The sequence below is a fragment of the Oryx dammah genome, unplaced genomic scaffold (genome assembly GCF_014754425.2).
Source record: "Oryx dammah isolate SB20612 unplaced genomic scaffold, SCBI_Odam_1.1 HiC_scaffold_5, whole genome shotgun sequence".
Taxonomy (NCBI): Eukaryota; Metazoa; Chordata; class Mammalia; order Artiodactyla; family Bovidae; genus Oryx; species Oryx dammah.
Window position 1 is genome coordinate 97,342,597 of NW_024070189.1, and position 68,661 is coordinate 97,411,257.

Consider the following 68,661-nt stretch of genomic DNA (forward strand, 5'->3'; position numbering starts at 1 on the left):
TCCAGCTTGGACAGTCCAGATGTCTCAGTGGGCTGACTGGTCCACAGATACTTGTGTGCTGGAATTTGTACACATGCACATCTCTGCACTTATCCACCTGCTCCAGGAGAGTCTGACACGTGCTAACGCGTGGGGACCCCTGGACTCCATCTGGGAGTGGGGGCCCCCGGCAGTATACCAACTTGTCTTCGCAAGGAGCATGAGAAGCAAAAGGAGAAAGAGGTGGTTAGGGAGGTTTGTGGGCAGGCCATCAAGGAACTGAAAACGCCTCCAACCGCAAACAACAGGTCACACGGTCTGAGGTCTGGCTAAGGCATCATTTATTAATGGGCTTCCAAGAAGAAATAAAATGGAAATCTGGTGAAAAGGGTATGACCAACAAAGCGAGCCCTTTTCTCCTCCAGGAAATTCTGAACCTTCAGTAACCTTAGCTAAGGAGCTGAAATTTGCAAACTCAGATAAACATCTGGGCGGCCCTGGGCCCCTGGCTCAGAAGCAGCTGGCTTCCTGGGGCCCCAGAACGCCTGCCGCAGGGAGGAGCAGGTTCCTGCCCCACGCAGCTCCCAGGGGAGGCCGACGACAGAGGCAGGGGAAGCCGACTTCCGGGTCAGCTGAGGGAAGGTTTCTGGGGCCCTCAGGACGGGCATGTCAGAAGGTCAAGATAGAAGGGTGGGGGGAGCACACAGGGTCTGCAGAGGGATTGTTCCCCACTGTTCGGCAGGACATTTCTGGGGGCCAGTGAGCTTGCAGGAACACACACCACAACCCTAGGCAGTTTGGAACCAGCTACAGATCCCTCCAGGACTGCTCCCCTCGGGGGAGGGTCCCCGCCCCCTTTGCTGTGTAGGGTGTGGGGGCCTTCCCAGCCAGCTTCGCTTTCCGGTAGTAGTTGAGGCGCTTGAAGGTCTCCAGGTCCCGGTGGGTGCTCATAATCAGCCGGCTGGGTGGAAACAGGCCTGAGCTGTGCCCCACCTCACACTCGGGCACACTGGCCTGCTCACACCAGCTCACTCACTCATGGCTACTCAGGTCACACCCACATAAGCACAGGCGTGTGCACAGTCCGCATCAGCCTGCTGCAGGCAGGCTGTGACCCTTTTGGCCCCTCCTCAGAGCCTGACAACGCTGTGAAGGAGAAGCTTCCCAGAGGCCCCTCACTGGATCACTGGTGCACCGGGCCCTCCATCACCCACCCCTGGCCCCATCCCCTCTACCTGTCCCAGAGACTGTGGGTCCACGGGGCCCAGCCCAGCCCTTACTTCAGGTTGGAGAGCTCCATAACCAGGCCCCGCACAGTGTCTGTCGCATCCTCTATGCTGGCGGCCTCGCACGTCTTGATCCCCACTCGTGTCCTGGCGGGAAGGGAGGCAGGAGGAGAGGCCTGAGCTCACTGGAGAGCCCCACCAGCCTCCACTGGGGGTGCTCTGCTGAGTCTTGAGTCGTCTTCTCCAGAGATGAACACCCTTGACAGCTATGACGCACCCCCCCCCCGACCCCGCCCAGGCAGGGCCCTGGTGGCCAACCCTGTGGCTCTGCTGCTGAAAGCACACTGAGTCCAGCCCCTTCCCCCACCAGGTGGCTCCTGTGGGTCAGCTGCCACACCTGCCTTAGCCCCCACCTCCTGCCCTTATATCCTGTTCCCTCAAGTGACGGGAGGGGCTGTGGAAATGGAAACCCAGCCCAAATCTCTCCCCACAGCCCTACACCATCCGCTGTGCCTCCAGACCCATCCACACCCTCTTGTCCTTCTTCCCCCTGTTCCTGCCCATTCCCGTAGCACTTCTTAGGGCTCTGGAATGTTCTTTCCAGAATGTCTCCTCCGTGGGGGTGGGGGAGGGAGAAGATGGGAGGGGGACCCTCCCTCTCCCTCCCCATCCACCACAGGTTAAAATCTTAACCCCTTTCCCGCTATCTTTTTCTCCCCACCACTGACCAGCTAATAATTTGTCTGTTGCTCACCACCACCACCCAGCTCCCACCCAACTAGGGAGAAGCTTTGTGTTTCTCCCCAGTGCCCAGAGCATGTCCAGGAAGACCTGGCATTGGAGGGCATCTGTGCCTATAGAAGGGGTAGACATGCGGGGCACCACTGTATCGAATAGGTATAGCCTGTAGGGGGGGGTGCAGAGGGTCACACAGGTTAGCAGATCTCCTGGGCTGTCACTAGAGGAACTGTGGTTCTGCCCCACCTGCTCAGTCACCCTGAGATGACTGGTCAGCCTGGGCCTCAGTTTCCTGCCTTTTCTCTCTTGGCTGCGGGCCATAGAAGCAGACCCCAGGACCCACCTGCGGGCTTCCGGCCATCCACGTGGGGCTGCATCGAGGCCGCCAGAGATTCACACACGAATCTGCCTCCTCTTCGCTTAAACAATAGTAGGGGCCTTCTCTGGTGGTTCAGAGGCTAAGAATCCACCTGCCAGGGCAGGGGACATGGGTTTGATCCCTGGTCTGGGAAGATTCTACATGCTGCGTGGCCCCTAAGCCCGTGCTTCAGAGCCTGTGCTCTGCAATCAGGGAAGCCGCCAGACTGAGAAGCCTGTGCACTGCAACGAAAAGGAGCCCCTGGCTCTCTGCAACTAGAGAAAATCTGTGAGCAGCAGCAAGGACCCAGCACAACAAAAATAAACATTTAAAAAAAAACAACAGTGGGGCCATGCTGATTAAACTGCCTCTGGTCCCCATGCAGGGAGCGGGTGTGTGTGTCTGTCAGGGGAAGCAACGTGTGGTACCCCAGGTACTATACACAGATGTGTGCAAGGGCAGAGGGTGGGAGGCCTCCCTCTTCCCTGAGGAGGAGGAGCAGGAGGAAGAGAAAGGAGACAGATTCCGCCAAGGGTTGCATCCCTCATCTCTCCTCCACACCTGCCAGACAGACACAGAAACTTGGCCATGAATAATCAATCGGCCACCACTCTGCAGTTTAAGTACAAGGTAACAGGAGAGGACTGTCGCCCAGTGCTGGCAGTCAGCAAGGCTGGGAGAAAGGACAGGAAAGGAGGTGATGGACTGTGAGAGGGAAGCTCTGGGGTGCGGGGAGAGGACCCTCCCAACACACACCTCCATGGCTGGAGGAACACACCTGGTGCCTGTAGGAGGGAGAGAAGCTGGCTGCCTTGGGGAATAGAACCAAGCAGGAAAGAAGATGGGACAGACTGGGGACTCTGGAGGGCCCGAGGGTGCCAGAGCAGGGGTGGCCCCAAGGTCGCGCAGGCCAGTGCCTCCAAGCTCTGACTAGGTCCCCGCTCCCTCCATGGAGATTCAAGGAAAGCTCTGGACTGTCTCTCCAAGAAAACACACAACGTGCATTCAAACCACCACAGAGCTGGGGCACCATCCCAAGGGACCTAGGGAGAGATGCTATCTTGGGTACAGGGTGCTGACTGGGAGTTCTCCACTCCCAGGGAGCAGGGGGCATGGGAAGTTTGCAAGTGGGAGTGGGAACCTTCCTGGCGGTCCAGTGATTAAGACTTTGCACTGCAATGCAGGGGGCCTGGCTTCGATCCCTGGTGGGGACTAGGATCCCACGCCAAGTGGCATGGCCGAAAAACGAAAATGAAAAATTTGGGGACTTCCCTAGCGGCCCAGTGGTTAAGACTCTGTGCTCCCAGTGCAGGGGGCCTGGATTTGATCCCTGCTCAAGGAACTAGATCCAGCATGATGCAACTACAACCCGGCACAGCCACATAAACAAGTAAGAAATTCAGGGCTTAGCAACCTTATTGGACAGAGAAAGTGAGGCCCCTCGAGGGAGAGCCAGGGTCACCTCCATCACCCTCATTCACAAAGTGGGAGCTCAAAAGGCTGGGGTGGGGGAGAGGTGGGGGCTCCAGTCCCAGGAAAGCAGCCACGCTCCCCGCTTCCAGAGACCAGAGGAGGACTCCTGCCAAGGCAAGGTCCCACAGTGCCTCCCACTCTGCCTACCTCGGCTGGGCCTCAGCACGAGGGCCTCTGTCTGCACGCGGGCCGGTGCCAGGCCGGCAGGGGTCCAGCTTGCCTCCTGCAGGAAACAACTGGGAAAGAAGAGTGCGCGCTCATGTGAGTGAACCGGCTGGGAGAAGGGAGAGGAGCCACACAGGTCCGGCTTCTCCTCCGCCACGCTCGGAAGGCCGAGGCGTGCTTTCCTCCTGCAGAGGAAAAGTGGTGTGGGGGACAGACGCTGTAACAGCCAGACCTGCAGGCCACCAGTCCGGCTGCTCTCACCGCCCCCCTCAATACTGGGCCTGACCCCGGGGTCCTCTCCTGGGCCCCAGCCTTCGGACAAGCTGATCTGATCCACCGGCGGGTGGTTCCATCCCATATTCTCTGCCCCTGACAGCTGAGGCCTGGTGTGGTCTCAGGCCTGTCCTGCGGTATCTAGGAGGGGTCAGAGAAGACCCTGGAGGTGCTGACTGTGGTGAGGTGGGCGGCTGGCATGGAGGGGCAGAGGTCGGCCAGATAAGCCCCAAGTTTCATGTCAAGGAAAAGATTTTGCCAATATATTTTGAAGGGAACATTCATAATTAATGGGGGAGAGAGAGCCAGATAACCCTGAGAAGCTTAAATTTCTAAAGGTCAATGGTGGTTTAATTTTCATGGAAAATGTCAGGCTTAGTGGCTCAGTGGCGCAGGTGATGGCTCTTTGCCTCTTTGGAGCAGCTGGCCCAGGGCTGTCTGTTCTTCTGAGGAGACCCAAGTCCTGGGTGGGGGATGCAGTGAAGGGTTTGAGCTCAACCTGCCAAGGGTCCCAGGATACAAAGGAATGGACAGGAAGAACTGTCTGCAGCTCAGCGGCTTTCACTAGGGGATGACTCTATCCTCAAGACACATCATAAGTGTCTGCAAACATTTTGGGTTGTCACGCCTTTGGAAGAGGGTGCTCCTTGTGTTCAGAAGTTGGGGGCTGGAGGCCAGGGATGCTGTTCAGCCCCCTTCCATGTACAGGACGGCGGCCAGGCCCCCAAAGCCAGTAGTGCCAAGGTTGGCATGACTGTTCTAGGCAGTGGTTTCTCCCATGCGCCCGGCCGACTCACAGAGGCAACTCTGTGACTTAAAATACAATTCAGGGACTTCCCTGGTGGTCCAGAGGTTAAGACTTTTTGCTCCCAACGCAGGTGGTCCTGGGTTCGATCCCTGGTCAGGGAACTAGATTCTGCATGGCGCAACCAAGACCTGGCACAGCCAAATTAAAAAAAAAAAAATTCGATGCCACAGATTCAGCTAAGTTTGGTCATAAGGAATGTTCTCCTTCCCAACAAGGACCACAGCTCCCACAAGGGCTGTGTAAAAGTTTGCCATAACAAAGGTAGTGCTTGTTCTGAAGGCACAGTAGTGCACCTTCCCCCTTCGGAGGCTACCCACAGGGGCCACGAGAGGGACCTGGGAGTCAGGCTTTTAAATGAGGCCCTCTTTATGAGTGGAGGGGGCTCCACCAGCCCTGGGGTGAGCATCAGGTCCCTAGGGAGCCACAATAAGAGGGCAGCTGGGTTTGCAGCCAGCCTGTCACTGCTGTGAGTCCCCAGGGGCCCCCTCCAGCAGTGGAGCTCACAGCTGAGCCCGCTGAGGTCGCGGGCCAAGACGCCATCCACCAGCACTCTGTTCCCACAGGGCTTTCCTGCCAGGGAGGGTTCCTGCCTTCTGGAACTTCCCCATGGGAACCTGTGCTCGGGTCGCCCCGACTTGTTCAGGAAGGCCCGGTGTCAAAACAGAGCGTGCCTGGGCATCCACGGCCCTGCCAGGGAAGTGCCTCCTGCAGTGGGCCCGTCCACCCTGGGCGCTGCTGGGTTCCTGGTGCTCCCGGTTCAGTGGTGATTTGAGTGTGCTTGCTGGCGGCATGTCCAGCAGGGCTTTCCTTGGCTGGCTAGACGCTGCCCAAGGTTCCAGCTGCTTCCTCAGCCCTCTCCTTCAGCCACGGCCCAAGATGCCAGAGACTGGGGACGACCAAGCTCTTCTTTCCAAGAGAGGGGTGTGCATTTTTAAGGGCTGGGGCTTTAATTACAACGTTTCAGCTCTATCCAGAACCTGAGTGCCTTCCTTTTCCTGGGCATCTGTGTTGAAAGGCTATGATCTAGCCACACTGTGACTCACTTTCTGTAATCTTGCGTGTCTGGTGATCACAGCAACGTGATGTATAGTACAAAGAACTGGAGCCAGGGCAGGGGGGCCCGTGTCACAAATGACCCCTGGCCATCCCTTGGGAAGGCAGCGCCTGAGACCCACATTTCCTCGACCCAGACATGGTTTTCCTCCACGGCTGGAACAGCTGGCTTCCTCCAGCTGGGCACCAGATGACGTCCTTTGCTTGTTTGGGGGCTGCGTCTTAGGAAGAGACTCTTTAAGGGCAGAAATGACAGGGAACAAAGTGCTCACTCTGGGAGAGGCAGATGGAATGACACTACTGAAAACCTCTGGGGGCAGAGATCTGTTCACCATCCAGATCTGTTCACCCCTGCCACAGAGCAGACTCTCGACCTCAAAAACATTTTCAAACAGGGGACTTCCCTGGTGGTCTGGAGGATAAGACTCCACACTCCCAATGCAGGGGGCCCAGGTTCAATCCCTGGTCGGGGAACTAAGATCCCACATGCTGCAACTAAACCTGAGCACCCCAACTAGAGAGCCCGCATGCCACAACAAAGACCCAGAGCAACCAAAATAAAGAATAAATTAGTAAAAGTTGAAAAAATTTTTTTCAAACACCCCCAAAATAAAGTTTTAAAACAGGGATGACCCAAGAGACGGAGGCCACGTTTGTGAAGTGACATGGGCTCTGTGTTGGTTCCGGGTCAGAACGGTTGAGGTACAGCCGCAGAATCAGGCCACCTGGGCGTGATTCCTTCCCGGCTGCCTCATCGCAGGCAGGTGCTCAACCTTCCTCAGCCTCTCAGCCGCACCCAGTGTGTGGAAAGAGAACCGCCCACCTCTGAGCATGAGGCCACAAGGCACTTGGGCTCAGGTGGGCCGGCTGCTGCCAGGGATATGGTGCCTACTGGGGGGTGGGGCCAAAGTGGTGTTGCCACCTGCCCAGGCAGGTGACAGCCCATGGCCAGCACAGGCTCAGCGGGCAGATCCCCGAAGGAAAGCCCTTGCAAATGCCAGCAGACAGGACTTCCCTGGTGGATAAGAATCTGCCTGCCAGTGCAGGGGACATGGGTTCGATCCCTGGTCCAGGAAGATCCCACATGCCCCGGGGCAGCTGAGCCCCTGCTCCACAACTACTGAAGCCCTTAAGCCCTAAAGCCCATGCTCTGCAACAAGAGAAATTGCCGCAGTGAGAAGCCCTCACACTGCAACAGCAAAAAAGTAGCCCCCACTCGCTGAGAACTAGAGAAAGGCTGCGCAAAAGCAGAAAAGACCCAGCGCAGCAAAATATATAAATAAATAAAAAGATGCTAATCATCATCTGACAGCAGAGTTGCCCCAAATCTTCAATTTGTAAAAGAAAAAACAAGAAATCAACTGCAAAGCACAGTAAGTGAAAAACAAAAACTCCAGCAGACAAATGAAAGTCCATGTATATGTTTGAAAAAGAATGGTATCAGGTGACCCTAAAGATGGACAGAGGTTCTTCCCAGCGGGGGAGTGAGGTCCCGTCCCATGGGCCCAGTTCTGAGGTCCCTTGCTTGTCCAGGTAGCCCCTTTTGGTCTGGCGCCCTCTAGACACCCCTAAGCAATCTCTAGGCAGAGCCGGGCACTGAGGTGTGCAGGACGCAGGTACACCGAGGGCTCTGCCTGGGCCAACAAAATGTATCACACCCCGGGGCTCCTCAGCTTCCAGACGGACAGGCCCCTCAGAGAAAGGCAGGTCCAACCTTCCCAGGACATCACTGGCTCCACACCCACTGAAGCTGTGACTCAGACCCCAGGACTCATGCTGTATCAACAGGTCACCACGTGCCCCTCTTCCCCCGACTACTGGACAGTTTGGGAGGGCTCGTGGCCATCTGGCGCCTGCCCTGGGGCACGTGGCTGTAACTCGGGGAAGTTCTTACCTGCTCAGGTGGGGCTTCAAAGCCAGGGGCTTCCAGGGCATCCTGTATTTGGCTGTCTGGCAGGAAGTCGAGTTCCATGGCTGGTGACCCCTCCCAGATGGCCTGCTTGGAAGAGTCAGCGGGGCGCCAGGGCTGGCCTATGGGGCCTGTGGGGGTGTCTGGACTGCCCCGGCCTGCCCCAGCATCCTGGGGGGGGCCACCCGCTGCTTCTTGGTACATTGGTGCAGCAGAGGCTCTGAGGGACAAACTGAGCCCCTGGAGGCCTTGCTTGAGGCTGGGGCTCCCTAGCTCAGCTGCCTTTTCACCTGCAGGTTGTGACAGCTGAGGCTGCGAGCACACACCTCCCAACCCTTCCTGATCCGGGCCTGGCACCTGGGTCTGACCAACATCTGGGCCCATTTCTAAGGCTGAAGGGCTGGGATCCCCAGCTCCTAGTGTGGGTTCTTGGGTCTCATGGGGCAGAGGCAGGGAGGCTGCAAAGCACCCCAGGATGTCACCAGGGGGCTCGTCTTCCCGCTGTGCCTCCCCTCTGCCTCCACTGGTCACCTCAGTGAGAGGTGCGCAGCTGAGCAGGGCCCTGCTGCGGCCTGCATCGGGAGCCTTCCCACTGGGAGAGGCGGGCACCCTGGAGCTGACCTCCCTGTCTGGCGTGGCCACCCTCAGAGCCTTGTGTTCTGGCTCATCGGGGTCTGTGTTCACATCTGCGATAACAATAGCCCCAAGTGGCAGGCACCTAGGGCAGCTCCAGCTCCACTCTGCTTCCCTGCCAAGGGTTTGCAGGGGGCGAGGAAGGCCCAGGGCTGCAGATAGGGGCTCTGGGCCCAGGAGGCTACCTCCTTCCTTCTGGAGCCCCTCAAGTAGGTCAGCACCTGCTAGCCCTCCGGCACCTCCCTGCTGGGGGGCTCCCTGCTCTGGCTCCATCTCTCCAGTGTCACTGCCTGGCAGGGGCCCTTTCTGGCCATGACTGCCTGGAGCGCAACCCTCCTCCATGCTTCCACCCTTGGGCACATTGGTCCCAGGCTCTGACAGGTAGTCCTGGCCAGCCCTCTCTGAGGCCGAGGGCACGGTCCCCGACTCTGGGGAGGTGTTGGTGGAGATGGAGGGCTGAGGACCCGCATCACTGGGCCCAGGGGTCATGGGGCTTAGGCCACTGGGCTCAGTGCAGGTGCCATCTGCCTGGGTCTGGTGTCCTGGGTCCCTGGCCTCCTGGAGGGCAAGTCCTGGGGACTCTTCCTGAGGCTGGCTCCTGGTCTGCTGTGCACTGGGTTCTGGCAGTGTTCCCTGTGGAGAGAGAAAGACTCCGCCTTGGGCCTGCAATAATCAACTGCTCTGAAGACTTTTCTAGTCATCACTGCCCCTATATGAAGCCTCATAAGACACGAGGATGACAGTGCACCCAAACAGGGGTCTGTGCGGATCCTGGGTGGGTTTCCCCAGCGGCTCAGCAGTAAAGAATCTGCCTGCCAATGCAGGAGATGTGAGTTCAAGGTGAGGAATGCTGCAACGAACATGGGTACACAAGTATCTGTTCTGTTTATGGATGTTACCCATGTTTTGCTTAATTCATTCATCCGTCGACAGAAACTTGTGGCCATATGGTTTTTACAACTTCCTGAGTCTACTTAATGCCCTGGAGAGCCATCCAAGTGGTTCTGTGTATCACACTAGTTTGCTCCTTTTTTTTTGGAAATTGTGTTCTGTGGTGTGAACGGACCAGGATTTGTTCAACCATTCACCCACTGAAAGATACGTGGGATGTTTCTGGTCTGGGGTAATTACAAACACAGCTGCTGGGAACGCCCACCAATCACTTTTTAGGGGAGTGTGTTCCAGAGACAGTGACTGTGACCCCTGGAGCTGACAGGGGTAAGGACAAGAGAGCATGCTGTAAGAGCCCCCTCGGCTCACGCAACAGCTTCTGAGAAGCAAAGGGGTTAAGGGACAGAAATGCGGGCTGCCTTTCTTAATTTACTTTTAACTGGAGGATAATTACTTTATAATATTGTGGTGGTTTTTGCCGTACAACAATGTGAATCAGCTGTAAGTATATATACATGTCCCCTTCCTCCTCCCTCATCCCCCACTCCAGCCCTCTGGGTCATCACAGAACACCGAGGTGAGCTCCCTGTGCTATGCTCAGCCTCCTCTCTGAGTTTCACGACTTTCACCCAGTTTGGGGCACAGAGCTCTGGCCTCTACAGTCTCAGTGCGCGCTGCCCTGAGCGCCTCTCACAGGCCTGCAGGCTGCTGACACAGCCCCTGCTGTCCACAGAAGCCTTTAGGGCTAAATATGGTGGGGGGGTGTGTGGAGAGGGGCAGGGCTGCATGCACACCCAATTGTGTCTGACTCTTTGCGACCCCATGGACTGTAGCCCGCCAGGCTCCTCCGTAGGGTTTCCCAGGCAAGAGTACTGGAGGGGGTTGCCATTTCCTTCTCCAGGAGGTCTTCCCGACCCAGGAATCAAACAGGCGCCTCCTGTATCTCCTGCACTGGCAGGCAGGTTCTTTACCACTAAGCCACCTGGGTAGCCTAGTCATTGTCAAAGGAAACCAAGGTTGAACTTGGCTGCTGAGGTGGGGCCAAGAGGTGGTACACCTACAGAGCTCAGCCTGGCTGATGGTAGGACCTTACCGAGCTGAACACCCCCATCCTGAGGCCTTCTTCCCTCCTCTCTGCTTGTCTTGTCACTGTCTTCCTGGGTTTTGCAAACTGAGGGACGAACTTCCCCACTGAGTTCTGTGAACCAGATACAACAAGAACAAAACAGCAGTAAAGATAAAGGAGGAGTGAGTTCTTAGAAATCAAGTGCGAAAACCCCAAAACCGGTTTCTGTCTTGCAGTCTGTGCCTTTCAGCCCCAGCACACACTCCCACCAGCGGCTGCTGCTGCTGGACACAGACAAGCTCCCCAGCATCTTCTGGGTCTATGTGAGGCTACAGAGCAGGCTCACCTGGGAAGGAGGAAGGGGAACTGGCTCTTTCTCTGGCTGCCCAAGGAACCTGGAGGGAGCGTCTGCTTCATTATCAGGAGAGCTGGAAGGAGAAAGACACAAAGGGGAGGTTCTCAAGTCCTCCTACACTGTTAACTTGTGTACTGAGACAAACAATGGAATCCAAAGGCAGAGGAGTGCTCAGAGTCTCCGAAGAGGGCATCCCTGGAGCACCTGCTGAGAAAGCGCGGGGTGGAGAAGGGGACATGGGACTGCCAAGAAGCATTCGGAGTCCCATGCCTAGAGGCCAAGCTGCCTTCTCTGGCAGCATTTTACTCTTATAATCCTAGTAACTGGCTCCTGGAATAAGAACAGGGATTCTCATTTGGACAGACATCGCAGCCCCCAATTCTACAAATGCTAAAAAGTTGCAGATACAAAAAAAACACAGTGTCTAAAAACATGAGTGTATTCATAATTGCCAAAATGTGGAAGCAATTGAGAGGCCCTCAGCGGGTGAGTGGATAACCAAGTTGTGGTAGGCCTTTCCTGATGGTCCAGTGGTAAAGAATCTGCCTGCCAATGCAGGGGACACCGGTTCGAGTTCTGTTTTGGGAAGATCCCACATACCGAAGGGGACAAGAAGCCCATGTGCCATAGCAACTGAGCCCCTGATTTAAAGCCGTGATTACTGAGCCCATGGGTCCCAGAGCCTGTGCTCTGCAACAAGGGAAGCCACTGCAATGAGAAGCCCATAGCACAACTAGAGAGGAGGCCCTGCTCTCCACAACCAGAGAAAGCCCACGCACAGTAACGAAGACCCAACCCAGCACGGCCAAAGATAGATAAATAAATGAAATAATTTTCAAAATAAATAAACTCTGGTACATGAACTGGAACAGCATGCAGTGTAAGAGGAAACAAGCACTCCTCTACTCAGTGCTCTGTAATGGCCTATATGGGAAAAGAACCCAAAAAAGCGAGGACGTGTGCACAACTGATTCACCTTGCTGTACACTGGAAACTAACACAACACTGTAAATCAATTAGACTCCAATAAAAAAATCTGAATTAACTTTTGACCACACCTCAAGGAATGTAGAACTTCCTAAACTAAGGATCGAACTGGTATCCCCTGCACTGGAAGGGTGGAGTCTTAACCACTGGACCACCAGACACGTCCAAACTTTTTTAAAAAAATAAATAAACAAAATTATGCCATCTGCTTTATAAAATAAAATTTTTAAAAAATAAATGAGCTCTCAAGCCATGAAGACATGTGGAGATACCTTAAATGCATGTTACCATGTGAAAGAAGCCGATATGAAAGGGCTATGGATTGTATGATTCCAATTATATGATATTCTGGAAAGGGCAAACTATGAAGACAGTGAAAAGGATCAGTGGTTACCCAGGGTGTGGTGAAGGGAAAATGAGTAGACTAGGACTTTTATGGTTGTGAAAGGACTCTGCATGATATTGTACTGATATATGTTATTATTCCTCTAGTCAAACCCACAAGAGTGTACAACACACAGAATGTAAACTTTGGGGCTTCTCTGCTGGTCCAGTGGATAAGAATCCACCTGTCAATGCAGGAGACCCGGGATCAATCCCTGGTCCAGGAAGATCCCGCGTGCTGCGTGGCAACTGAGTCTGTGTGCCGCAGCTTCTGAGCCTGTGCTCTAGAGCCGGGGAACTGCAACTACAGGAGCCCGCAAGCCTTAGAGAACATGCTCTGCAACAAGAGAAGCCACTGCAGTGAGAAGCCCATGCACCGCAACTACAGAGGAGCCTCTGCTTGCCACAACCAGCGAAAAGCCTGGGCGCAACAAAGACCCAGCGCAACCAAAATTAAACAATCAAACAAAAATCGGAAGTAAACAATGGACCGTGGGTGATTCACATGTGTCAGTGTAGGTTCAGTTCAGTTCAGCCATTCAGTCGTGTCCAACTCTTTGTGACCCCATGGACTGCAACATGCCAGGCTTCCCTGTCCACATGTTAATGTAGCTTCATCCTTGGTAAAAAAAAAAAAGTACCATTCTGGTGAGTGATGGCGGTCACGAGGGATGTGGGAGGGTATATCAGAAATCACTGTACCTTCCTCTCAATTTTATTGTAAACCTAAAACTGCTCTAAAAAAATAGTCTTTTTTAAAAACTGGTGAGACTTAAGGTTATACCAAACAAATGTGGATATATATATCGTTAAAAAAAAAAACACAGAACCTGGAACTGAAACTTCATGACTGCAACTTTAGAAGCGGAGCAGGATAAAGCATGAAGCTACGCTAATGGGCTTGGATCGTGCCAAGGGAGGTTATGGAGACAGAATAAGTCTAGATACTGATGGCAACCGTCTGCTCGAAATTTTTTAATTGGGATGGGTTGTTTGGGCGGCTTCTGGGGTACCGGCAAGATTTCATTTTTCAACGTAAATGTGCTAGGCTGACTGATTTATGTTGCTTTTTTCCTGCTCCATTTCTGCAAGGCGGTATTTCTTAATAAAACATTAAAAAAACAGAAACAAAGGGGTGGGAACCCACTTCTGCGGGTTCTGATGATTCTTATGGACTCAGACAGCAGGGTGGGCAGCGGCCATGACCCCCTCAGACCTGATGGCCTCTCTGGGGTGAGGGACACGGTGATACTGTCGTGTGTGTCTGGGAGGGTGGCTTAGCTGTGACACGTGGCCCCTCTCTTCCTACCACACATGCAGCTTAGCCCTAAGACTGCCAAGACCTGAGATCAGACACACACACCGGAAAATGGGCCTGTCAGCCGGGCCGCATGCCTTACTTTTTCATGCCGAAAATGTGCTACACCAATCCCCGGTGCTTTCTCTGAAGACTTCGGACAGCAGGAACTATCCTTCTCCCGACTCCTAATAACCCTTTCTACTTTGCTGCAGTTACATATGGCTTACCCCCGTGGAGACTAAATGGTTCTCCAGAGAGTTCCTTTCTTCCCACCGTGTTTAATTACATATTTCTTGAAAATATATGGGAACTGGGAAGCCACAGTAGTGAGAGCACAGGAACCAGATGAAGCCAGAACTGCAGCCCACCCTGTATGAGCTTAGTGGCCCTGGGTAAGTCATTTGATTGCTCGAACCCTCAGAGTCCTCATCAGTCAAATGGGGTTAAAAACCTGTGTCACAGTGCCATGAGGATTAAATAAGCGGATGTGTGTAAAGTATTTATTATTAGCACACTGCCTGGAACATGAAGATGCTTAATCCTCTCTTATGGGTTATTATTTCACAGACCCACAACTCCTTCAGTCCCCTCTTCATTAAGAAGGAATGTGGGAGGACCTCCCTGGTGGCACACTGGATAAGAATTTGCCTGCCAGTGCAGGGGACACAGGTTCAACCTCTGGTCCACGAAGATTTCACATGCCATGGGGCAACTAAGCTTGTGCACCACAACTACTGAGCCTGTGTGCTACAACTACTTATGCCCACATGCCCAGAGCCTGTGTTCCACAACAAGAAAAGGCACGGCAATGAAAAACCTATGTACTGCAACGAAGTGTAGCTTCCGCTGTCTGCAACTGGAAAAAGTCCATACACAGCAACAAAGACTCAATTCAGCCAAAAATAAATAAGTAAACAAGAAACAAATACAATTTAATTAAAAATATATATATATTGACTTTGCTCACCAGAGATGAGTCTCTAGAGCAAAACTTCAAGAACCTCAATCCAAGGGCCCTGACCTGTGGAGGAGGCACAGCACTGGCTGGGTCATGTTGGCTGGTCCCCCGTCCTTTGCATCCTGTCCACTAGGTCACTGTGCTGTGCCCACTGTCAGAGGAGAGGCTTGCTGCATGTTCTGAGCCACCTACCTGGAGGCTGCCTGTCCTGGTTCCTCCCCACTCTGCTCTGCAGAAGGAGTGAGTCCTGATCCACCTTCTGATTCTTCAGGGTGATGCAAAGAGTCTAACAGGGAGCTCTGGCTGGTGGCCCCGTCAGAGTCTTCTATCCTGGGGTTCTTTGGAAGTTTCGGAAGATGGAGTCCTTCCCTTCCTGGTTTGGAGACAAACGATTAAGGAGGCTTCCCTTCATTGTGGTCCAGTGGTTAAGAATCTGCCTGCTAATGAGGGGGACACAGGTTCAATTCCTGCTTTGGGGAGATCCTACATGTCTCGTGGCCACTACTGACAGAATTACAGGAAAGTCAGAGTGGTCTAGTGGAACCCAACAAGAGAAGGCACCGCAATGACAAGCCTGTGCACTGCGATGAAGAGCAGACGCCGCTCGCTGCAACTGGACAAAGCCCTCACGCAGCAGTGAAACCCCGGCACTGCCAAAAATAAACAAATGAAAAGAAAAAAGAGAATTGAAGGGGTGGGGGACAGTGGGAGCACACACTGCTATGACCAACAGCCAAACACATCTGGGTCGCTGACGCAACCTGAGCAGGCCTGTGCAAAGGGCAGGAAATTCCTGCTCCGACGCTTGCCTGGAGAGTGAGAGATGGGATGGACTGTCATCCAGGCGGGACCCACGAACTTATGGGGCCATGGGATTCAAAAGCTTTTAACCTGTGGTCTGCTCATGACGGACGCTGGATCCTGAGGTGACCTGGCCTGGCTCAGAATCACGAGACAACCTGTCCAGCTGACTGTTTCTCTAGGGAAGTGGTGAGAGCTGTGTGCTGGTTCCCTTGGATCTCAGTTCAAACTGTCTCTACAGAGGGGCCTTTTTTTTTTTTTTTTTTTCGGTGAAAGAGCATGCAGGATCCTAGTTCCCCAACCAGGGATCAAACCTGTGCCTCCTGTGGAAACAGAGTCTTAACTACTAGACCACCAGAGAAGTCCCTAGAGGAGCCATTCTTGCCCTTTCTATACAGCAACTCCTCTAGGACCCATGCTCTGTTGTATTCACTTTACATCTTTTCTGCAAGCGTCCGATGTACTGGGTCGTTTACTGTCTCCTCCACTACAACGTGTCCATGCAAGGAGGGGCCTCATTTATCTCACTCTCTGCTGGGTCTCAAGTGGCTAGATGAGCATCTAATAAACCGTTGGTGCTCAATAAATGGGGCTTCCCTGACAGATCAGTTGGTAAAGAATCCGCCTGCAATACAGGAGACCTTGGTTTCATTTCTGGGTCAAGAACCGCTCAATAAATACTTGGAAGATGACTGAATAAACGCATGAGAAAATCCAGATCACCTCCCAGAAAATGCAGATGACATTAAATTTTACGTACCACTCTGGTTTTCCATGACACTTGCAGAATATCCAACCTGGGAAAACTGGGACCCAGAGTCATCGAGCAGTAAGGAGGTGACTTCTCAGCTCGGTTGCCTCTTGGTCCCTGCTACATTCCTAAAAATACCTTTCCCATCACTGAAAGCAATTCAGACCCTGAAGGTGCTTATTAACTTCTATTTGTTTAATGAAGGGAATTCCCTTATATAGAAATTGCCAACAGTGGCTGACTTGTCAGAATGCTCCAAAATCTGGCCCTAAATGAACCATTTATTCAATGAACAAATAATAAGGGTTGACTCTAGTTCAGTTCCATGCCAGACACTGTCTTGAGGACTCAGGTATGTTATGATAAAACTTCGAGGTAGAGTCTTCATGTTATGCCGTGTTATGGATGAGCAAGCTGAGGCCTGGAGAGGTCAGACTCTGAAATGGGATTCAGGCAGTCCAGCTCCAGAGCTTTCACACTTAAGTGTAACCTGAACACTTACTGAACACCTACATATACTGAATCTCTGACCAGGGAGTGAGAACAAACAGATGAACCAAACCCAGGTCTGATTTTTCTGGAGTTGTCACAAAGACCTTTCCAAACTCAGCTCCTTATATTGTTGTTCAGTTGTGTCCGACTCTTTGTGACCCCATGGACTGGAGACAGGTTTCCTTGTCCTTCACCATCTCCTGGAGCTTGCGCAAACCCACGTCCATTGAGTCAGTCATGCCATCCAACCATCTTGTCCTCTGTTGTCCCCTTATCCTTATATATCTTGAAGTAAACCCACTGAGAGTTTCCCAGGTAGCTCAGTGGTAAAGCATCCGCCTGCCAATGCAGGAGACGCTGGTTTGATCCCTGGGTCAGGAAGATCCCCTAGAGAAGGAAATGGCAACCCACTCAAGTATTTCTTGCCTGGGAAATCTCATGGACAGAAGAGCCTGGAGGGCTACAGTCCATGAGGTTGCAAAGAGTCAGACACAACTAAAACAACAACAAATCCATTGAATGAGCTCCCTTCCTCCAACACTGAATGCTAGAGTCCTCCTCAGCATCCATTTGGCTTTTTGGGTTCCACTAGACCACACTGACTTTCCTCTAATTTCTCCTAATTCTGTCAGTTACAGTTCACATGGGCCCATTTAGAACCTTACCCCATTGCTGTGTATTTGATTAGCTCCCTTGGTGAGAAGCATTTTTCCTTTCCCCCTGATTAGACTTTGAAGGTATCAACTGCAGGATCTAAATCTCATCTTGATCTCATCTTCACCAGTGCTTCCCACCCCACCCCCCCGCCCACTTTACGGACCCACCCTGGCACTGCACCCAGAGCAAAGCTCCAATGAATGTTTCTTATACAAACACATTTCCACTTTGTGGTCTGCCAGGAAATGCAAAAATATAGCGGCTTCATTTGTTTAGTTTCTTAAGAAACCCAAACACTAGCTTGCTTTGCTCATCCAATGGACACTTATTAGTACCAAATAAAAAGCAAAACTACCAACAGGAGTGAAGACGCTCCCATTTTCTTCCTGTGATCCATCCCCACAGGATTAATTTAAGAAAAACCAAAGCAGAACCTTGTGTTCAACACTAAAGGCCAAAGACATCAGGAGGGAAAGGACTCTCTCACCACCTGCCAGAATCGTTTTTCTTTTTCCCCCACCCATCCAGGACACACAGAAAGAACTTTCCTGGGCCAGCCCAGGGTCCACTGAGCTGAGGAGTCCACTGCCAAGAGAGGCCCCGAATGACCTGCTGTGGGTGGGCCTGGCTGGCCCCAGCTTCCCCCTCCAAGGTCACAGAAATTCCTGTGCCTCCAAGCAGCTTGTTACTCATCTCTGCACAAACATCTTTTTTTTTTTTTAATAATTCTATTTATTTATTTTTGGCTGTGCTGGGTCTTTGTCCCAGCTCAAGCTCTTCTCTAGCTGTGGTACGAAAGCTTTTCACTGCAGTGGCTTCCCTTTTTGCGAAGCACAAGCTCTAGGGCACACAGGCCTCAGTAGTTTTGGCTCCGAGGCTCTGGTGTGCAGGTTCAAGAGTTCTGGTGCAGGGGCTTACTTGCTCCATGGCATGTGGGATCTTCCCAGACCAGGGCTTGAACCCGTCTCTTGCACTGACAGGCGGATTCTTTACCACTGAGCCACCAGGGAAACCCTTACACCAATTATCTTTGATCTGTTGATTTCTTTCCTGCCCTACATCCTACTCTTGAAGTTCATTAGCCACTAGGTGAAGGGGTCATTCTTAAATTTTTAAGAAATTTAAATTCCTTAGCCAATGACAGGGGAATGGAGCTATACCACATAATACTGGATGTTTTCCTTCTGAACGAGGCAATTCTCTATGTATATTGAGAGGTAAAGATGATCTTGAAAACCCATGAAGCTGAAAATCAGAGGTTGCATATCAGTATGTTGATGATTATATTTATCCAATAAAAAACACTGTATTTGTGTATATAAAGAAAAAGTCTGGAAGAAGTAGGGTACTGAGATTTATTTCTTGTCTTTAATGCTACATGATGTGGTTGATCCAGGCTTCCCTAGTGGCTCAAGTGGTAAAGAATCCAAGTGCCAATGCACAAGACACGAGTTTGATCCCTGGATCAAGAAGAGCCCCTGGAGAAGGAAATGGCAACCCACTCCAGCATTCTTGCCTGAGAAATCCCATGGACAGAGGAACCTGCAGGGCTACAGTCCACGGGGTCGTAAAAGAGTCGGACACAACTGAGTGACTAAACAACATGGCTGACCATCATCCTATGGTTGTGGGTGGCTTTAACATTATCAGAAGGTGAGGAAAGGGTAGACTGAACTCTGAAATATTTTTACAACTTTTCTGTAAGCTCAAAATTGTTTCAAAATGAAAAAAAAATAATCTGAAAGGACAATCATAACAGCAGCATATATCTGTGTCCTGCCGTGCGTCTACTTTCAGTACTTTACAAATACTAATTCACATGTGAGCTCTAGGGTAAAGTTCTCAGCTTTGGCACTATTGACATTTGGGGTACTACTGACATTTGGGGCCAGGTCATTCTGGGCTGTGGGGGCTGTCCTCTGCGTGCTATGATTTTGAGCAGCCATCGCTGCTCTTGACGCATGAAATGCCAGTACCTCCCACCCACCCAAACACACACACCAGCTGTAAAACCCCACAGTGTCTCTAGGGACTTCCCTGGTGGTCCAGTGGTTAAGACTCCTGCTCCCAATGCAGGGCGTTCAATCTCTGGTCAGAGAACTAGATCCCACGGGCCACAACTGAAAGATTCCACATGCCACACTTAGGACTTGGCACAGCCAAATAAATGAATAAATACTTAAAAAAAATGTCTCTAGATATTGCCAAATGTCCTCTGGAATCAAACTGCTTCCCGCAACAGGTTGAGAATCACTGTTCTAAAGGACAGGGTAGGGAGGTGGGAGGGAGGTTCAAGAGGGAGGAGACATACTTATGGCTGACTCATGTTGATATGTGGCAGAAACTAACACAATATTGTAAAGCAATTATCTCCAATTAAAGATAAATTTTTAAACATTTTTAAAAGAAAATAAAGGAAATGGTATGTGCTCTTTATTATCTCCTACTTGCAGGAGGAAAGTGAGACAGAGTAAGTTATCTGCCATCACACAGGGAGATGAACCTAGGTCTTTTGCTCAAGCCACATACCAGCATATCAAGCTCTATTCACGGGTCATCTCTGAGAGTGGACCTGTGTAAGAAGCTGCACCCTTCCCTGAAGCCTGCAGGCCTCCCCTAGGCTGTGGGATCCCACTACAGGCTGGAGGAAGCTTCACAAAGCTTTTACTTTTTACTATAAGCACTTCTCCATAACTTACTCTTGCACTAAGTCATCGTGTGTATTAAATCATTGTTGTTATTTTAAGGGGCTTGGTGTGGTCACCTTAGCATTTCTGCAATAAGCCCACATTCCTCCTAAAAGCAGAAGCAGCAATAAAGATGTGTCAACTTGATCGTCCAAATACCTGAAGTCCGAAGCTTCTTCCTCTTACTCATTTTCTCTCTCCCTAGAGAAACCTGAAAACGAGGAGCAAATCTCATCACTACAAGCAGTTCCTATCTCTCAGTTACAAGACCCAGAGGCCTTGGCTGAGGCCACCCCACCCCCACCTAGACCTATCTGGCTGCCCCAGGGGTCAACAGGGCCCCAGTAGGGCAGAGGATGGGAATCATAGCTACCTTGGGCTATCTCGGCATGAGAATTTAAACTCCTCCACGCTGCAGAGAAGGAATCGCCTATTTTCTGCCCAGGATCTGAGAGCACCTGGGCCGGGGTATGGCCCCTCTAGTCTCTAAGATGGGGCAGCCTATGTGAAGCTCCCTTCCTCCAGGCTAGGGTACTTGGGACCCTTCCAGGGACACCCCAGGATTTTCGAGGTGACACATGGGGCCCTGCAGGGTCATCTGAGGGCTTTAGAGGGGAGACCTGGGGACCTTTCAAGGGATGGGGAGGCCCTTTGGAGGATGCCTAGGGCCTCGGGGGAGGCCAGAGTAGCCACCACAGGTCCATTCCTTCCAGCCTAGGAGCCAGACAAGCCCAATCTGACCTGGGCCAGAGAAGTTGTTGAGGTCCCTCTGTCGTTACCAGGAACTAGGACGGTCTACCTGGATCTGCTGGGGGATAATTCGGTTATTTCCGTAAGGTTTTTTTTTTTAAAACAAAGGTAAAGTTGTCCCTCACGGAGGCCGGGCAGCTCGAGGTCTGAGGCCTGAGTGCTGCGGACCTTGCTTCTGGTGACCAGGCCCATCCTAACCCTACCCTGGGCGCCGAAAGTAAGAACTGCCTAAACCAGGAAAGACCAGAGCTCGCAGGTGAACCGGCCACACCGTGAACCCAGGGGCCGCCACCAGCCCTCACACCTGCAATCGCTCCGCCCCGCGCACTACGAGGCCCTGCCGCGCAGGCGCTATGCCGGAACCTCCCTTCTCCACTTGCGCACGCTCCGCCTCTTTCCCGCGCAACCTGCGGCACCGCCCATCTCCAGCAACGCGCCTGCGCACTCGCGCACTGCCTGCCGGGAATTGTAGTTTCTGTGTTGTGGGGCCCGGCAAGTCCAGTGGCTGAGCTCCGGTGCCGCGGCGCCAGAGGGCCGAGGCGGAAGTGGGGCAGCCACCTGGGGGCCGAGGGCTTGGGGTCGGCGGTCTCGGGGCGCCGACAAGGGGCGTGGGACTCAGGAAGGGCGCGTGCGCTGCCATAGGCCCCGGGGGAGGAGGCAGGGCAAGGCCAGGCCAGGGGTCCAGTGGTCCGAGTAGCCAACCTGGAAGATGCACAAGAGGAAGGGACCCCCGGGACCCCCGGGCCGAGGCGCCGCCACCGCCCGCCAGGTGAGTCTGTATCCCATGGCCCCGCCGAGGTATCCCATCCCACCCTTGTCACACGTTCAAGGGAGGGCCCCACCCCACAGGGGAACCGGCTCTCCACTCCCAGGTGAGCCCACGTCCCCGCCCCCTAGGTTAGGTTTGACCCCCACAGTAAGGCCTGTTGGCCCGGGCTCCCCAGCTCCTGGCGCCCCGCCCAGGGCTCAGGGCCACCTGTTGCAGTAGCAGCTCCAGTCAGGGAGGAGAAGGCCTCGAACCTGGGATAAGAAAGACAGTTATGGCTTTCCTGGACTGAACACTGTGGAACCCTGGCATCAGCTTGGCCAGGTCATACTTTTTTATCCCCATTGTACAGATGAGGACACTGAGGCCCAGAGAGGTGAAAATAACTGTCCAAGGTCATAGGGATCAACTGCTTGGCCAGACCTAAAGGCAAATCCAGTCTTTGCCGTGAGCCCACAGAATTGTGGTTGGGCCCCGTCTCCCTCCCTTATTACCTTTTTCCTGGGCACTGGGAGAGTTTGATTTTTCTCAGCTTTGATGGAAGGAGCTCAGGCCAAAACTTAGTGCCCAGGTATTAGTCTGGCTGACTTGAAGTTCCCTCCGGGCTTCTCCATATTGGATACTTGGCTTCACACCTCTAAGCCTCAGTCTTCTCATCTGTACAATGGAGGCCTTAAGAATGTATGTCACAGGATAGCTGTGAAAAGTCACGACTATCTGTGATAGTTTACAGAGAGTGCTAGAACATAGCGCTCAATAAATGGTATCATCATCATTACTATTAGATGGAGCCGTTGTATGATTGCTGATACTTGGCCATTTTTGACCCAAAGAAAAGGGGGTAATTTGTGTACTTCAGCCTAATATTATCATGTCATGGTTGGTCATTAACAAGGATAGGATAGGAAGACAGGTGTTTCACACAGCCAAGACCTCACTTCCAACTTCAACGCTGTCTGTGCTTCCTTTTACTCTTGACACCTCCAGCCCTCCTGCACAGCTCCCTCTGCTGAAGATGCTGGAATGGAAAAACCCAGTTGTGCAGAGTGACTTTGCTTTGGGGCAGGGTGTAGGGCCTTATTTCACCACTGAACTTGGCTGGCAACCCATCATGGGTGTGGGCTCAGAGCAGGCAGTTGGGTCTCTCTCTACCTGCCCTTTGCCCCATGTTGATCTGTGCCAGAGGAGTGACTTGGCCCATCTTGGACACCTGTTGTGTCCGGGGCCTGTTCGCTGACTGGCTTTCCCCAGGATCCCTGAGTTCCTCCCCAGGGGACTCCAGGTCCATCATAGCTACCTCTAGCTAGCCAGGGTGCATCCCATGGTATGACAGAAGCCCCATTGTTTCCACAGCTGGGCCTGCTAGTTGACCTCTCCCCAGATGGCCTGATGATCCCTGAAGATGGAGTTAACGATGAGGAACTGGAGGCTGAGTTCTTGGCCTTGGTGGGAGGCCAGCCCCAAGCCTTGGAGAAGCTTAAAGGCAAAGGTGAGACTCTCAGTACACCCCTGAACATTTTCTGAGCTCCTGTTTGGAGCTGGGCACTGAGGCGATGAGAATATGCAGACAGAGAAGGTCCCTGTCCGCCTGGCAACCTAATTCTGGGGAAGAGTTAAGCAATCGGCTCTGGCCCCAAAATGAGGATTCAAGTCCCACTTCTGCAACTAACTGGCTGTGTGACTTGCTGAGTTTCAGCAACTATATGGGGCTCAGTTTCCCTGTCTGTAAAATGGGAATAATCACCAATAATGGATGTGGCATGTCCTCCAACCCATGGTTCTGTGATCAGGGCTGGGATCGGGGGAGACCTGTGGGCTGGACTGGGATTCCAGGAGGAGGAACCTGCAATGGGAAGGGCCAGGTGAAGAGTGGGGGAGGGGGTGAGTCACAGTTTGTGCACAGGCCCTGGAAGAGCTGGCAGGGGGCAGGGGACTCTGCAGGGGTCAAGTGGGGCTGGAGCTTGGGCACATGGAACCTTTACACTTTATAGCTAATGCAGTTGATCCTTGTTAGCTACAGATTCCAAATTCATCTATTGGTTTAAATTTATTTGTAACCTCCAAATTAGTTGCTTGTTGCACTTTTGCAGTCATTCACAGACATGCACGGAGCTGCCAGAAGTTTGAGTCACCCAGTGTGCCTGTTCCTTGCTGAGGCGACACTCTGCCTTCTTGTCTCAGCGCATAAACAGTGTCCTTTTCTTGGTCTGTTGAATGTCACGCTTTTCTCATGTTTGTGCTTTTTGTTGATTTTGCGGATCCACATGGCCCCAAGCATAGTGCCAGAGTGCTGTCTCCTGTTCCTTAGCGTGAGAAGACTAGGATGTACCTTGTAGATAAGCTTCGTTCAGGCATCAGTTATAGTGCTATTGGCTTCAAGTTCTGTGTTAATGAATCAACAATATATATTAAAGAAGGTGTCTTTAAGTAGAAACACACATAAAACAAGGATATATATTACCTGTTTGACAACAGTGTTGTGCCCAGAGGCTCATGGGAACCTAATGCTGTATTTCTTTCAGGGCCAGTGGGCTCATTATTCACTAATTCCAACTTTATAGAACATGGGTGCCGTGAATAACAAGAGTTACATGAACAACGAAATGCTGACAGTGTGCTGTTCTAAGAGCTGCATTTACCTTTAGTCCCTGCAGTCTATGGTGAGGGAGAAACTGTTACTGTCCCCATCTAACAGATGGGAAGACTAAGGCCCAGGGAGGTGAAGCGACTTGCCCAAAGTCCCACAGTGAGAAAGTTGCAGATCTGGGGTTCCAACTCAGGCTTGTCAAGGAAGAGATGAGGCCAGGGAGATCGACAGGGAGTAGGATCATGCCTATTGGCCCAAGGACAGTGGGGTGCCGTGGAAGAACCAGGAGAGGGAGACATACTGCCCACTGCCTGCTACCCTAATTTTCATGGCCATGGGTGAATGGGACAGGAGACCGGGGACTCTTGAAGGATCCTGGTTCAGCTGGGGCCTCGCGTTGCCTCCAGGTCCCCTGCCCATGGAAGCCATTGAGAAGATGGCCAGCTTATGCATGAGAGACCCGGATGAGGATGAAGAGGAGGGAACAGACGAGGAGGACGTGGAGGCTGATGATGACCTGCTGGTGAGCACCCGGGGCGGAGCGGGAGACCTCCCTCCCCTTGTTGTCCACCCAGCAGGCCCTCACAACTGGCCCCCGGCCATGTGTCCCTGCAGGCGGAACTGAATGAGGTCCTTGGGGAGGAGCAGAAGGCTTCAGAGTCCCACCCTCCTGTGGCCCAGGTATACCCCTGACAACAGTGGTCTGTGCAGCCCAGGGTTCAACGGCTCCCTCCTCCCTCTCAACCACGGAGCCTCACACAGGTGGTGGGGTGCCTCTGATCCCCAGTTCTCCACCCTGGGAGATGGGCGATGATTTCTGCCCCTTCGGGGTTGGGGGGGGCAACACACCTGGTATACAGTAGGTACTCAGCCCAGGAAGCTGTCGGGGTGGGTCTGAGAGAGGGGTCACCGCCCAGCCTGTGCACCTGGCCCCTCCCGCAGCCAAAGGCCACAACCCCCAGCCCAGGGCTGGAGGCCACCTTGCAGGAGAGGCTGGCCCTCTACCAGACTGCGATCGAAAGCGCCAGGCAAGCCGGAGACAGTGCCAAGATGCGGCGCTACGACCGGGGGCTTAAGGTGAGTGGGCAGACAAGAGGGTGACCAGGTCCTCACCACTGCCCCCTGCACCCAGCTCCAGGCTCCTCCCAAACCTACGTTCACACCTTCTCCCAGACACTTGAAAACCTGCTGGCCTCGGTCCGGAAGGGCAAAGCCATCGACGAAGGGGACATTCCGCCGCCTGTGGCTGTGGGGAAGGGTCCAGTGGCCACACCAAGCCACACGCCTGCACCCACCCAGCCGGCCCCTCTGAACCCGCTGGCCCCAGATCCCCGGGTTGTCGTGGAGAGTCCTCCTTCCGCTGCTCCATCCTCGTCCCTGGCCTCAGCTAAGCCCCAGCCACCCCCAGGTAGGCCACAGGCAGGGCTGGCTGATGTGGGCTGATGCGGGGGTATCCATTTAGTGGCTGGCCCTTTGTTGGGGGTGTACATGGCCTGCACTGATTTTTAGATATTTTTTAACACTTTTCCCTCCCCAGATGCTACTTTCCAAGGGGAACACAGGCTCACAGGAGAGGTTTTCTGTCTGTGGTAGCTGTAAAATATATTTTACAAAACATTTGCCATTTAACTATTTTTCAACATGCAGTTGAGTGATATTTATCACTTTCACAATATTGTGCAACCACCACCTCTATCAGTTTCCAAAACTTTTTCATCCCCCTCTATTCAACATTAACTCCCCATTCGCCTTTGCCCAGTCCCTAGGAACCTCTGTTCTGCTTTCTGTCTCTGGATTTGCCTCTTACAGATAGTTCATGTAAATAGAATCATCCACTATTTGTCCTCCTGTGTCTGGCTTCCTTCACTTAGCAAAATGCTGCAGCATGTGTCAGAATGCCATTCCTTTTTAGAACTGAACAGCATTATGGTTTTTTGGGTTTGTTCTGGTTTGGGTGTGCCATGTGGCTTGCAGAATCTTAGTTTCCTGACCGGAGACTGAACCTAGGTCCCGGCAGTGAAAGTGCAAAGTCCCAACCACTGGACCGCCAGGGAATTCCCCATAGAGTTTTTTCTTTTTTTTTAAGATTTATTTTTATTTATTTATGGCTGCGTTGGGTCTTCATTGCTGCTCGCAGGCTTTCTCTAGTTGCGACAAGGGCTACTCTTCATTGTGCTGCACAGACTATTGTGGTGGCTTCTTTTGTTGCAGAGGATGGGCTCTGAGTGCACAGGCTCAGTAGTAGTTGCACCTTGAGGGCTCTCAAACACAGGCTCCATAGTTGTGGCTCACAAGCGTAGTTGCTCCATGGCATGTGGGATCTTCCCAAGACCAGGGATCGACCGCATGTCTCCTGCACTGGCAGGCAGATTCTTAACCACCGGACGACCAGGGAAGGCCCCCACCCATAGAGTATTAAGTGAACAGTTCCCAAGCCCTCAGCTTGTCCATCGTTCCTAAAACTCACTTGCTGGAGAACACACCTCCCAAGAAGTTTTCTTTCCCTTAACCTCCCCTTCCCCCGCCTTAAGAAAAGAAAATGGGGCAAACCAACTGAGATACTCCAAATGCTGGCCTGAGGTTCAGAAAGTGAACCCCTAGTCTCTGAGTGCTTCAGCCAAGCTGGTTTCTAAGCTTTTGTTTTTAGTAAAGCTCAAAGATGACTATTGGAAATCGTGACCTGAGATTCTCAGCTGAAATCACCAACAGTTTTTCATAATGGGGTTTTCTGTATATAGCTGCGCGGGGACCCTGAAAATCACGTGACATCTGTAAGACTCTGTCTCTTCCCATCTATTTGATGATGTGAAGCAGGTTTCTTTGCACATTAAAAACAAAAAAGGAAAGTAGGAAAAGAATGAACAAGGAAGCAGGAGCTAAGTGCTAGTGGGTGGACCCGGCCCCCACCTTGTCAACAAGAGCTGCCTCGCCAATACAATTTTACTCTTAGTATATCAAAATTATTTATCAAAAAAGCTCGATATAGTTAAGCTTTGCTCAGTTTTGTGCAAAAAATAATTCCAACAGTAATTCTGCCCCCAAATAAATTTTAACACTGAGAGGGACTTTCAGTGGCAGGAGATAAAGCCAATGAAATGTCAGGATGTTACAGGACTTCCCTGGCAGTCCAGTGGTTAAGACTTTGCCTTCCAATGCAGGGGATGCAGGTTTAGTCTCAGCTCGGGGATCTAAGATCCCACATACCTCGGGACCAAAAAACTAAAACATAAAACAGAAGCAATATTGTAACAAATTCAATAAAGACTTTAAAAATGGTCCACATTAAGAAATGTCAAGATACTGGGCAGGGAGAGATAAATTAGGAGTTTGGGATTAACAGATACACCTTACTATATATTAAATAGTTCCAAAAAAACCAAGGATCTACTGTATAGCCCAGGGAACTTATCCTATACGGTAGATTTACACATTTTTATATATATAATGGAAAAGAATCTGAGAACATTTATTTATATAGATACATAAATGAATCAGGTTTCTATACACCTGAAATTAACACAACATTGTAAATTAATTATACCTCAATTAAAAAAAAATGTCAAGTTGTTTTGCTTCAAGTTGGACACCTTCTCAGGCAAGTCCACCAAAACAAAGCAGTGAGTCCAGTTATCAGTCTGAAAAAGTACAACAGGTACTTTGTACTGTTTTCCAGGTATTTCTAGGATGTATATCTGGGTGGTGAGTGGTGTATCTATTGTATTTTTTTTTTTAATACCAACAATTGTACTTATTGATGTCAATTTAAGAATACTTCTCCTAAGAACATATTAGGCATATTATTTGAAGCTGTATCTAATATAGTGTTTTAAAAGCCATTTAATCCTGTTTCCCAACTTTGCTGATACACTGCAGAAAGGTACATTTAAATGTACAATAAGGTGTTAAAAAAAGACTCTCAAGTACCCAAATACATCATGTTAGGATACAATTCTGCCAAAAACGTGTATGTAAATAAGGGAAGATCTGAAGTTCCTAATTGTTCACTGTGAACCCTGGCGTATATTTAAAAAGTAGGACTTCATGGTCCTGTGGTTGGAAATCTGTTGGCCGATGCAGAGGACACATGTTCAATCCCTAGTCGATCCCAAAAGCTTCCACGTGTCCGGTTTCTGTTGACTGATAAAGCATACCTGGATTTCTTCAGCTTTGCTTTATTGCAATTCACAGATTAGTGTGATTTTTTTTTTTTTTACAAATCAGTTTGTGGTAATTGTACTCTGAGGAAGTCTGTTGGCACCATTTTTCCAACTGCGTTTGCTCACTTTGTGTCTGTCTGTCACATTTTGGCAATTCTTAAAGGATTTCAAGGGTTTTCATTATTATTATACTTGTTATGGGGGTTTGTGATCAGTGATTTTCGGTGTTACTGCTACAGTTTGCTGAAGGCTCAGGTGGTAGTTAGCATTTTTTAACAATACCTTTATTTTAGTCTCATGAGTATTTATCTTTGGCTGCCTCCTTTGTTGCACGTGGGCTCTCTCTAGTTGCAGTGAGCAGGTTTCCCGTTGCAGTGGCGACTCTTGTTGCAGAGCATGGGCTGTCAGGTGTTCAGGCTCAGTAGTTGCAGTGCATGGGCTTAGTTACCCTGTGGAACAATGAAATTTTCTTACGTGAAAGTATGTACATTGTTTTTTTAGTCATAATGCTATTGCATGCTTCATAGACTACAGTATAGTATAATAACTTTTATATGTACCGGGACACCAAAAAACCTGAGTGACTCACTTCATTACAACATTTGCTTTATTGAGGTGATCTGGAACCAGACGTATACTAAGAGGTATGCCTGAAAATGGATAAACAAATGTGGTCCATCCATATAATGGAAAATTATTCACCCTGAAAAGGGAAGGAAATTCTGACACATGCTACAGCATGGATGAACCTTGAAGCCATTATGCTGCGTGAAATAAGCCAGCAACAAAGGGACAGATACTGTATGGTTTCACTTATAGGGGGTCCCTAGCGGAGTCAGATTCCCAGAGACAAAAAGTAGACCAGTGGGTGTCAGGGGCTGGGGGAGGGGGGTGGGGAGTTAGTGTTTAATGAGGACAGAGTTTCAGCTGGGAAAGATGGAAAGAGTGCTGGAGTTGGATGGTGGTGATGGTTGCACAACAATGTGAATGTCCTTAATGCCGTTGAACTGTATACTTATAAAGGGTCAAGATGGTAAATTTTATCTTGTATTTTACCACAATCTGAAAAAATAAAAAGGGAAATATCGGTGAGTTTCAGATCACTATGGTAGTTAGGATACATTTGATTTAAAAGAGTAGTGTGATGATTTTCTTTATCAAATGTCAGTATTTGAAGACACTAGGAACAACAGCACTTGCTACTTTCTCACCTCAAAATGAAAAGTTTTAGATGTCAACTTAAAAATGTGTAAGAGTACAGAAAGTTTTCCAGAATTTTCTTGGGGGCAAAATAGCATTGGCTCTAGAGACTGACAGTCACAGGGTTGAGTCCTCACTGTGCCTTCTTCAGGCTGTGTGATTTGGGGAAACAGCATCCCCTCTCTAAGCCTCAGTTCTCACATCTCTAAGGTGGTCCTTTGTTGTGAGAATTAAGTAGAAATAGTTTGTGCACCATCCCTTCTCCCAGGTCCTTGCAGCCCTGGCCCCCTGGCTCAGTTGCAGAGCCGCCAGCGCGAGTACAAGCTGGCTGCCCTCCACGCCAAGCAGCAGGGAGACACCGCCACTGCCGCCAAACACTTCCGTGTGGCCAAGGTGCGTCCAGAGGGGTCAGGGTTGGAGGTAGAGGACAGGATGCTTCTAACATTGTGTGATAGCAAAGAACAGGGGCTCTGGAGTCAAGACAGACCCAGATTTGAATCCTGGTCACTCCGTGACTATAGTTTGTTGCACCTCCTGAAGCCTCAGTTTACCCTCTCTGTGAAATGGGCATAAATGTCTAGAGGAGGCTTGAGCAAAATACCACAAAAGGACTTCCCTGGTGGTCCAGAGACTGACCACCAGGTCAATCTGCACTTACACTGCAAGGGGAGCAGGTTCAATCCCTGGTCACAGAACAGCCAAAACTAAAAATTTTAAAAAGATGCTTGCTGCAAAGGAAGTGACAGAGTGGGGAGTCATCTGCTGTGTGGCAGGTCGTGGAGGCTCCCCATGGGGTCCTAGCCCCCAGCTGTAGCCTCCTCCCCTGATCTTCCTTCTCCCAGAGCTTTGATGCTGTCTTGGAGGCTCTGAGCCGGGGAGAGCCTGTGGACCTGTCGCGCCTGCCCCCTCCACCTGGTGAGGACCCCACCCTGCCCATCCTCCAGGACTGCTGGAGGTCTCCAGGACGTTCTTGCTGATGCTGCCGCCCCTTTGGTCAAGGGGACCCCAGGGACCCCAGCCTCAGGCCAGACTAGCCTGGTCGGGGGAAGGGCGGCCACAAGTAAGCCCCCCACTGGACTGGACCTGTCTACCCCTAGACCAGCTGCCCCAGGGCCCACCATCACCACCTGTGCAGCCTCCAACTCCTGCTGTGGTGCCCTCCACGCCAGGTAGGCTCCTGGGACCCTGTGGGGTGGGCCAGCCGGAGCAAGACAGTCTCCTCTCACCGAGACCCTTAACTCTACCGTCTGGTCTGACCCAGAGGCTCCTCCACCCCCGAAGACTCTCCTGGAGGCACTAGAGCAGCGGATGGAGCGGTACCACGTGGCTGCAGCTCAAGCCAAGACCAAGGGGGACCAGCGGAAGGCTCGCATGCATGAGCGCATCGTCAAGGTGCGTGGAGACCCAAGTAGGCGGGTCGGCCACCCCTAGAGACCTTGCCCAGGAAGCCTTGACACCTGTGTTCCCTGCAGCAATACCAAGACGCCATTCGAGCCCACAAGGCTGGCCGAGCGGTGGACGTGGCGGAGCTGCCTGTGCCTCCAGGTAGGCCCTGCCCCCCAGCCCCACCCCACCACCCTCTGAGCCTTTGCAGGTGCTGTTCCCTTCTGCTCTCCAGGCCCAGGGAGCTGATGGCTGCACCTTCAGAAATTCTGCAAGCTTGTTGGACAATGGGTACCTTAAAATCGTTTACCATGGGAATGTTTATACAACAGAAATTGGCAAACACTACAAATTAGGAGGTTTTTATCTGAAGAGTCTGTTCACCAGCCCACCACTGTCTGGTCACTTATTTATTTTAAAACATTATATATATTTTTTGACTGTGCTGGGTCTTTATTGCCGCACAGGCTTTTCTCTAGTTGCAGCGAGCAGGGGCTACCCTCTAGTTGTGGTACACAGGCCTCACTGCGGTCACTTCTCCTGTTGCAGAGCACAGACTCTAAGGCATGTGAACTTCAGTAGTTGTGGCTTGAGCTCTAGAACCCAGGCTCAGACACTGTGGCATCGGGGCTTAGTTTCTTCGCAGCATGTGGCATCTTCCTGGATCAGGGATCAAACCCATGACTTTTGCTTTGGCAGACGGATTCTTTACCACTGAGTCACCAGGGAAGCCCCTGGCCATTTCTTCTTTGACTCACTCCTTCCTAGTCATCAGCTCTCAGTTTTACAGAGATCTCCCTAGCCTCCCGTCACCCCGCCGGTGGGTTGGAGATGTCTTCTGGGGTCTCAGAGCTGCCTGTGTGTCCACCATGAGAGCAATTACAGTTCTGCACATTGGTCCCCCGGGAGTCCCTCCAGGCCCAGGGCCACCTCTTATGCCCCAGCATGCCACCTCACATGGTGCTTGCTTGTTGGAGTCTGGTCAAGACCCGGCCAGGGTCAGGCAAGAGGAGCCAAGAGCAAAGAAGGAGGTTAGAATGGTCTGACATCTCCACCAAACCAGCAGCAGCTCCTTCCTTGCATTCAAAATAGATTCAGGGACTTCATTGGCAGTCCAGTGGTTAAGGCTCCGCACTTCCCCTGCAGGGGGCGTGGGTTCGATCCCTGGTTAGGGAAGTAAGATCCCACATGCCTCGTGGTACAGCCCACCCAGCCCTTCCACAAAGAAAAGAAAGAACCAAGAAAACGCAAAAGTATTGTGTTGGCCAAAAAGTTCGTTCAGGGTTTAAAAACCAGAACAGACTTTTTGGCCAACCCACATAGATTCAAAGGCCTGAAGCTCCTTAGCAGGGGAAGAACCTGTGTCTCAACCATTATAGTGTGGGCCTCACCCTCCTGACTGGGTCCCAACTGGCCACCTAGGCTTTCCCCCGATCCAGGGCCTGGAGGCCACCGAGCCCACCCATCAGAGCCTGGTGGGGGTCCTGGAGACCGCCATGAAGCTGGCCAACCAGGATGAAGGCCCTGAGGACGAAGAGGACGAGGAGCCTAAGAAGGTGTGAGGGGCCAGGGCCTTGGGGTGAGGCAGGGGAGTGGCATGGCAGCAAAGCAAAGCCCCAGTAGTCCTGGCCTTGAGCCAGGAAGAACCAGCTGCACATCTGGGCCTGCTACTTCCTGGCCATGAGGCCACGGGCAAGTCATCTTGCCCTCTGAACTTCGGGCTCCTCTGTACAGTGAGCACAGTACTAGTCCCTACCTCCTGGGGCTGTTGCCAAGGTTTAGTGTGAACAAGATCGTATGTTGTGTTCAGTGCTGAAGAAATAGAAACTGAGATGGTCAGTGTTGTCGCTGTCAGGCCTCAACCCTGTGGGCAGCAGACTCATCACAGGCGCTGGGAAAGTTCTGACTTGCTCTCCAACCCTCTGCAGCTCAGCAGCCCTGCAGCCCCCACAGCCCAGCCCAAAGCCCCACCTTCAAAGGCACCCCCATCAGGATCCGCCCCCATAGCCAAAGCAGCCCCCAAAGGCACATCCACCAGAGGTAGGTACACCCCTCCCCACCTGGGCAGCCAATTGCCTGGCTGTGGGTGGGGCAGCACCCGCAAACACCCCTATACCCACAGCCCAGCAGCAGCTGGCTTTCCTGGAGGGCCGCAAGAAGCAGCTCCTGCAGGCTGCGCTGCGAGCCAAGCAGAAGAACGACGTGGAGGGCGCCAAGATGCACCTGCGCCAGGCCAAGGGGCTGGAGCCCATGCTGGAGGCCTCACGCAATGGGCTGCCTGTGGACATCACCAAGGTGAACCCTCTAGGCCTTCTGGACTTTCCCAGGCACTCACCCTTCAGACTTCTGCCACTTAGCAGTCACATGACTTGGAATGTATTCATCAGGGTCCAGGTTAAACTGCTGTAACAAACCCCCCTTTCCGGCCCAAGACAGTGGCTGAAATAAGACAGACATTTATGTTTCCTGTATGTAACACTCAGGGCATTCTGGTCTCTAAAACAGACGTCTAAAAAAGTCCTTCAGGGCCCAGATTCTTTCTATCATGCTACTTTGTGACACCCTAGGAGGTCATTCTTGTCCTTGTGGTCAAAGTGGATTGACCTTTGACCAGATAAGGGGGGGGATGCCTTATCTGCCTCCGGGCTATGGGCAGTGATGTGGAGTTGCCGTCACTTCTACTTGCCTCCCATTGGCCAGAATTGGGTCATGTGGCCACACTTAGCTGCAGGGGAGGCTGGGAATGTAGTCTCTTGCTGGGCTGCCGTGTGTCCAGCCAGAGCTCCATTACTAGGGAAGAGGGGTTGGAGATCAGGGTAACAAATTGTGCCATGTGGGACAGACCATCCACTTCCCTTTGAGGATTACTTTTCTCCTTGGGAAAGAAGAACAGGGCCTGCAGATGGAGCTGTAGTCAGGGAAGGCCTCTTGAAGGAGGTGTGATGTTTCCACAGAGCCCTGGGTGGGTCTGCTCATGGTAGTCCAGCAGGCCCCTCCCTCACAAGCCTCGTCCTCCCCAGGTGCCACCTGCCCCTGTCAACAAGGATGACTTTGCCCTGGTCCAGCGCCCTGGCCCAGGTCTGTCTCAGGAGTCTGCCCGACGCTACGGCGAACTCACCAAGCTCATAAGGCAGCAGCACGAGGTGAAGGGGGCTTCCCTGCCCAGGTCACCAGGCACACGGCGCCCCTCCAACCCTCCCCTCACTGTCTTCTGCTCCCCCAGATGTGCCTGAACCACTCTAACCAGTTCACTCAGCTAGGCAACATCGCTGAAACCAGCAAGTAAGAAGCCCAGCCCCCATGCCCCACCAACTTCTGCACCCCGCAGCCTGCCCCGGGACCAGGGACCTGAGCAGGGCCTTCTCGCTGGCAGATTTGAGAAGCTGGCGGAGGACTGTAAGCGGAGCATGGAGATTCTGAAGCAGGCCTTTGCCCGGGGTCTCCCCACGCCCACTGCTCGCTTTGAACAGAGAACCTTCAGCGTCATCAAGTAAGGCCCCCTGTACCCTGCCACTGGCCCTTTTGGAGAGGGCTTCACACTCCCCAGAAGCCAGCAGAGGTCTTGCTTCTGGAGGAGAGTTTGGGTGGTCTGGTGGGAGCAGAGCACGTGCCAGTGTCCTGAGGCAGACGTGCCGTGTAAGAGAAGGATGGCAGTGGCGTGTTGGCAGTGACGCGTTTGGAAACGGGGGCAGTCTAGTGAAAGCAGAGGCCTGGGCAAGCTCATGGAGTGGTGGGGAGGGTCCTGCTCCCGTTACATCATCTCACACTCCAGGGAGCTGGGATCATTTTTCCCACTTGTACACAAGGTTAGGGGTGGCCACTGGGGTAACCTAACATCACCACGTAGGAACCTGCACCCCTCACGCTGGCTCCCCCACATCTGCAGAGCCTGGCGCCCTGTCACCCCCTCATCTCCTCTCACTGACCCCACTTCTCTCACCTCCAGCCACACAGACTTCTTTTTGGTCAGTCAGACACACCAGCCGTGTTCCCACTCAGGACCTTTGCACCGGCTGTCTCCTCTGCTTATACCCTCTTATACAGATTACCATGTAGCAGCCTCTTCTTTTTCTTTTTTAAAAGTTTTTTTTGGCTGCACTGCATGGCCTGTAGGTTCCTAATTCCATGACCAGGGATCAAACCCATGCCCCCTGCAGTGGAAACTCGAAGTCTTAACCACTGGACTGTTAGGGAAGTCCCTGTAGCAGCCTCTTCTTGACATTCAGAGTCACCTATGATGTTACTTCTCCTGAGAAGCCCTCCTTGATGGCCCTGTCTAGAGCAGCACCTCCCAAGCACACGCCAGTGTTTTAATCCTCTGCAGAGTTGTTTTTGTTTTGTTTGTTTATATATTCGGGGTCATCTGTTCACTCAGCTAGCCAGGGCTCCCTGAACACAGGCGCAGTCTGCCTCATTTGCCTCTGTATTTTCAGCAGTGAAGACACTGGCTGGCATATAGTAGATGCCAAAAAAACCTTGTCAGAGAAAGAGAAGGTCCCACAGCAGCTAGGGCACTTGGTGAATTCTAGAAGATTCCAGAAAATTCTAGAAGGTTCCAGAAATCCTATGCAAGGCAAGCGGTCCCACAGAGGTGAGGCCACTGACTGGTGCAGAGCTGGTTCCAAATAAATATGTGCAAATTTATGAAAGGACTAAACAAGTAGCCAGTGGCAGACCTCGAATGAGAATTGTAGTCTGTCTGGTTCTAAAACTCAAGCCTAGGACCTGAGACACCCTCAAGAGACTGAGGGGAGGGCCAAGAAGGCAGGCAGGGTGGTGGCACTGAGGGCCTGTCTCCCACCCTCCCTCCCGGAAGGATCTTCCCTGACCTCAGCAGCAACGACATGCTCCTATTCATCGTGAAGGGCATCAGCTTGCCCACACCGCCAGGTGAGGGGGCACCAGGCAAGGGGCAGGGCTGTGGGGTCCACCCATCTGCCCAACTCTGACCCTTGTCTTCCCGCAGGGCTGTCTCCTGGTGACCTGGATGTCTTTGTTCGGTTCGACTTCCCCTATCCCAACGTGGTACGTGGGGAGCTGAGGGGGGATGGGTTCCAGCCCCTTCAGGCCTGGAGGGTGTGGGTCTGGCGGGGATTCAAGGGCAGGCCCCAGCCCCTGAGCTTTTTCACCTCCTGTCTGGTCACAGGAAGAAGCTCAGAAAGACAAGACCAGCGTGATCAAAAACACAGACTCCCCTGGTGAGCCCTGGCAGGAAGCAGTCCCCCGCCTCCCATCCCCACAGAAAGCCCATGAGACCATAAGCTGACCCTGCCCCTCCTCTCTCCCTCCTTCCCCTGGCAGAGTTCAAGGAGCAGTTCAAGCTTTGCATCAACCGCAGCCACCGTGGCTTCCGAAGGGCCATCCAGACCAAAGGCATCAAGTTCGAAGTGGTCCACAAGGGGTGAGCTGGGGCCACAGGTGCTTTCTGGGCCTCCAGAGCGGGGGAAGCTGCCCAGGGCCAATCATTCTGTCCCCTCTCACACACACAGGGGGCTCTTTAAGACTGACCGGGTCCTGGGCACAGCTCAGCTGAAACTGGACGCCCTGGAGACGGCATGCGAGGTCCGAGAGGTCCTTGAGGTGAGAGGTGGACATTGGTCTGAACACGGGTATTGCCGTGCCACTCACGAACATCAACCAGATGCTCCCTGCCCTGAGCCTCCCAAAGGTCCTCTCTGCTGGCACAGCCCCTTCCCGGGAATACCAGGCTTCCCCACTACCCAGCCCTAAGTATCCTCTGCACCCTGCTCCATTAAGAGCGGCTGGTGTCTCAGCCATACCCAGAGGCTCATATTTTGGAAATTTCTCTGGTTGTCCTGGAGCCCAGCCCTGAGCCTCCAGCCACAGCCTGTTTCTTCTTTTATTTATTTATTTTGGGGGGAATTTTATTTATTTATTTATTTTGGCTGTGCTGGGTCTTTGTTGCTGCGCAGGCTTTCCTCTAGCTGTGGCAAACGGGGGCCACTCTCTAGTTGTGGTACGCAGGTTTCCCGTTGCAGTAGCTTCTTTTGTCGTGAGCGCGGGCTCTAGGGCACGCAGGCTTCGGTGGTTTCGGCATGGGGGCTCAGCAGTTGCAGCTCCCGGGCTCTAGAGCGCAGGCTCTATAGTTGTGGCACACGGGCTCAGTTGCTCAGCAGCATGTGGGATCTTCCCGCACCAGGGATCGAACCCACATCCCCTGCACTGGCAGGCGGATTCTTTACCATTGAGCCACCAGGGAAGCCCCACTGCCTGCTTCTGAACAGGCTCCCCTCACTGCCCCCAGGTCCTGGATGGTCGCAGGCCCACAGGGGGGCGGCTGGAGGTGATGGTTCGGATTCGCGAGCCACTGACAGCCCAGCAGTTGGAGACCACGACTGAGAGGTGGCTGGTCATCGACCCCGTGCCAGCATCCATGCCCACAGTGAGACCCCTGCCCGTCAGCAGCCCTGGAGGGAAGGGAGGGCTTGGTTCAAGGTGGCTGAGACTCACAAGACTAGTTCTGTCCTCTGAAGCAGGTTGCTGGCCCCAAAGGGAAGGCTCCTCCCATGCCTGCTCCTATGAGGGAGCCAGGGAACAGGTAGGTGACTGGGCCCAGCTGTGCTGGAGAGAATGCCCCTCTTCTTATCTCAGCCTCTCCTGGACAACTTACCATCAGGCACAGATTAAAGCATGTCTCTCCTTTCCTGGCTCCTTTTCTCCTGGAGCATCTAGTTTAAACTCCTCAGCTTGATCTTTAAGACCTTTTGTGATCAGACCACTGTCAATAATCCAGCCTTCTTCCTGTTGGTTCATGGCTGCATTTAGTTTTCATGAGCCTCTTGGCTTCTCTGTGACAGCACCCTGAGCACCCCTATCGCCACGCTTGCTCCTTGCTCCTCTGCCCAGCTCTGACTCCTTTGATTCTCAGCTTGGCTGTCACCTCCTCCAGGAAGCCCTCCCTGACACCTGGCATCACAGTTGCCTGGGTGTACACCCCTTGTCCCTGTCAGGTGGTGGATTCAGCAACACAGGGGTGGGCCTGGCTTGTCTCCCACTGTCCCCCGGGGCCCAGTATGTTTGTTGAATTAACAGGGTTGGGGATGGGAGTTCCCTGCAGCCCCTCCCCCTCCCCAACCCCATAGATCAGCACGGCCCCTGCATAGTCTCAGCGTGCTGGCCTTCGACCAAGAGCGTCTGGAGCGGAAGGTGGGTGCCACCCTACGAGGCTCAGTGGGGCAGGGCTGGGGGGTCCGCAGGTCCCTCACAGCTCCCTCTGCATCCTCTCCCCCGACCCCAGATCCTGGCCCTCAGGCAGGCGCGGCGGCCGGTGCCCCCTGAGGTCGCGCAGCAGTACCAGGACATCCTGCAGCGCAGCCAGTGGCAGCGGGCGCAGCTGGAGCAGGGAGGCCCGGGCATGCGGCGGGGTAGGAGCTCAGGGATGGGTGTGGGGGGAAGGGTGGGGGGCGTGGGCCCATCCTCATGGCCCCCCCACCTCCATCCCTCAGAGTACATGGCCCAGCTGGAGCGCCAGCTACAGTTCTACACGGAGGCTGCCCGGCGTCTGGGCAATGATGGCAGCAGGGTGAGCTGGGCAGGCGTGGGGGCGTGGCCAGGGCCACTAGGGGCTGCCCGCTGACTCCTTCTTCACCCCCTAGGAGGCTGCCAAGGAGGCACTGTATAGACGGAACCTGGTCGAGAGTGAGGTGAGCAGCTTGGGCATTGAGAGCCAGGTGGGCAGGTGTGGTCCTGTCCCCCATCCTGACCCGGGCCACTTCTCCCCGCAGCTGCAGCGGCTCCGCCGGTGAGGGGCAAAGGGACAGGTGGCCCCCCAGAGAGCTGCGAGCGGTCCTGCAGCCCCTATATTGCCACAACCTCGGACCAGACAAGCAGACAATCAGTGGACAGTCAACTCTGGACGGACACATACCCCACTGGGCCCACCTGGCCCGGCCGGAGCCTCCCCCAGCAGGGGGCGTCAGCAGAGTCTGCCAGCCTGTGTGTGCCCCTCACCCAGGCCCAGCTGGGTGGGCCCCAGAAAGTCAGTTTGCACAGCCCAGGGGTGCACAGCCCCTTGCCGGCCTCCAAAGCAGGAGGATGGCTGGGACCAAGCCCCCAGGGCCCTTGCAAGCACTTTACTCCCTGTCCCTCCCCAGCCTTAACCCTGATGCCCACCCACACCCCAAAGAAGCCACTGAGGTGAGCCAGGGTCAGCCAGGCTCCCCAGAGGGTTGCCCTGGCCCAGCTGGGCCCCCAGGGCAGACACATGGAATAAACAGCCAGGGCCACACCTGGCTCACTCTGTCCTGCCCTTGTTTCTTGTTCCTGGCCCCAGTGCCTGGGCTGGGCTGCCCCACCCCTGGGGGCTGATGAAGAGGTGCCTGCGAGAGGAGCAGGGAGCGTACCCATGAAGGATATGGTCTATGCACACACTCTTTGCAGAGATGTGTGTGAAGGCCCATGCGTGTGTCTGTAGTGCACCTGAGGGCATCTGCTTATGTCTCTCCAGCTGGTGGCCTTGGGTGTATCTGGGTTTACACACAAGGTCAGGTCATATGTGGTGGTGCTTGGTGACCCATGTGCGTCTCAGGGCCTTGCAAGGCAGCCCTGCCGCTCGTGGGCCCCAGGACCTGGACTAGACTGCCGGACGCACTTAGCATCCCAGAGCTTCAGCTTCCACTGCTGGATACGGCACGAGAGCCCCTGCCACAAGCGGAAGGGCACCTGGTCTGCGGTGAGCACTTGCAAGGGCTAGGGGTGTTTTTCTGTTTGTTTTTTGGTCACGCTCCAAGGCATGCAGGATCTTAGTTCCCCAACCAAGGATTGAACCCACACCTCCTGCAGTGGAAGCGTGGAATCTTGACCACTGGGCCACCAGGGAAGGCTGGAGCTAGGCTTTATTGTCTCCATTTGCACAGGCAGTTGGGGGGCATCCAGCAGGGCCCGAGTTGCCTGTACGCCCAGTGTGCACGTGGTCTGCTCCAGTCTCCTGGGCTCCCTGGGTGTCTGGGTGGTGGCCCCTCCCAGTGTCCCCGCCAGCACAGGATGGGCAGGCCCAGCCTCCAGGCCCAGGAGAGCCAGGTCGAGGCCCCAGGTGGGCGCTGTCTCCTTAGTCCATAGCCCAGCAGAGCCCCAGGGATCTGGGCCGTTCTACCGGGCTCCTCAAGGCTCAGGGGCCTGCTGCCCGTGGCCTGCGTGGGGCTGTGGGCGGCAGGTGGACCAAGACTGGCTCGGGGTTCCCAGTCGTGTCTACTACGCGCAGGTGCAGGAGGCCCAGGAAGGCTTCAGGTGCGATGCTGGTCATGTGAAGCCTGTTGGCCCTGGACCGAGAGACGGGTGTGAGGGCACATTCCTGGGGAGAGGCCCACCTGGGCCCGCCCACAGCCCTGCCCTGTCTACCTGGAGTTGGCTAACCCAGCCACCCGCAGGGTACCTGAGGAAGAGGGCACGCAGGCGTGGTGTGCTGAGAAAAGCTTCAGGGCCCACGTGGCCGATGCGGTTGCCCTGCAGGTGCAGCTCCTCCAGGGCCTCGGGTAGGTCAGGGGGCACGAAGGACAGCTCATTGTGGCTGAGGTCCAGCACCTGGGCAGGCAAGCAGAGATGGCGCCGTGGTGGCCCCAGGCCCTGGGCCACCTGTTCAGCCAAGCCCCAACCTGCTCCCCTCCCGCGCCCTCATGTACACCCAGCCTGGTTCTTCTGCCCCCTCCCCCCACCTACTTCGTGGCTGCCAAGTCCTGCCCTCCACAGAGGTAAACTGAGTCCCTTCTGGGGCAGGCCTCATTCTAGGTGACGGGGGCCCAGACAAGGTCCCTGCCATGGGAGCCACTGATGCAGCCGATCACTCACAAAGACAGTATTGGGTTGACCCAAAAGTTCTTTCGGGTTTTGCCGTAACATCTTACGGAAAAGCCTAATGAACTTTGGGGCCAACCCCATTCTTCCCTGGTGGCTCAGATGGTAAGAATCTGCCTGCAATGCAGGAGACCCGGGTTCCATCCCTGGGCCAGGAAGATCTCCTGGAGGAGGGCGTGGCGTCCCAGGGCTGGCCTACATACAGGGGGGGCTCTCTTTCTAGCATCTCAAGGCTTTCCAGGGGAGGAGCTGGCCAAGCAGGCAGAGGGGTGAAGGAGCTGCCCTGTTTATAGTATGGCCAACCAGCCTGCCCCTGACCTGCAGGGCTTGCAGCTCATGCCAGGTGCCAGGCCCAATGCCACCCACACGCAGTTGGTTATGTGCCAAACTGAGCTCCTGAAGCTGGTGCAGGCCACCCAGCGGCTCCGGCTCGAGGACCCGCAGCTGGTTGCGCTCCAGCCGAAGTGTGTGCAGGCTAGCGGGCAGGCCGGAGGGCAGCTGGGTCAGCTGGTTGCCAGCCAGGTCGAGGCTGCGCAGGGCCCGCAGCCGGCGGAAAGCCCGGAGGTGCACGCGAGCGCTGGCCAGGCAGTTGTAGGCCAGGTTGAGCTCGGCCAGTCGGGGCGTGGAGGCCAGGTCACGGGCGCCCAGCGTGGCTACACGGTTGTGGGGCAGCACCAGGGCCCGCAGGCGGCGGGGCAGCGCCTGGGGCACTCGGTCCAGCCTGTTGCCGTAGAGGTGCAGCGTGTGTAGGCCCCGCAGTGGCCGCAGCGCTCCGGCTGGCAGCCCCGTGGCCCCCAGTTGGTTGTGCTGCAGTAGCAGGTAGCGCAGGCCCCGCAGGCCACCCAGCCGGGCTGCCTCCACCCAGCGGATGCGATTGCGGCCCAAATGCAGCACGGCCAGGGTGCGGGGCAGGCCAGCGGGCACCGCAGCCAGCTGGTTGTGGGACAGGTCCAGGTACTCCAGGCGGTGCAGCTTGCTGACAGGAGAGAGAAAGGTGGCGTCGGGCTGGGCATCCAGAGTGGAGGCCCCAGATGGATACTGCAGGGCAGGTTGGGGTGGGGAGAGTTGAGGAGCTGTCCTGAGAGATGTCTGGGCTTTCCAGGTAGCTCAGTGGTCAAGAACCTGCCTGCCAGGGGAGGAGGAGACGCAGGTTCAATCTCTGGGTCAGGAAGATCCCCTGGAGAAGGAAATGGCAACCTACTCTAGTATTCTTGTCTGGGAGAGCCCATGGACAGAGGAGCCTGGTGAGCTACACTCCACAGGGTTGCAAAGAGTCAGACATGACCGAGCATGCAAGCACACACCTGAGAGATGTAAGGTGGAGATTTCAATTTGGGGGTGATGAGCTGAGAGATCTGGGCAGGAAGTAAGTCTGGGGTGACTAGGTCAGAGTTCTGGGTCTGAGATCTTCATGTGGCAGCTGTGATGTTGGGTAATAAGACCAAGGCACCAGCTGGTTGGAGGCCAGGTGCTTGGCCAAGCCTGGTACACGGTAGGTACACACCAAATGAGGCCTTGAATTGGCCATAAGGCGGGGTGGTGAAATGGAGGGCTGGGGCTCCCAGATTCTAAGTCCTCAGACCCTACTGCCAGCACGAGCCTACACCCCCCAAACCCCTGTTCCAGGCCCCACCTGAACGTGGTAGCATCCAGGCCACTGTCTGTCAGCTGGTTGTGCTGAAGGTAAAGCTCACGGAGGTGGGTCTGGCGGCTCAGGGCTCCTCGGGGCACCTTGGAGATGAGGTTGTTCTGGGAAGGGAGGAGAGAATGAGACAGGGGCCGGGGCAGAGGGTAGTAGGGAGCCACAGGGGCTCCTGAGCAAGGCACGAGGTGTTCTTTTGAGCAAGGCTGCTCAGAGAGAGCCCGTGAGCACCCATGCCGGAGGAAAGGACCCAAAGACACTTCTGACTGCTGGGATGACAAGGGGTCCCCCAGGACAGAGGTGTGGGGCCCCGAGGGGAGTGGGGACGTGGGGGTGGTCGGGCGGAGGGGGCACCTGTAGATGGAGCCGCTCCAGTGAGGGCGGCAGGCTGGGCGGCACGTAGCTGAGTTGGTTGCTGGAGAGACTGAGGGTGGCCACCGCCTCAGAGCCGCGGAAGGCGTCAGGGGGCAGGCCGGCATTGCTCAGCTGGTTGTTGTGGAGGTACACGGACCTGAGGGGAGCCAGGCTCCTGCCACCAGCCCGGCCCCGGCCTCCCCACCACCCCGTGCCCCAGCTCAGGGCAGGCTTCAGACTGTGTGTGTGTGTGTGTCAGGGTGTGTGGGGGAGTGTCTGTGTGTGGGGGAGTGGCGTGGGTGTGATTGGTGTGGGTGGGTGGGTGGGTGTGATTGGTGTGGGTGGGTGGGTGGGTGTGACAGTGAGTGGATGTGTGTTGAGTGTACGTGTGAGTTTGAGTGAATGTGTATGTATGTGTGTGGGAGTGGTGTGGGTGTGAGTGTGTATGTGTGAGTGTGTGTGTGTGAATGTGTTGAGTGTATGGTGTGTGTGAGTGGGTGGGTGAGTTGAGTGAATGTGTGTGAATGAGTGTGTGTGAATGTGTGGGTGTATGTATGTGAGTGTGTGTGTGTGGAGTGTATGTGTGAGTGTGTGCACTCTTCTCCAGACACAGCATCCGGGGCCCTGTCTCCTCCGCCACCCAGAGCCTCCCCAGGGTTGGCTCATGACCCCAGTCAGACCCCAGGGTGCAGAGTGACCCCAGGCCTACGCAGGTCCCAGCGGGGCCTGGGCTGGGCCAGAGGCTGTACCTGAGCGCCGGCTTCTCCCCAAATGTGAGCGGGAAGATCTCAGTCACTTCGTTGGCAGCCAGATCAGCCACCCGGAGGGAGCGGGGCAGAAACTGGGGGGCCACAGAGAGCTGTGGGAGCACAGCGCAGTGGTCCCCGTGGCACCCCTGCCCTGCCCCTCCCTGCCGGCTGCCCACCTCCCCTCGGCGCTGTGTAACCCCAGCTGGCTGCGCCCTTGCTGGTCCCCGCCGGGGGCGGGGTGGGGGCGTGGCGGGGTGCTCACCTTGTTGTGGGCCACATAGATATGCTGCAGCTGTGTGAGCGACTCGAAGGCCTCGTCGGGCAGGCCTGTGCGCGAGGTGGGCGGTGAGGGGACCCTCCTGGTGGTGGCGAGGGCGGGGGCAGCCTGGCAGAGGCTCCTCCAGGCCCCGCCCCTGCTGTGTCCTCAAAAGCCACAGCCCCCACCCCCCATCCCCTGAGTTTCCATCCTGCTCAGCAAAGGGCAGTTCTGGGAACTGCCGCAGAGCTGCCCACAGACCCAGCTGGGGAGGGAGAGGGCAGCGGGGACCGGGCTGTGGAGGGGCCTCCTCCCGTTGTCCTCCTAACTCACCCTCAGAGGAGATGAGGTTGTTGTGGAGGTTGAGGGTCCGCAGCCCGCTGAGACGTGACAGCTCGTTGTAGGGGAGCTCCTGGAGCTGGTTGTTCTGCAGGGCAGGCCGGGGTCGGGGGCGACATTCACACCCTGACCCCTGTGACCCTGGGCCCTCAACAGATGGCCCTTGCAAGCCCTGCTCCTCAGCTTCCCGTCAGCCTAAGCAGGAAGCCTCCACACCCTTTCACCCTGTTGTTGTTGTTGAGTCGCTCAGTCATATCCGACTTTTTTCTGACTCCATGGACTGTAGCCCACCACGTCCCTCTGTCCATGGGTTTCTCCAGGCAAGAATACTGGAGTATATTGCCATGCCCTCCTCCAGGGGATCTTTCTGACCCAGGGATTGAACTCCCGTCTCCTGCTTGGCAGGAGGGTTCTTTAAGGCATTACTTCGTAACAACCCGTAACAAAAAGACACTGACCCCCAATGCCCCATCCACCCCTACAATTGACCCTGGATGCCTCATTACACTTGACCTCAAGCAGCCCCTTAATCAGCAGACATTGACCCCTCAGACACCCCTTAGCCCCTTCCACTTTCGGCATCTGTGCCCCCCACCTCCTCTCACCTGACTCCTGCACAGACCCCTACATACTCATCAAGACCAACTCCCATCTGTGTCACGACCCACACGCTCAGCTCCTCACTCCTGCACAGGGACCCCGCACCCCCAACCCGGCACTCTGCAGGCTCCCCCCTCCACCCTGGGAGCCGCCCTGCACCCACATGCCGGCCCCACCTGCAGGGAGAGGTGCTGAGCAGCCCTGGTGATGTTGTCCGGGAACACCTGGAGGTCCAGGCCGTCGCAGTCCACCGTGTCGGGCCGGGGGCAGGAGCAGCGTGGGGGGCAGGCCCGGGGTGGGGGCTGGGAGCTCTCCCCCAGGTGGGGGAAGGAGGCGTCATCCTCCATGCCAAGGGCGGGTGTGGGGCTAGGCAGCAGCAGGAGCAGCAGCAATAGGCTCAGTCGCTGGGAGTTGAGGGACAGGTCAGGGTGTCCCCAGACTGGGCAGGGGGTCACCATGGCAACGGAAGCATCCCCGCCTGGTGGGGGGTGTGCAGAAGACGGGCAGGCCCCACCCTCAGACCCATCCCTGCCCCACCTTACCATAGCCAGCCCCACTCTGCCGTCTCGCCCGAACTGCTGACCAGGGTTCATTAATGGAAACCAGGCGGTCACCTCTGGAGGTTGTGCTGTGGCCGCCACCGCCCCCCATCTCACACAAACCCCCTTCCTCCCCCCCAGCCTGTTCCCTCAGGGGCTCGGGGGAGCTGGCCCACCCTTTCCCCGCCCTGCGGAGGGCGGGCAGGCACCGGATGGGGTGGTGAGGACCGGCCAGCCCATCCCCTTGGTCCCACCCGCCTCCCCCAACCACCCCAGCTCTGCTTGCGTAACCTCGGCCAGCCTGGGCCGGGCCACAGGAGCGAGGAATGCTTGGGGGAAAGCTGAGATTCGCCCTGTCTGGTATTTGGGCCGACCGCAGGAGTAGGGGTGGGGGCAGAGGAGTGGAGGACACTTCAGGGCACAGGAGGGTCCCCAAGGAGCAAGGGCCAGGGCAGGCCCTGGCTCAGCCTGCCGGTCCAGACACCAGCCTGGGGTGCTCCCAGTCAGGCCTGCCATCTGGGCCCCTCCTGCCCTCTGCCAGCTGGACTCACTGGCAGCTAGACTCCCCCTGTACCCAAATGGCCACAGCTGCTGCGGCCAAGAGGAAATTACAAGTATTGAGGCACCAGCCATGTGGTTAAGGATGTGCGCTCAGTGGCAGCCTGCCTGGGCTTGAACCTGGGCTCTGCCGCCTCTCCCGGCCTTGGTTTCCCACTCTGCAAAGTGGGAGAGTGGTTGTCTTGCCCTCCTGAGTGGGGTAAGGATTCAATAAGATAATGCATAAGAAGGAGATGAGAGAGGTGACTTCCCAGGTGGTCCAGTGGCTAAGACTGTGCTGTCAACACAGGGGGCGGGCTCGATTACCAGTCAAGGAGCTAGATCCCATGTGCTGCAACTGAGACCCAGCGCAGCCAAACAAGTGCTTGAATGTGTTCACGTGCTTGGTCGCTCCGGCATGTCCGACTCTTTGTGACTCTACGAACTGGAGCCTGCAAGGCTCCTCTGTCCATGGGATTCTCCAGGCAAGAATACTGGGGATCTTCCCAACTCAGGGATCGATTGGCAGGCGGGTTCTTTGCCACTGACCCACCAGGGAAATCCAAATGCATGAATTTTTTAAAAAAAGACAAAGGTAAGATAGCACCTAGCTCATACCAGGCCCTCAACAGCAGAGTGGCCGCGTGTGCCGAGGGGTGAGGAAGCCCAACTCTGCCCCAGGTCCCATCCCCCGAGATGTGCTACTTAACGGCAGGACTTCAGACAAGTCATCTCCCTGCCCAAACCTCTGCTTTCCCACACATAACATGAAGATGACAGAAGATCCTTTTTCAAAAGACTGTCACCAGACAGGGACTTCCCTAGTGGTCCAGTGTCTGAGACTCTGAGCTCCCAATGCGCGGGGCCCACATTTGCTTTCTGATCGGGAAACTGGGTCCCATGTGCCGCAACTGAGAGTTCACATGCCACAACTAAGACCTAGAGCAGCCAAATAAATAAAATGTATGTATGTATGTATGTATTTTAAAAAAAAGAGGCTGTCACAAGACGAAAACCAGATAGTGGGAAGAAAAAAACTAAGCAACTGACCCAAAAGTGCTCAGCTTGGGTGGGAGTGGCTGATGGGCTGCTTAAAGGGCCTGATGGAGGTTAGGGGTCTCTCCAAAACAGACGGAAATAAAGATTTAGTGCCATTGCCTCAGAGACAGCAGCTGTAGGGGAGCAGGGATGTGGCAGAGGGAAGGAAGGAAGCAGTCAGTAATTGATGAGATATCACTGGAGTAAGCAACTTGCCCTGGAACTTGTCAACTTCAGCTCTCAAAATCCTGCATCCCAGGAACATTCAGTCCTGGGCACACTGGGATGGTTGGTCATTCTCATAAACAAATTTTCACTGCTGGCAGCTGGAGCTCAGTCCTGCAAGGGAGCCCTGGGAGATCAGAGTCACCCCACACCAGAGGTGAGAGAGCTGAGGTATTGATCCTCCAACTCCCTCCATTGGTCGCTGGTTGAGGGCTACCCCCAAGAGACCTGAATTCCCTCGCGGTTTGGGTAGAGCAGGTTCCACCCCTAAAGAGATATTAGGGACTTCCCTGGTGATCTGGTGGTTAAGAATCCGCCTTGCAATGTAGGGGACACAGGTTCGATCCCTGGTCAGGGTACTAAGATCCCACATGCCACGGGGCAGCAAAGCCAATGAGCCAGAACTACTGAGCACCAGCACTCTAGGGCCATGAGGAGAGATCCCACATGACACAGTGAAACTCCCTTGTGGGGCAACAAGATCCAGAGCAGCCAAATATAAATAAATTTTTTTTTTAATAAAGAGATATGTTTGCTGGTGTGGCCCGAGGAGGGCATGGTAAGCCCCAGACAGAACCAGCTACAGAGGATTTGGGGGGAGGGATCGCCAGGTCATGGGGTGATGGAAGTGAAGTGCATCAGGTCAATGGGAAGAAAGGACCATGATGTGGAAGAATGATGGACCCAGAGAGGGTGTCTGTATTATTAATCCCTCTTTTACAGGAGAAACTTGGACCCAAAGAGGTAGTCATTTAACCGTGTTTCCTGGAACTCCGTGGCCTCCGGAAATGGGACGCTCAGGGCTAGAAGACAAGATTTAGCTTCAACCAGAAGAAAACAACAGGTCTCCAAGTTCTCCATGTGGGACTGTCAAGCACTAGCTTGGACGTTGTCTAGCAGCTTCTTAGTCTCCATAACAGAGTAATTAGAGAGTAATAGCGTAAATAAAGCCCCAGGGAGTTAAAGAACTACTGAACTGCTCCTAGCCACAGGGCCGTGACAATGAGGACCAAACTATTAATATGTGAGCTTCTGGCAGGAAACTCTTAAAGATGCAAAGGAATAGAGAATCAAGCCAAACTAACGAATACAAACCAGGGTATTTATTAACTCATGAATAGAAATGTTGAAGGGGTGTCCTTCAGGCATAGCTGGGTCCAGGTGTTAGGGGAAGCACACTGATTGAAACCGCCCACCCTGGCCAGGCACCATAGTAACCATTTGCATGAGTTGTTTTATAACAGGAGATCCTGATAAGGAATAGGGAACTAATAAGCCACCACCAACTGGAAGAGTTCGGGAAAGGTCGAAAGGAGACACCATGTGTCTGTCCACTTCCCAGAATCCCTCTCGCTAGCATCCATCTTGGCTGAGCAATGCGTGCGCCACCAGGAAAGACCGTGAATTAGAATGATTGGCCAAAGACCACCCGGAAACTAATCCCATCACCATAAAACCCGAGACTGTGAGCCACGCAGCAGAGCAGTTCTCCTGGGTTTCCTTACCCTGCTGCTCTCCACCCGGGTGTCCTTCCCAATAAAATCTCTTGCTTTGTCAGCACGTGTCTCCTCGGACAATTCTTTTCTGAGTGTTAGACAAGAGCCCGCTCTTGGGGCCCTATATGGGGGGGCCTTCCCCTTCCTACAACAACTGGCGACTATGAAAGGACACCCCCAGTTTTACTGGGGCTGACATCCAGACCACTCGGGGTACTCCAGGACCAGCTCACCTGCCAATGAATCTGACCCAGCGGCCGCAAATTGGACTCGTTTGTCCCTGGTCTCTTGACACGGACAACTGGCCAGGGTGCCCCAAATGGGTAAGGAACAACAGATTTTGTTGACCCCTTTTATCTCACCCCTCCTTTCAACCTATCCTATCTCCTGGTCCTGGATGCAGGAATCTGGTCGAAGGGCCTCAGCCTGAGCTGAGGATTGGAGACTGATCACCTCCTCTTGGCAGAGAACTCGAATTTTGGTTCTGGTAGGGCCGAGTTCCATTCCTCCCTCCTCTGGAAGCCAAGGGAAAAGTCCTATAACGCCTGGGTATCTGCAGGTGGCAGGAGACGTCTGTAAGGCCACCTCTTTTTTTTCTTCTTTCTCTCCCCCACTCTTAGACCTTTTGTCTCTTCCCACTCCTTCTCTCTAACCTGGCCTCTTTTCCTCTCTTTGAAGATCCAAGTTATTTCCATTTACTCAGTCTGTCAATACTGGGACCTGAAGTTCTGGGTCTTTGCAAGAGATTTTCTGAGAGGCTACGCTCTCTGCTTCCCATTAATTGTGCTTTCTGTTCTTGGGGAGACAATCGGGCATTAGAAGCCCTCCATCGGGTGCCCTGTTTCTATAAATTCAGCTGTTTAATTGAGCATTTGGCTGAGTGTTTCCACGTGGAAGTGATTGACGGGGTTCAGTATAGTCGCCTCTGGTCTTGGGTGAAAATTAACACCCTAGGACACATCCTTAGGGGTTAATTCACCTTTCGGGACCAGCCCTACAACCCCATTGATTGTGCTTACTACTGAACATTTCCGCAATTTGGGACCAGGAAAGATCTTACAATCTCTCTAGAGTCAGATATAGGGGCATCCACCCCAATACTGGTCTCCTGGGAACCAGATATAAACTATACCGTCGCTAAAATGGGAAATAAGCCTAGCTTCCCTTTAGACACCCCGCTGGGTTGTCTTTTGGGCCACTGGGAGGGATACCAACTGGAAGGGCTAAAAAAGAAAAAACTTATCAAATACTGTACTCAATACTGGCCTACTTACTCCCCAAGAGGAGGGGAAAAATTGCCCCAGTCGGGATCACTTGGATACAACACCATTTTACAGCCCAGTCTATACTGCAATCGCGAGGGTAAATACAAGGAGGTTCCCTATGTCCAGGCCTTTATGGCCCTCTACCAGGATTCTGAAAAAAGGGAAAATATAAGCTTGAGGACTTTGATAAATGCTCTTCCAAAATCCTTTTAGCAAGGTCTGAAACAGATCCCCTTGACCGTCTTGACTCAGGAGGTCAAGGGGAAAGGAGGGTCAGACACACCCTGAGATCACGAGCCTGGACCCGGAAGTCAGGAGGCTAGGCCCAGAAGTCACAAGGCTGGGCCCGGAAGTTATGAGATCTGAAGGGAAGTCACTCACAATCACCTCAGCTCCTCCTCCATATGTCCCCTCCTCCATATGTCCCCTCCTCCATGGGGTTACAGTCAGGAAGTAAGCTTTGTCCTCCACAGAAGGAAAGGTCATCCTCAGACAAAATCTGCCCCCTAAGAGAGGTACCAGATGGGGAGGGGGGCACTACGCACGTTCATGTTCCGTTCTCTATGCAAGACATTACCCAATGCAAGGAACAACTGGGCTCATATTCTGAGAACCCCCCCAAAATTTAAGGATAAATTTGAGTGTCTTAGCCTTAACTTCTTCCTCACCTGGAGGGATATAATGGTCATCCTCACCCGGTGTTGTAATGAGGAGGAAAAAGCTCGAATCCTAGATCAGGCTAGAAAAGTGGCTGATGAGAGACAGCAGGTAGATGTCAGTCTGGTCCCTGCCGAAGAGGCAATTCCCTCTACAGAGCCAAACTGGGATCCTAATACAAGGGCAGGAAAGGAATCCTTAAGACACCTCATTACTTGCCTACTACAGGAAATGACCTAGGGTGTCCGAAAGGTTGTTAATTATAATAAGATAAAAGAGGTTACACAGGAAGAAAATGAAAATCCAGCTCTTTCTTTGGGCAGACTCACAGAAGCCTTTAAAAACGTTACCAAGACAGATCTAAACATTATGGAAGGAAGAGTTGTGTTGGCCCATTCCTTCATAACCCAGGCAGCCGCAGACATAAGGAGAAAATTACAAAAACTAGGAAAAGGACGAGAGACCCCAATTTCTGGTTTGGTGGAGGAGGCAAATAGGGTGTTTATGAACAGGGACCGGGAGGAGGAAGCAAAAAGGGAGCAAAAGGAAGCCCGAAAAGATAGGAGAATAGAGAGGCAGACCCAGGCCTTGGCCCAACAACAGGCTAAAATCCTGGCCTTGATTCATCCTGCCACTATGCGAGAGTCCCAGGGAAAGCAAAGAAGAAAAAAGGATCTTAACAATCCTCCGAGGCTGAGACGAACCCAGTGTGCCTATTGCAAAGAGGATGGGCATTGGGAAAGAGAGTGCCCATATCGCCCTAAGGGAAGGCGTATGGAGGGAGGCCTGCTCCCTCCGTGTTAGTCCTGGGCGACCGGACTGAGGACTGATGGTGCCCAGTGGCTCGAGAACTCCCGCAAATGGTGAGGTCCAGATCACTCCTCTCGACCGCTGGGTGACTACAAACAGAAGGTAAGGATGTGAACTTTCTTTTAGACATGGGGGCTGCCTTCTCTGTTCTTCCTTTCCAATTAGGACCTTTAGACTCCCAGACTAAAATGGTGGTGGGGTAGATAGAAAACCCCAAAGCCAAAGTTTTACTAAGCCCCTCCATTGTAAGGTGGGCAGTTGGCAAGGAACCCACCCCTTCTTATACATCCCTGGTTACCCTGCTCCCCTACTGGGGAGAGACCTTCTTTGCCGCCTCCAGACCAGAGTGACTTGGGGAAAGCTAGAAGTCCATAATTTCCTTTGTGTAGTGTCTGAATATTTACAGTCAGATGTAGAAAAGGAGGAGTCGGTCCCTTTCTTAGATGAGGTCAATCCCCAGGTGTGGGATGTCTCCAGCCCTGGTCTAGCCATAAACGTTCCACCAGTAAAGATTCTTCTGAGGCCAAATGCTCCTACCCCTGGAAAAGACAATATCCCTTAAACCCAGAAGCTCTTGAGAGTCTTAGACCATTAGTTAACAAATACCGAGATAATGGAATTCTAATCACCTGTGAGTCTCCTGCAATACTACAATCTTGCCTGTTAAAAAACCAGATGGATCTTATCAATTCGTCCAGGATCTAAGAGCTGTTCTCCTGGGTTCCCTTACCCTACTGCTCTCCACCTGGGTGCCCTTTCCAATAAAATCTCTTGCTTTGTCAGCATGTCTCTCCTCGGACAATTCTTTTCCGAGTGTTAGACAAGAGCCCGCTCTTGGGGACCTGTAGGGGGGCCTCCCCCTTCCTACAACACAGGGGCCTCAAATGACATCTTCAGTATGGAAACTCTCTCTACCTCTCAGCTCTACCAGCAGGCTCCTCTGTGTGGTGCCAAGATATCCCCAGCTTTAGTCCAGCTGAAAGCCCCAAGGTTACACGTCATTGGCCTAGCATTGGTCACATGTCCATCTGGAATCAGTCCCTGTGGCTAGACAGACGGAATGTGATGATTGGTGGGGAATATAACCACCACTCTTGTAAATGACCCACAGGCCTTATCTTCCTGCAACAAACCCCCTTCTTTGTACTGTGCTGTGCCCAGCCCGGTTCAGCCCATCCCAGCTCTGCCCTGCCCAAGAGGGAGTTCTACAGGGGTGATAAAGGAGTATGGTCTACCAGTGTGGAGCCTGGCAGAATAAAAATGCATGTAGGATTGTGTCTGTATGTGTGGGAATGTTTGCATGAGGAGTGGGTGTTGGTGTCTCTTGGTTTTCCTGGGGCTGTGATCTCAGAGTAAGAAGGACTGTGGGATCAGGGGGACAAAAGATAGTTGCAGGAACACCGTGGGAGCTAGGGCAGCAATCTGATCTCATTTTGTTTTTCAACATTTTTTTTTAAATTTAAAAAATTATTTGTTTATTATTTGGCTGTGCTGGGTCTCAGGGGCAGTACTTGAGATCTCTAGTTGCAACATACAGGATCCTTTAGTCCTGGCATGTGGGATCAAGTTCCCCAGCCAGGGATTGAACCCTGCCCCCCCCTGCCCTGGGAGCATAGAATCTTAGGCACTGGACCACCAGGAAAGTCTTGATCTGGCGTCATTTGGGGTTGAGGGGAAGAAGGGGCAGGGTTGATGTGGGAGGAAGCAAGAAACTGATGGAAAAATGTAGTTTCCCAATGAGAAGTGGAAAGGAGGGGTCTTAACTCAGTACCAGTTAATGATCCCAAGGCATACCTTGCACCTGCCCCATCTCATCCTCTAATGACATGCAGTCTTGACTCACAGGCTAAGGCCAAACTCCTCAATCAGCCTTCATCTGATTGATAAGCCCCTCAGGATCTGGACCCAATCCATAAACCTAACTGGTACTTAGCCAGGCCTTATGGCTGCCTGGAATAAAATACTACATTTCCCAGGCTCCCTTGCAGGTAGACGAGGCCTTGCTGCTGTACTGTACTCCCGTCGCGTCTGACTTTGCGACCCCATGGACTGCCGTCCGCCAGGCTCCTCTGCCCGTGGGAGTTTCCAGGCAAGAATACTGGAGTGGGTTGCCACTTCCTCCTCCACAGGATCTTCCCCACCAGGGACTGAACCCGAGTCTCGCGCATCTCCTGCATCGGCAGGTGGATTATTCACCACTGCCACCACCCGGGAAGCCCTAGACATGGCCATATGGCTATGGAAGCAGAAGTGATATGTACAACTTTGAGGAAAGCAGGGTACCTTCTTATTTTCTGATGGAACATAAATGTGCCATCAGCTATCTCGGGCCATGACACCACCTTGGGACTAGAAGCCTCAAATGGTGGAGCAACAAGATACTGGAGACAGAAACTGGATCTCACATACCATGGAAGACTGTGCTGTCCATGAATTGACCAATGTTTTAATTCCCTCCTATTGGCCCTGTTGGAGAAAGAGGGATCACATGCCCTAAATGTGCAAACACATGAGAGCCCAACACATGATACCCAACAGGATAGATGAGATCATCCTCAGTTAATTGGTCACACATACTCACAGGCCGGAAGTGGAGGAAGACACTGAGCCACCAGGTGGGGGTGCACTCAGGAGCAGAGTCAAGAAGCAGGGGCTGCAAGGAGACAACCTTGGTAGTGACAAATGAGTGGGCTAACCTCTGGTTCCCTTCCGAGGATGTGATTGGCTTGTTTGAATAATTTCTGACTGCCGGAGAGGTAAAATGCATTAGGGCAAGGACCAGATCGGGGACGGCTGCTCTGGCTGATAGAGAAATGAGTCAGGTGGTTGGGGTGGGGGTGCATATCTGACAAAAGTGGAGAAATTTACACTGTAGTCTTAGAGGGGGCCCTGTGAGGGTCAAGAAGGTCAAAATAGCCCATGGAATTTCAGGCCTTTACACATAAGCAACACCAGTTATCTTGAGCAGGAGAGAAAAATAGATCTCTCTCTTGGTTAGCCATTTTTACTTTGGATTTTAAACTTTCTTTATATTTCTTATTTTTATTTTTTCTCCCTCTCAACCCCTCACCCCTTTTGGCAGGGAGGAAGGGATGCAGCCTGCGATTTGCGGCATCTTAGGTCTCCGACCAGGGATGGAGTCGGTACTACCTGCAGTGGGAGTGCAGAGTCCTAACCACTGGACCACCAGGGTCTAACATTTCCTCCGAGGTTCTATGTTGGTTGCATTTCCCAGGTTTTTATATGTAATGTTTTTATTATCATTTAGTTTTGTGTTCTTGAAATTCCATATATATGTGTGTGTGTATATATATATATTTGGTTTCACAGGTGACTTAGAATTGTGTCCCCTACCCACCCACCCATCCTTTTTAAAAAAAATTATTTATTTATTTGGCTGCACGGCATGTGGAACCTTAATTCCTGACCAAGGCTTGAACTTGCACCCCTCTATTGGAAGTACAGCATCTTAACCGCTGGACTGCCAGGGAAGTCCCGCCCCCCCCCCACACACACTTTAAATAACTGAACCGAATCCTAGTGGACACAGGAGATATCCACAGAGGTGAGAATTGGAGACATAGCATGGATGCTGTTTGCCAAGAAGAACACGTAGAAGGAGAAGAGAAGGGAGTCAAAGGGAGGACCTTGAAGGATGCTTAGGTCTGAGGTGTGGGTGAAAGAGAAGCCCTCGACGGCCATGGAGAAGGAGGGTCAGAAAGGAACCTGAAAGTATCCGGTAAAACGGAAGATACTGGACTTCCCTGATGGTCCAGTAATAAAAGAATCTGCCTGCCAGTGCAGGGGACATGGGTTCAATCCCTGGTCCAGGAAGATCCCACTTGCTGTGGAGTAATTAAGCCTGTGCCGCCACGACTACTAAGCCTGTGCTCTAGAGCCTGAGAGCCACAATTATTGCACCCACATGCTGCGACTACGGAAGCCTGTGCACCCTAGCCCATGCTCTCCAACAAGAGAAGCCCCCACAGTAAGAAGCCCGTGAAATGTAACTAGAGAAAGCCCGAGTGCAGCAATGAAAACCCAGCACAAAGATAATTAATTAATTAATTAAAAAAAAAAACACCTGAAGATGTGCCTGCCATGTCCTGGTTGGTGATGGTTCATTGTAGGTGTCAAATATAAAATCACATGATAACATTTTATTGGGTCATGGGACACCCAGATTAAATATTCCTGCTGCGCACATCTGTGAGGGTGTTTCCAGAGGAGCTTAGTGTCGGAATCAGTGGACTCAGTGAACCTGATGACCCTCCCCACTGTGCCTGGGCATCATTCATTCTACAGCATCCCTGAGCAGACCAAAAGATGGAGGAAGGAGACAACCATGGGTTTTCTCTCATCCTGCCTGCTTGAGCTAGGACATGGGTCTTCTCTTGCCTCAGGACTGGGAGGTGTGCCATCAGCTTCCCTAGTCCTCAGGACTGAAGCTGGAATAACGCCACCAGCTTTCCTGGGTCCTCAGCTTCTGGACCACAGCTTAGTGGCTTCTCATCCTCCATAATCACATAAGTCAACTCTTCAACCCACTCCAGTGTTCTTGCCTGGAGAATCCCAGGGGTGGGGGAGCCTGGTGGGCTGCCGTCTCTGGAGTCACACAGTCGGACACGACTGAAGCGACTTAGCAGCAGCAGCAGCATGCTAAATCTCCTCTTATTCATATAGATTTTACATACATAAAATGATATGTATATTTGAAAAAATATATAGTAACTATTATATATACACAAGCACTATATATACACATTATATGAACACATACAATATTTTATATACATAAAATATATATAATATATATATACACAAACATATACATATATATGGGCTTCCCTGGTAGCTCAGCTGGTAAAGAATCTACCTGCAATGCAGGAGACCCCAGTTCAGTTCCTGGGTTGGGAAGATCCCCTGAAGAAGGGATAGGCTACCCACTCCAGTATTCTTGGGCTTCCCTGGTGGCTCAGTTGGTAAAGAATCCATCTGCTGTGCGGGAGACCTGGGTTCAATCCCTGGGTTGGGAAGATCCCCTGGAGAAGGGCATGCCAACCCACTCCAGTACTCTTGCCTGGACAATCTCTATGGACCGAGGAGCCTGGCGGGCTGCAGTCTAGGAGGTCACAAAGGGTCGGACACAACTGAGCGACTGAGCACAACGCACAATACGTATATGTGTGTGTGTGTGTGTGTGTGCGCGCGCGCTGTGCTTAGTCCCTCAGGCATGTCTGACTCTTTGTGACCCCATGGACTGCAGCACGCCAGGCTTCCCTGTCCTTCACCATCTCCCGGAGCTTGCTCAAACTCAATGTCCACTGAGTCAGTGATGCCATCCAACCATCTCATCCTCTGTCAACCCCTTCTCCCCCTGCCTTCAATCTTTCCCAGCATCAGGGTCTTTTCCAATGAGTCCACTGTTCACATCAGGTGGCCAAAGTATTGGAGATTCAGCTTCAGCATCAGTCCTTCCAATGAATCATGTCCAACTCTTTGCAACCCCATGGACTATACAGTCCATGGAATTCTCCAGGCCAGAATCCTGGAGTGGGTAGCCTATCCCTTCAGCAGATCTTCCCAACTCAGGAATTGAACCGGGATCTCCTGCATTGCAGGCAGGTTCTTTATCAACTGAGCTATCAGGGAAACCCAATGAATATTCAGGACTGACTTCCTTTAGTATTGACTGGTTTGATTTCCTTGCAGTCCAAGAGACACTGTCTTCTCCAACACCAGTTTGAAAGCATCAGTTCTTTGGCACTCAGCCTTCTTTATGGTCCGACTCTCACATCCACGTGACTACTGGAAAAACCATAGCTTTTACAGACCTTTGTTGGCAAAGTAATGTCTTTGCTTTTTAATACACTGTCTAGGTTTGTCATAGCTTTTCTTCCAAAGAGCAAGCGTCTTTTAATTTCATGGCTGCAGTCACCATCAGTAGTGATTTGGGAACCCAAGAAAATAGTCTGTCATTGTTTCCATTGTTTCCCCATCTATTTGCCATGAAGTGATGGGACTGGATGCCATGATCTTTGTTTATTTTAATATTGAGTTTTAAGCCAGTTTTTTTCACTCTCACTTTCATCAAGAGACTCTTTAGTTCCTCTTCGATTTCTGCCATAAGGGTGGTGTCATCTGAATAGCTGAGGTTATGGATATTTCTCCAGGCAATCTTGATTCCAGCTTGTGCTTCCTCCAGTCCAGCATTTTGCATGATGTATTCTGCATATAAGTTAAATAAACTGGGTGGTGATATACAGCCTTGATGTACTCCTTTCCCAATTTGGAACTGACTCTAACTGTTGCTTCTTGACCTGCATACAGGTTTCTTTACATATACACACACACACACACTATATATATTATGTGTGTTTATGTAAAATATTATGTGTATATACATATATATATATATGTATTTCCTTGAACTACATGGGTCCACTTATATGGGTTTTTTTCCACTGAATTTCTTCAACAGTGTCACACCACGATGGGCCAAATCTGCAGATCCAGAACCTCAAATCTGAAGGGTCAACTGTAAACTTACACACGGATTTTTGACTCTGCAGAGGTATGGCCTCCAACCCCCACAGTATTCAAGGGTCATATATATATAGAGAGAGAAACAGAGAGAGAGGTGGGGGCAGGCAAGACCATGCTACATAACAGATGATTGCAAAGATCAATGACTAAACAACACAGTCTCAACAGGTCAGCAGCAGGGTGTCGGAGCCATAGTCATTCTGGGATCCAGTCCAACAGAGGCTGCACGGACCCGAACAGCAGTCTGTGCACGGCTAGAGCAGTTGAAGAGACTCCCTATCACTTTTTCAGTGCCTCCACTCAGAAGGACCATGTACCGTCCCGCTCCTGTCTCACTGGTGAGGATTCATCACCTGGTCCTGCCTGAATGCAAGGAAGGGAGAAATGGGGTGAGGAGGTGGGGGTGGGTGGGTAATCGGTGGAGGGGGAGGGAGAGGAACAAGTGGAATATTTGCAGTATTATCCTCTCTGTGACACACAAGGACCAGCCATCTCTTCTTACATAGCCCTCGACATGTCCACACAAAAAATGTTCCCTGCGGAGTCATTAAACAGAGTAAAACCTCTCTGTCGCCCTCCATCCCACAAAGCTAGCAATTTCACATCACTTCCTCAGAGAACCCCCTCACCAAATCCCCTGATCAGAAGCAGGTTGTGTTTTTTTCTTTCTTCCATTGTTTCTTCTTCCTTGCCTCATTTTTCTTCCTGGCATTTCTCACATCCTGATTTATATATTTGCCCACTGTCCATCTCCCCCACCTGAGTATCAGCTCTACAGAGGTGGGCACTTGGCCATAGTCACTGCTGTGTCCCCAGACCGAGAACAGGGCCTCTTACATACCAGGTAGTCAGTGAAAAAAGTCTGCCTAAGAGGGGAAGACTAGGACTTTCTTGCGGTTCAGTAGTTGAGAGTCTGCCGGCCAATGCAGGGTACATAAGTTCCGGAGGACTTCACATGGCTAGGGGCAACTAAGTCGGTGAGCCACAAATATGGAGACCCAGCTTGAGAGCCTGCGCTCCACAACAAGAGTATGTGTGTGCTTAGTCACTCAGTCGTGTCCGGCTTTTTGCGACCCCATGGACTGTAGCCTGTCAGGCTCTTTTGTCCATGAGATTTCCCAGGCAAGAATACTGGAGTGGGTTGCCATTTCCTTCTCCAGGGGGTCTTCCTGACCCAGGAATCAAACCTGTGTCTCCAGTGACTCCTGTATTAGTAGGCAGATTCTCTACCACGGCACCATGTGAAGCCCGGGCACTAAAGAGTAGTCCTGCTTGCCGCAGTCAGAGAAAGCCCACTCACAGCATCAAAGACCTAGCACAGCCATAAGTGAATAAATAGAAAAAGAGAGGGGAATAAATAAATAGAACAACAACAAAAGTCTCCTACTGAAATAATAGGCAAACAGATTTTGGATCCATTGCAGGCTTTATCTACACATACGTTATTCATTTCCCCCTGGGGCTGTTGTAACCAAGGATCACAAACTGGATGGCTTTAAACAGCAGCAATGGATTCATTTCAGAAGTCCAAATTATTTATTTGGACTTGTGGAGGCTAGAAGTCCGAAGTCAAGGTGTTGGCAGGCTTGGTTCGTTTTGGAAACTACTTGTTTGTCTCTCTTCCAGTTTCTAGTGGTTTCTGGCGATCTTTGCCATTCCCGGTGTTTCTAGCTCTGTCTCCCAAGTCCCTGCCTTGGTTTCCAGGTGGCCTTTTCCTCTCTATTTGTGTGTGTCTGTCTATGCTTCTCCTCTTCTGTCTCTTTTAAGGACACTGGTCACTGGATTTAGGGCTAATCCAGGATAACCTCAAGATCCTTAATTTAATTACATCTCTCTCTCTTTTTTTTTTTTTTTTCCACAATAAAGTCATGGTCACATGTTCCGGGGTTAGGATGTCAGCACATCTGTTTGCGGATCACCATTCAAACCACTACATGGATTAGAGTGAGGAGAGCTAACATGAAGGCAAAAAAGTTGCAGAGTGAGGCTAACAATCACAGTCATTTTCATAAACGAAATATTTTCATGAGCTGGTTGTCTCAGAGGGGAGAACTGGGTGGCTGGGGCTGAGAGGAGAGCTGGGCCTTGCCACGTTACATACTCATATATCTGTTGAATAAAAAATGTGACTGAAGGCTTCCCTGGTGGCTCGGTGATAAAGAATCTGCCTTCCAATGCAGGAGACATGGGTTCAATCCCTGGTCCAGGAAGATCCCACATGCTGCTGAGCAACTAAGCCCTGTACCACAACTACTGGGCCTGTGCTCTAGAGCCCAGGAGCTGCAACTATTGAACCCCACGAGCCTAGAGCCTGTGCTCCACAAGAGAAGCCACAGCAATGAGAAGCCCATGCATGGCACCTAGAGAGTAGCTCTGCTTGCCACAGCTGGAGAAAAGCCCATGCAGCCTGAAGACCCAACGCAGCCAAAAGTAAATAATAAAATCATGCTAAGTCGCTTCAGTCGTGTCCGACTCCTTGCGAACCCACGGACTGTAGTCCGCCAGGCTGCTCTGACCATAGCATTCTCCAGGCAAGAACACTGGAGTATTTTCTTCTCCAAATAAAGTCAATGCATCTTAAAAGTTTGATTGAGGTATGTATGGCATATAATAAAAATGAAAATATGGCAAACATGTATGAATCAGAACTCATTTCTGAAACTGGAGATTATTATACTAAGTGAAATAAGCCAGAAAGAAAGACAAATAGCATATGATATCACTTAAATGTGGAGTCTAAAATATGATGCAAATAAACCTATCTATGAAACAGAATGGTCTATGTGACCATTCAATATCACAGTAATCTGAGTCTATGCCCCCAATCAGTAATGCTGGAGAAGAGACTGGAAAAGCTTAAAGTGAACGGTTCTATGAAGACCTACAAGACCTTCTAGAACTAACACCCAAAAAAGATGTCCTTCTCATGATAGGGGACTGGAATGCAAACGTAGGAAGTCAAGAGACACCTGGAGTAACAAACAAATTTGGCCTTGGAGTTCAAAATGAAGCAGGGCAAAGGCTAACAGAGTTTTGCCAATAGGACACCCTGCTCATAGCAAACAACCTCTTCCAACAACACAAGACTCTACACATGGACATCACCAGATGGTCAATACAGAAATCAGATTGATTATCTTTGCAGCCAAAGATGGAGAAGCTCTATACAGTCAGCAAAAACAAGACCAGGAGCTGACTGTGGCTCAGATCATGAACTCCTTATTGCCAAATTCAGACTTAAATTGAAGAAAGTAGGGAAAACCACTAGATCATTCAGGTATGACCTAAATCAAATCCCTTACGATTATACAGTGGAAGTGACAAATAGATTCAAGGGGTTAGACCTGAGAGAGTGCCTGAAGAACTAGACGGAGGGTCATTACACTCTAGAGGAGACAGGGATCAAGATTATCCCCAAGAAAAAGAAATGCAAAAAGGCAAAATGATTGTCTGAGGATGTCTTACAAATAGCTGAGAAAGAAGAGAAGCTAAAGGCAAAGGAGAAAAGGAAAGATATACACATTTGAATGCAGAGTTCCAAAGAATAGCATGGAGAGATAAGAAAGCCTTCCTCAGTGATCAGTGCAAAGAAATAGAGGAAAACAATAGAATGGAAAAAGACTAGAGATCTCTTCAAGAAAATTAGAAGTACCAAGGGAACACTTCATGCACAGATGGGCACAATAAAGGATGGAAATGTATGGACCTAACAGAAGCAAGCCTTAGGAAGCATCACTACGAACAAAGCTAGTGGAGGTGATAGAATTCCAGTTAAGCTATTTCAAATCCTAAAAGATGATGCTGTGAAAGTGCTGCACTCAATATGCCAGCAAATTTGGAAAACTCAGCAGTGGACACAGGACTTGAAAAGGTCAGTTTTCATTCCAATCCCCAGGAAAGGCAATGCCAAAGAATGCTCAAACTACCGCACAATTGCCCTCATCTCACACGCTAGTAATGCTCAAAATTCTCCAAGCCAGGCTTCAACAGTACGTGAACCGTGAACTTCCAGGTGTTCAAGCTGGTTTTAGAAAAGGCAGAGGAACCAGAGATCAAATTGCCAACATCCACTGGATCATGGAAAAAGCAAGAGAGTTCCAGAAAAACATCTATTTCTGCTTTATTGACTATGCCAAAGCCTTTGACTGTGTGGATCACAAGAAACTGTGGAAAATTCTGAAAGAGATGGGAATACCAGACCACCTGACCTGCCTCTTGAGAAATCTGTATGCAGGTCAGGAAGCAACAGTTAGAACTGGACATGAAACAACAGACTGGTTCCAAATAGGAAAAGGAGTACGTCAAGGATGTATATTGTCACCCTGCTTATTTAACTTAAATGAAGAGTACATCATGAGAAACACTGGGCTGGAAGTAGCACAAGCTGGAATCAAGATTGCCGGGAGACATATCAATAACCTCAGATATGCAGCTGACACCACCCTTATGGCAGAAAGTGAAGAGGAACTAAAAAACCTCTTGATGAAAGTGAAAGAGGAGAGTGAAAAAGTTGGCTTAAAGCTCAACATTCAAAAAACTAAGATCATGGAATCCAGTCCCATCACTTCATGGCAAATAGATGGGGAAACAGTGGAAACAGTGTCAGACTTTATTTTGGGGGGCTCCAAAACCACTGCAGATGGTGATTGCAGCCATGAAATTAAAAGACGCTTACTCCTTGGAAGGAAAGTTATGACCAACCTGGACAAAATATTAAAAAGCAGAGACATTACTTTGCCAACAAAGGTCTGTCTCATCAAGGCTATGGTTTTTCCAGTGGTCATGTATGGATGTGAGAGTTGAACCACAAAGAAAGCTGAGCACTGAAGAACTGATACTTTTGAACTGTGGTGTTGGAGAAGACTCTTGAGAGTTCATTGGACTGCAAGGAGATCCAACCAGTCCATCCTAAAGGAGATCAACCCTGCGTGTTCATTGGAAGGACTGATGCTGAAGCTGAAACTCCAGTACTTTGGCCACCTGATGCAAAGAGCTGACTCATTTGAAAAGACCCTGATGCTGGGCAAGATTGAGGGCAGGAGGAGAAGGGGACGACAGAGGATGAGATGGTTGGATGGGATCACTGACTCAATGGAATTGAGTTTGAGTAAACTCTGGGAGTTGGTGATGGACAGGGAGATCTGGTGTGCTGTGGTCCATGGTGTCATGAAGAGTTGGACACAACTGAGTGCCTGAACTGAACTGTATGCAGTATGCACACGAATTGTTCATATTTATTAAAAATAAACAGTTCATATACAGGTTTGGTCACAGTAAATTATAGTGACTTCTTTTAAGGTGGGAGGCTGCACTGGGTCTTCATTGTGGCACACAGGCTTTCTCTAGTTGCAGTGTGAGGGGGCTTCTCTAGCTGTGCAGCACGGGCTCTAGAGTGAGCACACTCAGCAGTTGTAGTATGCGGGCTTAGCTGCTCAGCGGCATGTGGACTCTTAGTTCCCTGATCAGGAGTTGAACCCGAGTCCCCTGCATTAGAAGGTGGTTCTTAACCACTGGACCTCCAGGGAATTCCCAACAGTGGCTTCTTAAGGTCATCTTGTATCCTTTCAATCCCATGCTTGTCTCTGCCCCAACAGATGGACCCCTACTCAGAACCTACCACATCTTTCTGTGGGTCTACATATACAGTAGAATCTGCATATCTTAAGCGTGTGTCAACCACAAGTCCATGGAAGCTGTAACACTGCCGTGTTGGGAGAAGGAGACACAGAGAGGGTACCAAGCTTTGGGCAAGAGGCTTTCCAGGGGAGGTTACATCTTTTTTTTTTAACTAGAATATGGATACCTTTCTTGGCTGGGGTGCTCCCAGGATGGATGAATGACACCAGACTGCTGTATTTCTTACCTGGTAAAGGACACATGTGAAGCAGTCTGACAATGTCAAGTGTTGGTAAGGATGTGGAGCAACTGGAATGCTCACAGATTGTTGTTACGGGTGTAGATGGATACAACCACTTTGGAATAACAATTTGACACATACCAGCAATTCCACTCCAATGTATGACCTCAGATAAACTCTTGCACAGGTTCTCTGGGAGATATGTACAAGAGGGCTCAGAGAAGCACTGATTATGCTTTGATGATCAAGCATTGATCATTGATCATGTTTCCTCAAACTGGAAACAGCTGCACTTTCTACTGACAGGACAATGGAGAATTATGGTGCATTCACTACATGGTAGTGAAAACAAGAGCTTCCCAAGTAGCTGGTGCTAATGGTGAAGAACCCACCTGCCAACGCAGGACACAGACACAGGTTTAATCCCTGGGTTGGGAAGATCCTCTGGAGAAGGAAACAGCACCCCGCTCCAGTATTCTTGCCTGGACACTCCCATAGACAGAGAGCCTGGTGGGCTATAGTCTATGGGGTCACAAAGAGTTAGACATGACTGAAGCAACTTAGCACAGTGAAAACAAACACACCTCCAACTACAGACAATATGGATGAATCACAGGAGCATATCGTTGAGTGGAAAAAGCAAATCATAAGAGAGTCCCACCATTATGAATTCATTTGTATAAAAGTACAAAGCAGGCAAAATAAACACAGTGTTCTTTAGGGATATAAACATAATGAGAATGGTAGGACAAAATTCTAGGATGTTGTTACCTTGACAGGGAATAAAGAGAATGGGATTGTCAGTGATACTGACAATATTTTTATTTTTGTACAGGGCATATGTATGTGCTAAGCTGACTCCAACCTCAGCATATCATCTGAATGGAAGGCACGAACGAATTCAAGTAAGAACTGCCCAGCTGAATCAGGCCAACTCTTAGGATTGTAAGAGATAATAATGCTAAGTGACTAGGACTTCCCTGGTGGTCTAGTAGTTAAGAACCTGTTATGGAATGCAGGAGACACGGCTTCCATCCTGGCCTGGGAGGATCCCATGGGCCTTGAAGCAACCAAGCTTGTGCACCACAACTATTGTTGAGTCAGTGCTCTAGATCCCAAGAACTGCAACTACTAAGCTCTCGCGCTGCAACTACTGAAGCCCTCTCCCCTTAGAACCTGTGCTCAACAACAAGAGAAGCCACCGTGATGAGAAGCCCGTGCATTGCAACTAGAGAGCACCTCCCACTTGCCACAACTAGAGAAAAGCCTGCACATGAACAGAGATATGTATATATGAGTCCACCTTGCAATGCAAGGGACGCGAGTTCCATGCCTGGTTAGGGAACTGAGATCCCACATGCTGTGGAGCAACTAAGGCTGCGCGCCACAACTACTGAAGCCCACATGCTCTGGAGCTCACATGCCACAACTAGACAGTCCGTGTGCTGCAAAGAAAGACCCTGCATGATGTAGCAATGAAGAGGCTGCGTGCCACAACCAAGACCTGACCCAGTCAAATAAATACATAAATATATATAAAAATGGTTAAACAATTATTGTAATTTTACACCACTGGGTTTGGTGGTGTTTATTATGCAACAATGGATAACTGATACAAGATCTCTTCCACTGGGGTAAGTGGGGCTCTGGAAAGGGGATGAGGGGGACTCCTGTCTGGTTTCCTTCATCCTGCTGAAGGAGGTCACTGTCTTCCTTTCTTGCCTCCATCCCAATATGACCTTTGCATATGATCACTTTTCACTTTCTACTGCTATTATCTGAATTCCAGGCACTATCACCTCCCTCTCTAGCCTCTCTGAGGCCATTCTTGCACTTAATCCCCTAAACTATTCTCCACACAGCAATTACTTGCCCCCCAACTCTTAAAAAAACGTTTTATTTTGGAATACTTTTTGATTTACAGACAACTTGTCCTATAGGCTGTGCTTGGGTCCCCCTGAAATTCAAAGGTTGAAGCCCTAAACCCCAGTTTGATGGTATTAGCAGATGGGGGTCTTTGGGAAATAATTAGTTCAGGCAGGTGGAGCCTTTATGAATGGGATTAGTGCCCTTATAGGTAAAGAACCTGCTTGACAATACAGGAGACATAAGAGATGTAAGTTTGATCCCTGGTTCAGGAAAATTTTCTGGAGGAGGGCATGGCAACCACCTCCAGTATTCTACCCTGGAGAAGCCCATGGACAGAGGGGCCTGGCGGACTAGAGTTCATAGGGTAGCAAAGAGTCGCACACAAGTGAAGCGACTTAGTACTGCACAGCACATAGTGCCCTTATAAGGGAACTTTCGAGCTCTCTGCCTCTCTCTCTTCCTCCCTCCTTCCTATCTCTGTTTCTATCTCTATGTCTCTCTCTCTGCCATATGAGGGTACAGCAAGGAGATGCTGTCCACAATAAAGGAAGTGGGCCCTCACCAGACTCCAGGACTGTGAGAAATAAGTGTTGCAAACCCACCCAGTCTGTAGTATTTTGCTATAGCAGCCTGACCAGACTTTAATTTGCAAAGGTGGTTGGTACAAAGAATTCTTGTCTACCCTCTGCCCAACTGCCCCGAATGTTAATATACTGCCTAACCAGGCATATTTGTCACAACTAAGAGATTAACTAATGTTGAGCAAATTTGGAAAACTCAGCAGTGGCCACAGGACTGGAAAAGGTCAGTTTTCATTCCAATTCCAAAGAAAGGCAATGCAAAAAAAATGCTCAAACTACCGCACAATTGCACTCATCTCACATGCTAGTAAAGTAATGCTCAAAATTCTCCAAGCCAGCCTTCAGCAATACGTGAACCGTGAACTTCCTGATGTTCAAGCTGGTTTTAGAAAAGGCAGAGGAACCAGAGATCAAATTGCCAACATCCACTGGATCATGGAAAAAGCAAGAGAGTTCCAGAAAAACATCTATTTCTGCTTTATTGACTATGCCAAAGCCTTTGACTGTGTGGATCACAATAAACTGTGGAAAATTCTGAAAGAGATGGGAATACCAGACCACCTGACCTGCCTCTGGAGAAACCTGTATGCAGGTCAGGAAGCAACAGTTAGAACTGGACATGGAGCAACAGACTGGTTCCAAATAGGAAAAGGAGTACGTCAAGGATGTATATTGTCACCCTGCTTATTTAACTTAAATGAAGAGTACATCATGAGAAACACTGGGCTGGAAGTAGCACAAGCTGGAATCAAGATTGCCGGGAGACATATCAATAACCTCAGATATGCAGCTGACACCACCCTTATGGCAGAAAGTGAAGAGGAACTAAAAAGCCTCTTGATGAAAGTGAAAGGGGAGAGTGAATAAGTTGGCCTAAAGCTCAACATTCAGAAAACGAAGATCATGGCATCTGGTCCCATCACTTCATGGGAAACAGATGGGGAAACAGTGGAAACAGTGTCAGACTTTATTTTCTGGGGCTCCAAAATCACCACAGATGGTGATTGCAGCCATGAAATTAAAAGACACTTACTCCTTGGAAGAAAAGTTATGACCAACCTAGATAGTATATTCAAAAGCAGAGACATTACTTTGCCGACTAAGGTCTATCTAGTCAAGGCTATGGTTTTTTCAGTAGTCATGTATGGATGTGAGAGTTGGACTGTGAAGAAGGCAGAGCGCCGAAGAATTGATGCTTTTGAACTGTGGTGTTGGAGAAGACTCTTGAGAGTCCCTTGGACTGCAGGGAGATCCAACCAGTCCATTCTAAAGGAGATCAGCCCTGGGATTTCTTTGGAAGGAATTATGCTGAAGCTGAAACTCCAGTACTTTGGCCACTTCATGCGAAGAGTTGACTCATTGGAAAAGACTCTGATGCTGGGAGGGATTGGGGGCAGGAGGAGAAGGGGACAACAGAGGATGAGATGGCTGGATGGCATCACTGACTCGATGGACGTGAGTCTGAGTGAACTCTGGGAGTTGGTGATGGACAGGGAGGCCTGGCATGCTGCGATTCATGGGGTCGCAAAGAGTCGGACACGACTAAGCGACTGAACTGAACTGATATAACACTACTTACTAAACTACAGACATAATGTCAGTTTCCCCAGGTTTTACTCTGATGTCCTTTTCTGGTTCAGGATCACACCTAACATTTCATTTGGTTATCACTTCATCTTCTTCAGTTCAGTTCAGTTCAATCGCTCCTTTTCCTATTTGGAACCAGTCTGTTTTTCCATGTCCAGTTCTAATTGTTGCTTCCTGACCTGCATACAGGTTTCTCAAGAGGCAGGTCAGGCGGTCTGGTATTCCCATCTCTCTCAGAATTTTCCACAGTTTATTGTGATCCACACAGTCAAAGGCTTTGGCATAGTCAATAAAGCAGAAATAGATGTTTTTCTGGAACTCTCTTGTTTTTTCCATGATCCAGCGGATGTTGGCAATTTGATCTCTGGTTCCTCTGCCTTTTCTAAAACCAGCTTGAACATCAGGAAGTTCACGGTTCACGTATTGCTGAAGGCTGGCTTGGAGAATTTTGAGCATTACTTTACTAGCATATGAGATGAGTGCAGCTGTGCGGTAGTTTAAGGATTCTTTGGCATTGCCTTTCTTTGGAATTGGAATGAAAACTGACCTTTTCCAGTCCTGTGGCCACTGCTGAGTTTTCCAAATTTGCTGGCATATTGAGTGCAGCACTTTCACAGCATCATCTTTCAGGATTTGAAACAGCTCAACTGGAATTCCATCACCTCCACTAGCTTTGTTCGTAGTGATGCTTTCTGAGGCCCACTTGACTTCACATTCCAGGATATCTGGCTCTAGGTGCCTGATCACACCATTGTGATTATCTGGGTTGTGAAGATCTTTTTTTGTACAGTTCTTCTGTGTATTCTTGCCACCTCTTCTTAATATATCTTCTGCTTCTGTTAGGTCCATACCATTTCTGTCCTTTATCAAGCCCATCTTTGCATGAAATGTTCCCTTGGTATCTCTAATATACTGTGGGCAGGAATCCCTTAGAAGAAATGGAGTAGCCATCATGGTCAACAAAAGAGTCCGAAATGCAGTACTTGGATGCAATCTCAAAAACGACAGAATGATCTGTGTTAGTTCCCAAGGCAAACCATTCAGTATCACAGTAATCCAAGTCTATGCCCCAACCAGTAACACTGAAGAAGCTGAACAGTTCTATGAAGACCTACAA

The 68,661-nt window shown here is 51.7% G+C and overlaps 3 protein-coding genes and 1 long non-coding RNA gene across 13 annotated transcripts; 2 read left to right on the plus strand and 2 right to left on the minus strand.

The window, feature by feature from the left end:
* Positions 1-298: 298 nt before the first annotated feature.
* BRME1 (break repair meiotic recombinase recruitment factor 1) lies at positions 299-21,082 on the minus strand. Of its 2 annotated transcripts, none has more exons than XM_040240893.1 (9): positions 20,686-21,062; positions 20,104-20,155; positions 14,749-14,929; positions 10,919-11,000; positions 10,600-10,704; positions 7,968-9,248; positions 3,922-4,010; positions 1,260-1,352; positions 299-940 (listed from the first exon to the last, which is right to left on the minus strand). In XM_040240893.1, exons 2-9 carry the CDS (start codon positions 20,132-20,134, stop codon positions 787-789), a joined length of 2,016 nt encoding a protein of 671 aa, XP_040096827.1. In that variant the 5' UTR covers positions 20,135-20,155; positions 20,686-21,062; the 3' UTR covers positions 299-786. The 2 variants fall into 2 exon arrangements, with proteins under 2 accessions (XP_040096827.1, XP_040096828.1); XM_040240894.1 differs by having other exon boundaries at positions 302-940; positions 20,999-21,082.
* Positions 21,083-21,173: 91 nt separating this feature from the next.
* Positions 21,174-39,051, plus strand: CC2D1A (coiled-coil and C2 domain containing 1A). 7 transcript variants are annotated; one of them, XM_040240899.1, is made up of 29 exons: positions 21,174-21,463; positions 22,814-22,949; positions 24,455-24,570; positions 24,663-24,728; positions 24,990-25,124; positions 25,221-25,455; positions 29,673-29,797; positions 30,247-30,319; positions 30,502-30,573; positions 30,666-30,796; positions 30,877-30,949; positions 32,210-32,343; positions 32,716-32,827; positions 32,910-33,082; positions 33,808-33,930; positions 34,011-34,069; positions 34,161-34,277; positions 35,604-35,677; positions 35,754-35,812; positions 35,934-35,985; positions 36,089-36,188; positions 36,277-36,367; positions 37,053-37,190; positions 37,267-37,346; positions 37,891-37,954; positions 38,046-38,172; positions 38,254-38,330; positions 38,404-38,451; positions 38,533-39,040. In XM_040240899.1, the coding sequence occupies exons 1-29, from the start codon at positions 21,404-21,406 to the stop codon at positions 38,551-38,553; spliced, it is 2,871 nt and encodes a 956-aa protein (XP_040096833.1). In that variant the 5' UTR covers positions 21,174-21,403; the 3' UTR covers positions 38,554-39,040. The 7 variants fall into 7 exon arrangements, with proteins under 7 accessions (XP_040096833.1, XP_040096835.1, XP_040096830.1 ...); XM_040240901.1 differs by having other exon boundaries at positions 37,285-37,346; XM_040240900.1 differs by having other exon boundaries at positions 21,180-21,463; positions 37,282-37,346; positions 38,533-39,046.
* A 573-nt stretch (positions 39,052-39,624) lies between these two features.
* On the minus strand, positions 39,625-45,277 carry PODNL1 (podocan like 1). 3 transcript variants are annotated; one of them, XM_040240904.1, is made up of 10 exons: positions 45,080-45,277; positions 44,714-44,941; positions 43,932-44,025; positions 43,605-43,669; positions 43,343-43,452; positions 42,594-42,750; positions 42,231-42,346; positions 40,916-41,573; positions 40,179-40,327; positions 39,625-40,065 (listed from the first exon to the last, which is right to left on the minus strand). In XM_040240904.1, the coding sequence occupies exons 1-10, from the start codon at positions 45,128-45,130 to the stop codon at positions 39,915-39,917; spliced, it is 1,779 nt and encodes a 592-aa protein (XP_040096838.1). In that variant the 5' UTR covers positions 45,131-45,277; the 3' UTR covers positions 39,625-39,914. The 3 variants fall into 3 exon arrangements, with proteins under 3 accessions (XP_040096838.1, XP_040096839.1, XP_040096837.1); XM_040240905.1 differs by lacking the exon at positions 45,080-45,277 and having other exon boundaries at positions 43,343-43,434; positions 44,714-45,064; XM_040240903.1 differs by lacking the exon at positions 45,080-45,277 and having other exon boundaries at positions 44,714-45,064.
* Positions 45,278-57,585: 12,308 nt separating this feature from the next.
* On the plus strand, positions 57,586-65,042 carry LOC120864079. Its single transcript, XR_005721128.1, has 3 exons — positions 57,586-57,678; positions 57,819-57,988; positions 64,343-65,042. It is a non-coding gene; the product is annotated as an uncharacterized LOC120864079 (long non-coding RNA).
* The last annotated feature ends 3,619 nt before the right edge of the window (positions 65,043-68,661 follow it).

Excerpts from the sequence above, each read along its gene's own strand:
- BRME1 (XM_040240893.1), bottom strand. The coding sequence starts at position 20,134 with ATGAGTAAGAGGAAGAAGCTTCGGACTTCAG. Across the intron at positions 4,011-7,967 it reads TTGAAGCCCCACCTGAGCAG|TTGTTTCCTGCAGGAGGCAA; the intron begins GTAAGAACTTCC and ends CTTCTTTCCCAG. Across the intron at positions 1,353-3,921 it reads CGTGCTGAGGCCCAGCCGAG|GACACGAGTGGGGATCAAGA; the intron begins GTAGGCAGAGTG and ends CCTTCCCGCCAG.
- CC2D1A (XM_040240896.1), top strand. The coding sequence starts at position 21,404 with ATGCACAAGAGGAAGGGACCCCCGGGACCCCCGGGCCGAGGCGCCGCC. Across the intron at positions 24,571-24,662 it reads AGGCTGATGATGACCTGCTG|GCGGAACTGAATGAGGTCCT; the intron begins GTGAGCACCCGG and ends GTGTCCCTGCAG. Across the intron at positions 37,347-37,890 it reads ATGAGGGAGCCAGGGAACAG|ATCAGCACGGCCCCTGCATA; the intron begins GTAGGTGACTGG and ends CCAACCCCATAG.
- PODNL1 (XM_040240903.1), bottom strand. The coding sequence starts at position 44,995 with ATGGTGACCCCCTGCCCAGTCTGGGGACACCCTGACCTGTCCCTCAAC. Across the intron at positions 40,328-40,915 it reads ATGAGCTGCAAGCCCTGCAG|GTGCTGGACCTCAGCCACAA; the intron begins GTCAGGGGCAGG and ends TTGCCTGCCCAG. Across the intron at positions 40,066-40,178 it reads CTGCGTGCCCTCTTCCTCAG|GGCCAACAGGCTTCACATGA; the intron begins GTACCCTGCGGG and ends CTCTCGGTCCAG.